This window comes from Amblyomma mixtum, chromosome 1, assembly GCF_055824585.1.
Source record: "Amblyomma mixtum isolate Tamu chromosome 1, ASM5582458v1, whole genome shotgun sequence".
Taxonomy (NCBI): Eukaryota; Metazoa; Arthropoda; class Arachnida; order Ixodida; family Ixodidae; genus Amblyomma; species Amblyomma mixtum.
This window is the reverse complement of record NC_143012.1, coordinates 209305100-209377188: the sequence shown is the minus strand read 5'-3', so window position 1 is coordinate 209377188 and position 72089 is coordinate 209305100. Positions and strand designations below refer to the sequence as shown.

Here is a 72089-nt window from a genome sequence, read left to right as displayed (position 1 = left end):
CACATTCCTGGGGCATTTGAAGTACTGATAATAAAAACGAAGTGCGCTAGGGGAGAGTTTACTCTCTTGTTAGTTCCATATAGACATATTCACGTTTGGAGTGATAGCTGATTACGGTTGTGGATTAGTTTGGCTGGCGCGTCACGCTGTCGCCCTTTCGGCCCCTACAGCTCTCCTTTCGTCACTTTGCTACGCGCGTGGAATAGCCGCTTTGTTGCTGTGTTTGCCGTGCCCACCATTTCAACACTTGTTTCGCTGGCATGGCAGCTGCATCTCGACTGCGCTTTCCTACTGTGTCCTGACTGCACGCATCCACGCATGAGAAGAGAGATTCAGCGGCGACCCGCCTCCCAACCGCGGAGGCCAAGGCTGGAAAAGGTCAACTCATCCGAGCGCACAACGGGCGTCCCTCTCCAGTCTTGTGAGTGCTTTCGCCCCGACAACATTTGCTGTTTTAAAGCGAAAGCTTTACTACTTGCACTTTCAGCCTTTGCCGTGACGCGGCGGTGCCACCACCGGCGCCTAACGCCTGCGCTCTCCGCTAGGAGCGCAACAGGTGCTTTGTGACGTCACGCCGAAGAGAAGGACGATAAACAACCCAAGCATAGAAGCAGCTGAAGAAACCGCCATTGCTCTGGCAATATCGCACGGCAACGCAACAGGACACAACCTCACTATAGTGACGGACTCCAAACAAGCATGTAGAAACTACACAAGAGGCAGGATCGACAGCATCGTCAATCATATTCTACACACGACGAGAAGACACAAAAACTCTAAACATAGTATAGTGTGGGTTCCGGGACATGAGGGGATGAGGGGCAACGTGGCAGCAGACGAGTTAGCTCGAGGATACGTCAACCGAGCAGACTCAGCACTTTGCACCTCAGGCACCTTTGACCCAGTTACCCCCACGTACTCAGATATACTCGATCATTACAGGGGTCAGCGGAAACGCTACCCAGCCCCACACAAAAGGCTCACCAAAGAGGAGGTGGTAGACTGGCGCAGACTAGAAACCGGTACCTACCCACACCTGCTCAAACTACACAAGATTTTCCCTACACAATATGCAGACGAATGTCCGCGGTGTAAGGGTAAACCTACACTAGAACATATCACATGGACCTGCCCTAAGGAAGACTTAGAGCCAAGAATAAACCAGACTGTGATGCAGTGGGAGCACTTGCTGGCCATCGAGGACGAGGAAGCGCAACGATTCCTTGTGCGCCGAGCCACGATGGCAGCAGTCAAGTGCGGCATCCTGGACCAAGGATCGACCACGGCGCCCAGTGACCCGTAAGGGTGAAGAACGCCAATTTATTGACAATAAAGGTTGTTCAATCCATCCATCCATCCATCCATCCATCCATCCATCCATCCATCCATCCATCCATCCATCCATCCATCCATCCATCCATCCATCCATCCATCCATCCATCCATCCATCCATCCATCCATCCATCCATCCATCCATCCATCCATCCATCCATCCATCCATCCATCCATCCATCCATCCATCCATCCATCCATCCATCCATCCATCCATCCATCCATCCATCCATCCATCCATCCATCCATCCATCCATCCATCCATCCATCCATCCATCCATCCATCCATCCATCCATCCATCCATCCATCCATCCATCCATCCATCCATCCATCCATCCATCCATCCATCCATCCATCCATCCATCCATCCATCCATCCATCCATCCATCCATCCATCCATCCATCCATCCATCCATCCATCCATCCATCCATCCATCCATCCATCCATCCATCCATCCATCCATCCATCCATCCATCCATCCATCCATCCATCCATCCATCCATCCATCCATCCATCCATCCATCCATCCATCCATCCATCCATCCATCCATCCATCCATCCATCCATCCATCCATCCATCCATCCATCCATCCATCCATCCATCCATCCATCCATCCATCCATCCATCCATCCATCCATCCATCCATCCATCCATCCATCCATCCATCCATCCATCCATCCATCCATCCATCCATCCATCCATCCATCCATCCATCCATCCATCCATCCATCCATCCATCCATCCATCCATCCATCCATCCATCCATCCATCCATCCATCCATCCATCCATCCATCCATCCATCCATCCATCCATCCATCCATCCATCCATCCATCCATCCATCCATCCATCCATCCATCCATCCATCCATCCATCCATCCATCCATCCATCCATCCATCCATCCATCCATCCATCCATCCATCCATCCATCCATCCATCCATCCATCCATCCATCCATCCATCCATCCATCCATCCATCCATCCATCCATCCATCCATCCATCCATCCATCCATCCATCCATCCATCCATCCATCCATCCATCCATCCATCCATCCATCCATCCATCCATCCATCCATCCATCCATCCATCCATCCATCCATCCATCCATCCATCCATCCATCCATCCATCCATCCATCCATCCATCCATCCGTCCGTCCGTCCGTCCGTCCGTCCGTCCGTCCGTCCGTCCGTCCGTCCGTCCGTCCGTCCGTCCGTCCGTCCGTCCGTCCGTCCGTCCGTCCGTCCGTCCGTCCGTCCGTCCGTCCGTCCGTCCGTCCGTCCGTCCGTCCATCCATCCATCCATCCATCCATCCATCCATCCATCCATCCATCCATCCATCCATCCATCCATCCATCCATCCATCCGTCCGTCCGTCCGTCCGTCCGTCCGTCCGTCCGTCCGTCCGTCCGTCCGTCCGTCCGTCCGTTGTATAGATCAACACAGCCGAGCACACAACGGGCGCCCCTCTCCAGTCTTGAGAGTGCTTTCGCCCCGGCAACATTTGCTGTTTTTCTTGCGCCTCCTCTCCCTACAGGTTCCCGGAGCCCACAAAAAAAGTAGCCCCCATGGCCAACCTTGTTTGGGATAGTCTAGGAACCTCATAATCTCCATGCCTCCTCGATACCGCTGTGGTAGATGGCTTTCTTTTATCGTACAAATTTCCCGTTTGGCATAAAGAAAATATAAAGGTACAGGCTGGTTGCAGTATTAAGTGGTAGCAGTGCTCGATGCTCAGGCCCATGCACGTGTCCTTATGCGAACTTCGGGTGTGCATCTTGGGCGCCTAACGGGCACATTTCAAGAGCGAAGTTCAGGGAATAATTGTCTTTTAAATGGCAGGTCTTATTACGACGTACATATCTGGTGATGTGTTTGTTTGTGGTCCGTGGCGGCGATGATATGATTGCGCCTTAATTCCTTTTGCAGGCAAATTTCAGAGGCATTACCGAAAGGACATCAAAGCCCGAACTGCAGGCAGGAAAGGAACGGTAGGCACGAAAACGGGAAAAAACCAATCTGAACACTCAGCGGCATTTGCCGAAAAAAAAATGTGCCACACTAAATGCTTATTTCCCTCTTCCAACTGCATCGCAGCAATAAAAAACGCTTAGGACAATAGGAATTAATACGCATCAATATATCAAATCCCACCCACCACCACTTTCCATGAAATGCACCACCTCCCCAGGTATATACATGTCAGAAACTTAACACGAGAGCATTATCACATATCAACCCACCAAACTTTATAGCCCACGAAATTACACGCCACACTTAATTATAGAATGAACATTAGATTTTTACTTTAGTATTATTTTGCAGTTACAATATTATTACTTTTTGTCTCAAATTGCTTTTATTTTACAGTTACTATATTATTCGTCTTTATTTTTTGTTGTTATTTTATTTTGTAGTAAGAGCATTACTAGTGTTGTTACTTGCATTTTATAGCACCATTAATGAATGCTCTATTTCCGCAGTGGAGTTCTACGGAAAGTGTCCCTTTACGTGTACCCGTTTAGTACACGGGCGTTTTCGTACCCATTCTCCAACCTGGGTATCAGCCTCCGAGGCCGGGTCTCTAACCCGTGCATCCTGCCCAACGCAGTCGCGGAACGCCATAGCCACTGCGCTACCCCGAAGGGTAAGTACCATGTGCTGAAGGGTGCCTTATATGTGCGTAAGGTGCAGGTATGAGCGTTCCTGATGCTCGTCGTATGCCGGTGGGAGCTGGAGGCAAAAAAATTGGAGGAGCCACTTAAGCTCCGCCTTAAGGGCATGACTTGATAGTGTTAGGGAGTTGATACCCATTTATGCGGAATTAGCGATTCTCGACTTTACATTCATATGTCCCTGGGAGTCCTCATACAACTCTATGCGCAATGTTGCATCGCTTAAAGGGATGCGCCACTGCCCTTCGATGGCAGGTGCTGCCACCTGCAGGTCTTGTGCGACCCATGTTGGTCTTCCCGAGCAACATCTCGCAATCAGCCATTAATTTAACTGCCACCTGCCAGAGTGGTTAGTTTGCTCACAATCCTCCGGGCAGGTTGTGATGACAACATGGGGTCACATGACCGAGGGGGACTATCTAGGTTGCTTCTACGGGGTGGCTGCCTGAACCACCATGTTTATCGCTTACAATGCCTTCGACGATGTCGACAACACCGACAACGCCGGCGACGCCGGATTTTCTGCGCAGCGGGACCCTTGACGCTATGACGTTAATAGAGAACGGGAGGGGATGGGCGACATGAGTAGTGCCAGTCTCGCCACCCCCCCACCCAATCCAAGAAGAAAATAAACTACTTGGGGACGGGCAAGTTACCTTAAGAGTGGAATGCTATAGCATCCGACTCCACATTTGTCGCAGCTTCTCCGCGTCTTAAAACTCGTTGAGTTAGCTCTCCCGCGTTACACATGGTGTCGCTTGCATATATAATGCAGCAAATACCGATGCCATTTGTGTTTTTTTTTTATCTAGAAGCAGTTATTGCGATTTTGGCGACAATACTCAGTGCAGCGAAGTCACTTTATAAATATGCAACATGGGAAGGGGCTGCTCAACGACCTTTGAAACGCGTATATTTGACGTCAGATAATTCGAACTACACTGCCGATAAAGAAAATTTAAAAAACTGGGCGGACGTTCAATTTTGAAGGCCTTTAATTCAGCAATAAATTTTGCCCTCTGAAAGTAAAAAAAAAAAGATATTAACGTGATAGTGTTAAGACTCTCTTTATGCAGAAAACCTGGCGTCGGAGTTGAGAGTTAAAAAGCAAGTGGCCCACGTGACCTTGTGACGCCACCGCAACCTGCCCACCGTGGAAGGCTGCAGCCCACCCATCGGACTGCGAACAAACTGCCCACAGTGGCAGGTGTCAGTTAATGATTGGTCGGGAGAGGCTGCTCTAGGAGAACAACCTGGGTTTCATAATGCAGAATGGTAATTTTATCCGTGTGTGAAACCTCGGCTTAGAGTTAAAGCATTTATTATAGTGACAGCATCAATATCACCATCAAGGATAAACCCAGATGCGTTCTCGGAATTGCCGCATCAGAGGTCTCATCGTCCCGGGCTTCTGAAAATACGGAAGGCAGAAAATGTCTGTCTTGAAAGCAGCATCAAGGCTCAGAGCCACCAAACCAGGCAAATAAATGTACATGAAAACTAAGCAATCTTTTTACCGCCTTTTTGGAGGGGATAAACTTAATCGCTTTGTTCGGACGGACAGCCTGCGAAAATTAGGGTTCTGCAGCGAATGTTATAGATGGCAAACAGGGGGAGGAAGTGAGGAAAGAAAAAGAGAGCTGGGGTGCTTGGCGACCGGCGGATGGAGTGCGTCTATCTACTCTGTCTACCAGCCTTCAAGGAGTGTACCGTCTCAGTCACATCACGTGCGTCGCACAGTCGCCAAACACCTTCTACAAAGCGACACATAAAACAAGGTCAGTGCGAAACTTTCTCCTTCCCCGACAAGCGGTGTATTTTATTTAACTGAATGACACGCGCCAACTGTCTTAATGGATGGTTCTTAACGATAAAGAATGAAAAGCTTTCAATATTTGGAGCCTTGATTCAGAAGTGATTTGGATCACCTAAGAAGATAAAATATAACCCTAAGTGAGGCATCCTTCAGCCATATCTGGAATGTGTCCTCGAAGCCGGGCATCCGCTTGTAATTTGCTTCATCTAATCCCTTTTACTGATCCCACCTTAAGAGCCATGAAAATAACCGGAATAAAATGTTTCACGAACGTTTGTTATCGAGTTAGTTGGCGCACGTGCCAGAAGGGAATAAACTACTAGACCTAAATGTAAATGCAGTTTGTAGGCACTGTGACAAAAAATTTCGTTCCTGTGCCTGCCAGGGATCGAACCTGGGACCTTCCGCGTGTTAGGCGGATGTGATAACCACTACACCACAAGCACAGCCGTTCTGCGCTTATAACAATGCCAGCGTCAAGAGGGAGGTCGGAGGAAAAGCGCAGTGGAACCGGTTGCTGTCTTGGAAGGGAAATGCTTTGCCGCATATTCTCTATGCCGCAGTGGTTCGCTCGAAGCCCTACTCGACTACTAATGAGCTAGCAGGCCTCGAAGCACGGGCGTGCTTTAAGCGATCGCCAGACTCACTACATAATCTCCAAAGTAATGTTTGTTGACAGAATGTAATTCTAACGTTATTACTTAAGAGTGACGAAAAAAAACACCTTGCGATTGTGACATACGGAAGTAAATGACAGTACAACGCCAGCTGATATCTTTTCGAAACTTTCTGTCAGAAGAAAGCTTTCTGACTGTTTAGCATTTTTAAGCATGATGTACTGTGGGAAAGCAGTTTTTCTCGAGTGGACACCACCGCCACGTAACCGAAAGTGTGATTGAGGTTTCCACTGACCCGATGAGCCAGTTATGCGCGTGTTCAGTTTTTTCATCGTCAATGCGAATTTATCAAATGTAGTACGCCGGCGTCCTATGCTGCATTGCCGTGATTCTGAAGCAATGTCGCCAACACGTATTGCTTTAGTGCCTTGTTTCTGTGACAACGTCGTTCATGCCATCGTATGTAGCGCGTATCTTTCTGTCACTACCGCCACTTAAGTCAAAGCCCGAATATTAGTTTGATATTGGTATTATGCTTATTGGATGGAGAAGATGTGCAACGCACAGCGCGAGAGTGTGTAGCAGTTTACCACACTGCGTGTTCGGCAGCGGCCGTAGCCTACTGATCTCGCGCAGCGCCCTGAGAAGCTGATCTGTTCGGGTCGCCGCGGATTCGAATTCCATTTGTGGATGTTTATGTCATTTCGTTCTACATAATACCTTCACTTGGCACAAACCCACAAACACCGTAAGCATACAAACTTTCGGAGATCATGCTACGAGTTGACTTATCTAAAGAGGGCTTTCGGACTAAGATCAGCATTTCTGAATGGCTTGCGGCACTGCAAGAGAATTGACCAATTCGAGTTACACTTTTCCCTCGACATTTAAATAGCCTATCTAGCCTAGCCTATCCAGCAACGCCTATTATACGAACATTTTTGCACTGTTACGCGCACTTCCAGCTCAAATGCCTGTGCACGTTCCACTGCTAGTGTGGGATAACGTAAGGAAGAAATTTGGCAGTAATATTTTTGCTCTTCCGTACAATATTGCTAGAAAACAGCTAAATATTATTCAAAAAGAGGGAGCCTTATTATGGTAGATGTATAGCACGTAAGTACACTTGATGAATGTGTCCAGCACGTTCTAGATTCATTTTAGTGCACAGAGATAAATAACTCTAAAATTACAGACACACACACACATTTAAATAAAAGACTACGGCGCCTCTTAAGTACAGATACCTTACACAGATGATTAAATAGACCATACGATGAGATCCTTCCGAAATAATGGAGCCCCTATGCCGGACAAGATCAGTACGTTATTTAGAGAGTCTATACAAAAGCCATAGGTCCTTCTATTGAACACTATTCAACTCTTTGTTCGAAGCGGTTATTTTGCGACGAACTGGAGACAGTCCAGAAGAAGTATGAGCGAAAAAGTGTGGTTTCAGCCTAAATATATAACCTCGACCCTTTATCGAATTGATCCTCACTTACGGTTTGCAATCCTTAAAATGATTCACTTCTATTCTTGGCTATTTTTGTGCTGTTTCTTTTATTACTTCATGTGAGCAACTAAACGTGATCAGACGAAATTCTAAATAAAATGGATTTTAGGATAACACGCTTGCGTGGTTTCAAAAAACTAACCACAGATGTTGTGATCTAAGTATGAAAGTAACAAAAATATCATGTGCCTGCCAGGAATCGAACCTGGGGCCTTCCGCGTGTTAGGCGGATGTGATGACCACTATACCACAGGCACAGCTTTTTTTTTCTTCAACATGGTATTTATTACAGTGATGTAATGTTCTATGTACATGAACTATATACAAGCCATTATGAAAACAGTTGTAAACAGTACATATTGAAAAGACCATGCACTAGAAAAGAGGCAATGCAGAGCACATCACTAATAGTGAGTGCCACTCCGGTTCGTACTCAGTCTGGGCATACACGTCTCTTAGATGAACAACCATTCGACTACTTCGGTACAGTTATGAAGTGGGCTTCGACGGAGTTGACAGTGCAATGAACTTTTTGCAATTGGTTAGGTGGTCTGAAACCGCCTACTACTGAGGCGCGCAATTAAAACCGTCAGGTTCTGCGTTGTAATAGACTAATTGTTATATGAAAAAAAAAATGGAGGGAGCCGTTTTGGGCAAACTACTTGACGGACGCTTTACTCTTCTAGGTGGTGCAGGAATTCTTATTATATTATTCATGATAATCAAATGTCTTTTACTAAATAATGTAGTTTAGACACCGCCGGCATAACTAACCCGGTGCGGTGGCTCAGTGGCTCTGGCTTTCTGCTGCTGATCTTGAGGTCACGCGTTCGATACCGACCGCGGCGGCCGTATTTCAATGCCAATGAAATAGAAAACTTCAGTGCACTGCGTTGTGTTAGCGCGCGGTAAAGAAGTCCAGGTGCTCTAAATCAGTCTGGATGCTTCTACTGCAGCTCCCCTCGTAGCCCGAATGTAGCTGCGGGGCATTCAACACCGCAATTTACAATGTACTAGCAGCATGACGGTGGAGCAAGAAAAAAAGACACGTGCCTGCCAGGGATCGAACCTGGGACCTTCCGCGTGTTAAGCGGATGTGATTACCACTACACCACAAGCATTTTTTTCTCTATTGCCGACTTCGACATCCGAAACAGACACGATGAACGATAAAAAACGTGCCAGCACATCTTTGCCTGACCCGGTATGCTAATTTTTTTCAGTATTACCAAACCGTCAAGCACACCAATCCATTACGGCTGTTCAGGAAGTGCCTTAAACAATTCCCTGAATCGCACAACATGTTGAATGAAATGTTCCCGCACAAGTTTCGCTTGTACATCTGCATTGTTAAACTCCATTATGGCTTTCCACAAGCTGTGAAGGCCTAGGAGCATTATTGCATCAAATGGAGAATCATCTGTTTCGTGAAAGGGTAAAAATCTTATGCCATATGCATCTGGTGGTAGTTATTTTTTTCAAAGTTCTCGGAAGAACATCCCAGAAAAAAAATGGTGTCCCAACAGTCCAGAAACGCATGTTCAAAGGTTTCAGGTTTGTGGTACAGGAAAGAATTCTTCGACCAAGGGACGTAAAGACCTTTATCGTGCACCCATGTTTTCACCGATAAGGTATTAGTGTGGAGTTTAAAGAATAAGGATTTGATCGATGGTTATATTGGCATCTTCTTAACTTTTTTAAGTTCATCGACTACTGGGCCTGCATAGTGTGGTAAACGGTATATCGGTAGAGGGAGCATTGTGTCCACTAAGACGGCGTACAATTTTTTTTCTTGACATAACACCAATACTCGATGGAAAACTGAACATGCAGCATTTTGTACGCGAGCACAACTTATACATATATACATCTTTATTAACTCTCACAAGGTTACATCAGTAACAGAGGAGAGAGGACGCAAGGCAAAAAGCTGCGTTGGTGCAGCTTGAGGGCCACCCTGCGCCCCCTGCCGGCGTTATCGCCTGGCAGCTAATCACAACAGCAGTGGAAGAGCGCACTCACAAGCACAAAGGAAAATACAGCCACAAAATATATACATCAACATTTGCATGACGTTATGCCTCTGTTATCACTCGACATTATTGGACAAAAGAAACTGCTCAAAATTTTTATGTACAGGGAACGCATTTATAATCAACAGAGATACAAATCAAGTAGAAAGAAGATACACAAAGCTATATATATATATATATATATATATATATATATATATATATATATATATATGTTCTAATCATGATGTCAAAATGATGCACATTCAAACAAAGGAACACATTCAAACACATTCGAACAAAGGAATAAGTGTTATTAATTTATGCCGTGAAGTCTTTTCAAGTATGATGTTGTTCTTGTGCAGAATATTGAGGTAGTGTGGTAGACTATATGTCACTGACTGCTTACCGTATGTAGTGCGGCAGAAAGGTACGGACCATGACATTTTGTTCCGTGTGTTATAAGATGGAATCGAACGAATGAGGTTGAAACTTGATAAGAGGAGATCATTCTTAGTTGAAACAGCATTTTTATACATAGAGATTACCTTGAATGGGAATAACTCTGAGAGTTTCATGATACTGAACCTTGCAAAGTAGGAAGCCGTATGAGTACACCATGGCACATTAGCTATTAATCTAATTGCTCGTTTTTGCGCCATTAGAATTTTCATTTGGTTTTGCTTGGTTGTTGTCCCCCAGACCATGAGACAATAAGTTATATGTGGCAATATAAATGCATTGTAAATTAATAATTTAACTCTAGGCGGAAGTGTGTGCCTCTGGCGGCATAGGATCCCATTAATCTTGTTTATTTTAGCGCAGATATTCTCAGTATGTTTATCCCAATTAAGTGATTCGGTCCAAACAACACCAAGACATTTCACAGCTGGCACGACATCAATTTTTTTGTTTCCTAACCAAAGGTCAAAATTTGCACGCACCATTCTGTTTTTAGCTCGGAATATTATTGCTTTGGTCTTCGTGATGTTTACCCTTAGGTAGTTCTTAAAGGACCATTGACGCAGGAATTCTAAGAACTTATTGCCGTGTTCTAGCAGGTCTCTTTCTGTGTTACCTGAGGAAAGCATTGTGAGGTCGTCTGCATACGCTATTATGTTGACAGGAAGGGGAGCAGAAAATATATCATTAATGTAAATATTAAATAATAGGGGGCCCAGAATGCTGCCTTGTGGTACACCAGAGAGGATAGCTTGCGAGGTTGATATAGTGTTATTAAGGGAGACCATTTGTTTACGATATTTCAGATATGATTCAATTAAAGATAAGCTGTTACCTCTAATTCCATAGTTATTGAGTTTATGTACCAGTAAAGCATGATTAAGCAGGTCAAATGCTTTGGAAAAATCAACAAATATTCCTAGTACAAGGAGCTTTTCCTCAAACGCATTTATTATTATTTCTTTTTGCTTAATTAGTGCCGTTTCCGTGGACCTTTGTTTTCTGAAACCAAACTGACTCTCTGATAAAACTGAATGTTTGACTAGAAAAGTATTTATTCTCACATAAATAATCTTTTCCAGACCTTTGGATAATATCGGAAGAATGCAAATAGGCCTGTAGTTAGCCATATCTGAGGTAGCACCACCTTTGTGAATGACAGCCACTTTTGCTACCTGCATTTCTTTTGGAAACACGCCAGATTCTATGGCTAGATTATAGATATGCATTAGTATTGGAGCTAGTATGTCAACTGCAAATTTGAAGGGTTTGATCTGAAAGCCATCTTTATCTTCAGCTCTGCTATTTCTTAGATTCCTAAACACTGTCACTATTTCACCTTCATCAGTGGGATACATGAACAGGGATTCCGGAATACATGGTGTATTATACGCGTAACCCACAGGTGTGTCGGAGGGACAGCATAACGTTTTGGTTATGTTAACAAAGTAATTATTAAATTCATTACACAGTTCCTCCCCACCTATTGGTATACCATCTTTCATTATTGTCGTAATAGTTGTTTTTGAGGTGCGATTTAGTAATTTGTTCAGTTCTTGAAGGTAACTTCTTGAAGGTACCCTCTTATTGCACCATTTACATTTAGAGAACTTAGAAGGAAGTCAGGTAGAAGTCGACCAAGCCGAACTTGCATGACGGTTCGGAGGAACACATCGTTTTGATCCCGAAGGTATAAGAAAGGCTAGACAACTTGCCTCAGAAATAAGTGCGTAAGGCCGAGCTCACCTCTCTTCACAGAAAGAAGTAAGTTTCTTCTACTCGTCCTTCCCAATTCGAAGTCTAAATAAAAAGGCTAAAACGCGATGCATTTTTTGAACGCTTGCCCCGGGAAGCGCTGAGCGCATTCATCATGTGATGAATGATGAACCACACTTTAGCAATAGTGAACAGGTTACATATAGTCGCATACAAAAACATGGATAAATGTCTTTCTTGCCATGCATCATCCTTTCCTTGGCCCTGGATGCTTGGTCATGCCAGTACGGATCTGGGTCCCGGTAAGAGTCAAAGGGTGCTCCTAAATACGACACTGGAGTGGTGGAGCAGCGCATCCGAGAATAGTGCTTAGGCGTTACATCCCAGTTACCGTGCCAGAACCCGTTGCTTTTTTCCCAGTTCTTCTGGGCCCCTGTGCAGCTACAAAATATGTGTACTATCTTCGTGGCCTCACAAATACTTTCTCTATTTGCACAAAAGACAGCGATGTCATCAGCACAAGCCACGATTTTTACGTGCGCCGATTGTAGCCTGAAACTCGTTCATCATCATAATCATCATCACCCTGACTACGCCCACTGCAGGGCAAAAGCCTCTCCCATGTCTCTCCAATTAACCCTGTCTTTCGCCAGTTGCGGCCACCGTGTTCCCGCAAATTTCTTAATCTCACTCGCCCACCTAACTTTCTGCCGCCCCCTGCTACGCTTTCCTTTTCTTGGAATCCACTCCGTTACCCTTAAGGAGCAGCGGTTATCTTCCCTTCGCATAACATGCCCCGCCCAGGCCCACTTCTTCCTCTTGATTTCATCTAGGATGTCATTCCAATCGCTTAACGTTACACCTATCATTTTCTTTTCATAGCTCGCTGCGTTGTCCTTAACTTAAGCTGAACCCTCTTTGTTAGCCTCCACGTTTCTGCCCCATAGGTGAGTGCTGGTAAGATACAGCTGTTGTATACTTTTCTCTTGAGGGATATTGGTAAACTGCCATTCATGATCTGAGAGAACCTGCCCTATGCGCTCCACCCCATTGTTATTCTTCTAGTTATTTCCCTCTCATGATCCGGATCAGCTGTCACTACCTGCCCTAAATAGACATATTCTCTCACTACTTCCAGCACCGCGCCATTGATTGCGAACTGCTGTTCTTTTGCTAGACCTGTCGAATATAACTTATTCCTTATTCCGGATGGCCAAGCAAAGTGGTTCAAGATAGGCCGCGAAGAACAATGGCGAAGGGGGAAACCCTGCCTTACAGAAGATTGCGCCTTCAGGCTGTCAGTCAGTTCGCCGTTCACAACAATCCGAGTCGTACACTTTGCGTCTGCCAATCCAACACCCTCTATTATTATTTGACCAACATTTGCATGTTCTAATACGGCAAACAGGACACGGTGAGAAACACGGTCAAAGGCTTTTGCCAGATCTCGTTGTATCATCGCCACTCGGTCATCAAAAGATTCGTAGTATTGTAGTATGGGCCGCGCTACGTGTATGTTACTCGCAATACTTCGACCTTTTATGCCACGCGTTTGGTGCGTGCCTACAAGCAAAGTTATCACACCCTGCAATATTTTCCCCAAAATCTTCATGAAAATTTTTTAGCCGACGTTAGTGAGGCTTATCGGGCGATAATACCCAACCAACAGGCGCATTTCAGGATCATGTGTTTTAGGAATAAACACTATGTGCGAAGATGGGAAGGACAGCGAAACACGTTTTTTCTCATAATTTTCAACGACAACTTTTTGCAGAATCTAGGCCATGGAAATTTTGAAAGTTTTGTGGAAAGCTGCTCCCAGGCCGTCAGGGCCAGGAGATTTACCGGCTGGCAACGCATCTGTAGCGTCCTCTACTTTCACGGAAATGGTCTGTTCAAGCAGTGTTTTGACTTCTTCGTCAAGTTTCCGCATAAGTGGTAAGAATCCACTATGGAAGCCCCTTTCGGCTTTTCGCGAATGACCCAGCATAGCTTGAAGTGATTACAGAATGCGCCCTTCATTACACCTCCATCCGCCGGAACTACACCACAAGAACAGCTGAGGGTACAGTACAAGGAAGCTGCTGTCGAACGAAGTTCCGGTAAATCGAGTTAAAATCGAAAAGCTCTGTACTTTTCGAAACGGGAGCGAAAATGTCAACCGCCTAAGAAGGTGTTTCGAGTAAAGTATACTTGGCAGACGCTCTGCTCTTGACAAAAGCAGAATATTTGTCCTTTTACGTAGTGGAGGAGTTTTTGGCAAATTAGCCCGACAATTATGAATCCTTTACTCGATATTAATGTATCAACACTACGAGATGCCGCGGTGGTTCAATGCGTTTGGCGTTCGGGCGATGACCTCGAGGTGAAATCTTCGATACCAGCCGCGGCGGCCATATTTCAGTGGCAGTGAAATACAAAAACGCCTGCGCGCTGCATGAAGACAGCGCATGTTAAGAGGTGCAGATGGTAAAAATTAATCTGGAGTTCTGGACTACAACGTACCTCATAGCCCAAATGCATCTTGAAAACGTAGCAGCACGAAAAAACGGGGACAACATAGACACAGGTACGACAGGACATAAGCTGCACTTTGTAGAAGAAATACTATGCAAAAGCACCGAAGTTTGGGCCAGTTGGTATTGATCCATCTTGAAAACGTAGCAGCACGAAAAAACGGGGACAAAATAGACACAGGTACGACAGCATATGTCGTGTCGTACCTGTGTCTATTTTGTCCCCGTTTTTTTGTGCTGCTGTCGTACCTGTGTCTATTTTTTCCCCGTTTTTTCGTGCTGCTACGTTTTCAAGATGTATCGATACCAATTGGCCCAAAGTTCTGTACAAATGCATCTTCCGGCTGTTAAACATTACAGTAGCTGCATGACTGCGGAGCAAGAATAAAAAAGAACGTGTGCCTGCCAGGGATCGAACCTGGGACCTTCCGCGTGTTAGGCGGATGTGATAACCACTACACCACAAGCACAGCTGGATGTCGAGTACGAGGGAGCTGCTGTCCATCGAACTCTCCGGCAGTGCCCTACTTCTGCAACCGGTCGCGCCGTTCGAGGTCCCGGATATTTAATAACACTCGATTCCAGGCTGCACCATTAGGAAAACTAGCGCCTCCTAGACGACGAAACGAAGACTATCGCGGCATCCGAATTACAGCGGTCTCTTTTGACCACGTCAGACCAGATTTCGGGATCATTTATATCTGATTTCTCTCGGCCTTGTCCCGGGTAAACAACGGCTCGCGATGATTTCTTTAACGGTACTTCGAACATGCTGCCACAAAAAGAAAGCCTAAAAGTAAGCGAATGCTTGCACCGAAATCTTAAAGTATTAAAAAATGACGCGAGTTTGTGCCAGCGCTTGACGAACTCATTTTCGTGGACAGACGCACGCGGGCTCAGTGCGAAAGTGCACGCCTGCCAGCTGCGTCCCTTTCAGACTTGACAATCGCGGCAGGCATGGTGCTATATATATTTTTCAGGTTTATATTATATTATGGCTGCATTCCCTTAAGGCGAACATACATCCTATATAGATCCTGTAATTTACGAATGCTTGTTTTGGAAAACGTCACGCGCATGACAAAGCAGTCTCGTATCCAATGGAGGTGTAAGATGCCGGTTGTAGGCTGTTTAAACGCATGTCTATTTAGTGAACGGAATATCATCATTAGCTAAGAAGGATGAGGCTTAGTAACTATTCGGCTAAGGGAGATTTCCAAGAATTTCTAGCTCAACTCAAGATTCTGATAACATTGCTGTATTTTTTGGGAAGCGATTTTTGGTGGCTGGATCATTTGGAGCAGTCAAAGTCTACAGCATGCCTTTTAAAGTTTCTGTTATGTATCCTCTCTGCCCGAAACAAACGCGAGAAAAGACAATTGAAGGCCGGCGGTACCAACACAATGATATTCCAAATGAGAGAAAATAGACGCGCACTTCGCCTATACATGCATCAGAGAGGAAGAATGCTCACTCCAAGTAATGTAGATTAATGACAGAACCTATTCTTTTAAACCACTATTACTTCACTGAATACATCGGGGGTAGATACGATTGTCGTCTCACAATGTTGCATCGATAGTGCCGAGTGAACTTCTTGCTTCTCTGGCATTCATCCTTCTAATGTACATTTAGTTCGTTGTGCTATCGTCGTTAAGTATTGTTCATGGATTGCGACCTGTTCTTGTTCTATTGTTCCCCCTGGTACTTCTTCAGCGTCCTAAACAAAAAGATCCCTTGCGATGCGCGGTTGTGGTAAAAATTCAACTATACTGGTATTTCAATTTCTTAAGCTGAATTCTTGAAATGTAATTTTATGAGTTTCGTTTGATCCAGGTAATAAGTCGCCTTTTATACGCTGTACAGGCGAAAATGGCCCAGCGTAGTTTATCCACCACAGTGTAATAAGCCGTAAGCGCAGGACGTTCGCGTGCAATTGCTTGCGCTCATGACGGCATCAGAGAATCTTCCACGTGGTTCCCTTCTTTTAATGAATTAAGCGTACGCATTTGGGTGATGTGCTGGTTCTTTGTGCTTCCTGTCAGGGGCGCAGTCAGGGGGGATATGTTTGGCGTCAGAACATCCCCCGAAATTTTTTCCACCTCCACCCCCTTCTTTTGACGATTTTTTTTCGCCCATGCTATTTTCACACTGCATCTATGTATGGAAATGTGAAAACAAAAATAAGAAGAGTGGGGGTTTATGCCCGAAAACATCAATGTACAGCCTTTGTCAAAAGTTTGGAGCCCAGGGGGCTTGCTTCTGAGCCACACCAAGAGGCTTGTAATGCACCCTTAGTGATCAAAATCTCCTGAAAGTAAGAAGATTTCTGGTCCTGCCCCCTCCAATCGTTAGGCCTCCCATGAATCCCACACTAGCCTTACTACACTGCTTAGAAGAAAACCCCCTGGGCTCTAAACTTTTGACAAAGACTGTACTTTGTCGCGGCTGTATAAGAGGAAGCGGCAGTTATTGCAGAAAATTGTCCTTCTTCTTCGCCATCGTACGACGTATGGCTGTCAAACGAAGGCACAGTTCACCCAATTGAACATACCTTTAAAAGCCGTCCGGCTTTTTCATCCTTTGCATTGTCCTCAAATGATCATAAACTATGGCCAAAATCAAAAAGCAGCTTTTTTTTTAAAAGGGCCTCTGCGGCCGGGATTATGTTCACATGCATGGGGTAGAAGTCTTGAGAAATGTCATTCGTTCCCATTTCTGACTTGGCTGTAGAACAGAAATTTTTATGTTGTATATTATGCAGAAACATTGTTACTAGGCGCGATTTTTCGCACCAGTGAATTTTTCTGCGTGAGAAAATGAATGTTCTTTATGAATCAAGTCTTCGGAGTCGTGCACGCAGTCGTATATTCATATAGATATTACAGTAAATAAAACAACTAACTCTTCGGCCTTATTAAAGCAGAAAAGCTACTAAGATAATGCTTGGGCGCAGGCTCTTTCTTTTTATTTTTCTTATGGGTGGCGTGTAATACCCCCTGAAAAATATTTCTGGTTATGCCACTACAAGGTACTTAGCACATTCTAAAGGCAATATCACCAGAAAATTACCTAATCGAACACCTTGCGCTGTTCACTGATCACCGTCGCCGAGGTCGTGAAATTGTCGACACCGACCGTATCGCACCTTACAGCGACTTCGCCCTAATAAAGTCCCCACAGGCTATTTTCTATTTTAGGTGCCAACATTATACCAAGAAATTGAAGGCCGTTGACAAAAAAGCTGACTCTAGTTTTTTAACTTTTATTTATCGGCAATGCAGTTCAAAATATTTAACGTCAAAAATACGCATATTTTAGCTCGTAAAGTGTTTTCCCGCAATGCATATCTTTAATATTGCGTAGCTCGCAATTGTAATGCAGCAAATACGGAAACCGTTTGTCTGTTTTATTCCGCAGACGCAGTTAACTGATTTTCCGCGAAAATACTACGCCCAGTATTTTCCGCAATGTGCATTGCGGCAAGCCAACTTAAAAAGCTCAAAACGTGTATTTTCGACGTTAAACATTTCGAAATACATTCCCGATAAATAAAATTTAAAAACTGGACGGAGCTTCTATGTTGACAGCCTTCAATTTCTTACTATACAGTCGACCGTTGAAATCAGAAGTAAAAAAAGTTGATTAGCTAATTTAGTTAATCAAACGTTTAATCACTGATCTCGGTCACGTATTAGATAATGCCAGCCTCGCTGCGAAATACAGCTGCACAGACCTCACAGGAGTATCTCTCGCAGGTTTTAAAGTAACAATCTGTAAACAGTTAAAAAAAAAACATCCGTTATACCCTGGGGCATACTGAATTTCATGGAAAGTGGTAGTGGGAAAGATTTGATATACAAGGTGAATTTTACTGCGAAAGCAATACTACTCCCAAGAACGGCATTTCGCGTAGCGGCGGCCACCTGGCACGTTTGACCTTTAGAATGACCCCTGACGTCATATCATGCCTAGTGATGTCCCAGCGTGACGTCATACCAGGAGGGAGAGACGGGCTACCAACTCGGCTCGTTGGGCAACGGCGGCCGGTTGCCACGGCGCGCCGCGCTCTTCCCGCTAGAAGCGCTAGTGACGTTATGGCGTGACGCCATACCAGGAGGGAGAGACGGGCTACCAACTCGGCTCGTTGGGCAACGGCGGCCGGTTGCCACGGCGCGCCGCGCTCTTCCCGCTAGAAGCGCTAGTGACGTTATGGCGTGACGCCATACCAGGAGGGACAGACGGGCTACTAACTCGGCTCGTTGGGCAACGGCGGCCGGTTGCCACGGCGCGCCGCGCTCTTCCCGCTAGAAGCGCTAGTGACGTTATGGCGTGACGCCATACCAGGAGGGAGAGACGGGCTACCAACTCGGCTCGTTGGGCAACGGCGGCCGGTTGCCACGGCGCGCCGCGCTCTTCCCGCTAGAAGCGCTAGTGACGTTATGGCGTGACGCCATACCAGGAGGGAGAGACGGGCTACCAACTCGGCTCGTTGGGCAACGGCGGCCGGCTGCCACGGCGCGCCGCGCTCTTCCCGCTAGAAGCGCTAGTGACGTTATGGCGTGACGCCATACCAGGAGGGAGAGACGGGCTACCAACTCGGCTCGTTGGGCAACGGCGGCCGGTTGCCACGGCGCGCCGCGCTCTTCCCGCTAGAAGCGCTAGTGACGTTATGGCGTGACGCCATACCAGGAGGGAGAGACGGGCTACCAACTCGGCTCGTTGGGCAACGGCGGCCGGTTGCCACGGCGCGCCGCGCTCTTCCCGCTAGAAGCGCTAGTGACGTTATGGCGTGACGCCATACCAGGAGGGAGAGACGGGCTACCAACTCGGCTCGTTGGGCAACGGCGGCCGGTTGCCACGGCGCGCCGCGCTCTTCCCGCTAGAAGCGCTATTGACGTTATGGCGTGACGCCATACCAGGAGGGAGAGACGGGCTACCAACTCGGCTCGTTGGGCAACGGCGGCCGGTTGCCACGGCGCGCCGCGCTCTTCCCGCTAGAAGCGCTAGTGACGTTATGGCGTGACGCCATACCAGGAGGGAGAGACGGGCTACCAGCTCGGCTCGTTGGGCAACGGCGGCCGGTTGCCACGGCGCGCCGCGCTCTTCCCGCTAGAAGCGCTAGTGACGTTATGGCGTGACGCCATACCAGGAGGGAGAGACGGGCTACCAACTCGGCTCGTTGGGCAACGGCGGCCGGTTGCCACGGCGCGCCGCGCTCTTCCCGCTAGAAGCGCTAGTGACGTTATGGCGTGACGCCATACCAGGAGGGAGAGACGGGCTACCAACTCGGCTCGTTGGGCAAGGGCGGCCGGTTGCCACGGCGCGCCGCGCTCTTCCCGCTAGAAGCGCTAGTGACGTTATGGCGTGACGCCATACCAGGAGGGAGAGACGGGCTACCAACTCGGCTCGTTGGGCAACGGCGGCCGGTTGCCACGGCGCGCCGCGCTCTTCTCGCTAGAAGCGCTAGTGACGTTATGGTGTGACGCCATACCAGGAGGGAGAGACGGGCTACCAACTCGGCTCGTTGGGCAACGGCGGCCGGTTGCCGCGGCGCGCCGCGCTCTTCCCGCTAGAAGCGCTAGTGACGTTATGGCGTGACGCCATACCAGGAGGGAGAGACGGGCTACCAACTCGGCTCGTTGGGCAACGGCGGCCGGTTGCCACGGCGCGCCGCGCTCTTCCCGCTAGAAGCGCTAGTGACGTTATGGCGTGACGCCATACCAGGAGGGAGAGACGGGCTACCAGCTCGGCTCGTTGGGCAACGGCGGCCGGTTGCCCCGGCGCGCCGCGCTCTTCCCGCTAGAAGCGCTAGTGACGTTATGGCGTGACGCCATACCAGGAGGGAGAGACGGGCTACCAACTCGGCTCGTTGGGCAACGGCGGCCGGTTGCCACGGCGCGCCGCGCTCTTCCCGCTAGAAGCGCTAGTGACGTTATGGCGTGACGCCATACCAGGAGGGAGAGACGGGCTACCAACTCGGCTCGTTGGGCAACGGCGGCCGGTTGCCACGGCGCGCCGCGCTCTTCCCGCTAGAAGCGCTAGTGACGTTATGGCGTGACGCCATACCAGGAGGGAGAGACGGGCTACCAACTCGGCTCGTTGGGCAACGGCGGCCGGTTGCCACGGCGCGCCGCGCTCTTCCCGCTAGAAGCGCTAGTGACGTTATGGCGTGACGCCATACCAGGAGGGAGAGACGGGCTACCAGCTCGGCTCGTTGGGCAACGGCGGCCGGTTGCCACGGCGCGCCGCGCTCTTCCCGCTAGAAGCGCTAGTGACGTTATGGCGTGACGCCATACCAGGAGGGAGAGACGGGCTACCAACTCGGCTCGTTGGGCAACGGCGGCCGGTTGCCACGGCGCGCCGCGCTCTTCCCGCTAGAAGCGCTAGTGACGTTATGGCGTGACGCCATACCAGGAGGGAGAGACGGGCTACCAACTCGGCTCGTTGGGCAACGGCGGCCGGTTGCCACGGCGCGCCGCGCTCTTCCCGCTAGAAGCGCTAGTGACGTTATGGCGTGACGCCATACCAGGAGGGAGAGACGGGCTACCAACTCGGCTCGTTGGGCAAGGGCGGCCGGTTGCCACGGCGCGCCGCGCTCTTCCCGCTAGAAGCGCTAGTGACGTTATGGCGTGACGCCATACCAGGAGGGAGAGACGGGCTACCAACTCGGCTCGTTGGGCAACGGCGGCCGGTTGCCACGGCGCGCCGCGCTCTTCTCGCTAGAAGCGCTAGTGACGTTATGGCGTGACGCCATACCAGGAGGGAGAGACGGGCTAACAACTCGGCTCGTTGGGCAACGGCGGCCGGTTGCCACGGCGCGCCGCGCTCTTCCCGCTAGAAGCGCTAGTGACGTTATGGCGTGACGCCATACCAGGAGGGAGAGACGGGCTACCAACTCGGCTCGTTGGGCAACGGCGGCCGGTTGCCACGGCGCGCCGCGCTCTTTCCGCTAGAAGCGCTAGTGACGTTATGGCGTGACGCCATACCAGGAGGGAGAGACGGGCTACCAGCTCGGCTCGTTGGGCAACGGCGGCCGGTTGCCACGGCGCTCCGCGCTCTTCCCGCTAGAAGCGCTAGTGACGTTATGGCGTGACGCCATACCAGGAGGGAGAGACGGGCTACCAACTCGGCTCGTTGGGCAACGGCGGCCGGTTGCCACGGCGCGCCGCGCTCTTCCCGCTAGAAGCGCTAGTGACGTTATGGCGTGACGCCATACCAGGAGGGAGAGACGGGCTACCAACTCGGCTCGTTGGGCAACGGCGGCCGGTTGCCACGGCGCGCCGCGCTCTTCCCGCTAGAAGCGCTAGTGACGTTATGGCGTGACGCCATACCAGGAGGGAGAGACGGGCTACCAACTCGGCTCGTTGGGCAACGGCGGCCGGTTGCCACGGCGCGCCGCGCTCTTCTCGCTAGAAGCGCTAGTGACGTGATGGCGTGACGCCATACCAGGAGGGAGAGACGGGCTACCAACTCGGCTCGTTGGGCAACGGCGGCCGGTTGCCACGGCGCGCCGCGCTCTTCCCGCTAGAAGCGCTAGTGACGTTATGGCGTGACGCCATACCAGGAGGGAGAGACGGGCTACCAACTCGGCTCGTTGGGCAACGGCGGCCGGTTGCCACGGCGCGCCGCGCTCTTCCCGCTAGAAGCGCTAGTGACGTTATGGCGTGACGCCATACCAGGAGGGAGAGACGGGCTACCAGTTCGGCTCGTTGGGCAACGGCGGCCGGTTGCCACGGCGCGCCGCGCTCTTCCCGCTAGAAGCGCTAGTGACGTTATGGCGTGACGCCATACCAGGAGGGAGAGACGGGCTACCAACTCGGCTCGTTGGGCAACGGCGGCCGGTTGCCACGGCGCGCCGCGCTCTTCCCGCTAGAAGCGCTAGTGACGTTATGGCGTGACGCCATACCAGGAGGGAGAGACGGGCTACCAACTCGGCTCGTTGGGCAACGGCGGCCGGTTGCCACGGCGCGCCGCGCTCTTCCCGCTAGAAGCGCTAGTGACGTTATGGCGTGACGCCATACCAGGAGGGAGAGACGGGCTACCAACTCGGCTCGTTGGGCAACGGCGGTCGGTTGCCACGGCGCGCCGCGCTCTTCCCGCTAGAAGCGCTAGTGATGTTATGGCGTGACGCCATACCAGGAGGGAGAGACGGGCTACCAACTCGGCTCGTTGGGCAACGGCGGCCGGTTGCCACGGCGCGCCGCGCTCTTCCCGCTAGAAGCGCTAGTGACGTTATGGCGTGACGCCATACCAGGAGGGAGAGACGGGCTACCAACTCGGCTCGTTGGGCAACGGCGGCCGGTTGCCACGGCGCGCCGCGCTCTTCCCGCTAGAAGCGCTAGTGACGTTATGGCGTGACGCCATACCAGGAGGGAGAGACGGGCTACCAACTCGGCTCGTTGGGCAAGGGCGGCCGGTTGCCACGGCGCGCCGCGCTCTTCCCGCTAGAAGCGCTAGTGACGTTATGGCGTGACGCCATACCAGGAGGGAGAGACGGGCTACCAACTCGGCTCGTTGGGCAACGGCGGCCGGTTGCCACGGCGCGCCGCGCTCTTCTCGCTAGAAGCGCTAGTGACGTTATGGCGTGACGCCATACCAGGAGGGAGAGACGGGCTAACAACTCGGCTCGTTGGGCAACGGCGGCCGGTTGCCACGGCGCGCCGCGCTCTTCCCGCTAGAAGCGCTAGTGACGTTATGGCGTGACGCCATACCAGGAGGGAGAGACGGGCTACCAACTCGGCTCGTTGGGCAACGGCGGCCGGTTGCCACGGCGCGCCGCGCTCTTTCCGCTAGAAGCGCTAGTGACGTTATGGCGTGACGCCATACCAGGAGGGAGAGACGGGCTACCAGCTCGGCTCGTTGGGCAACGGCGGCCGGTTGCCACGGCGCTCCGCGCTCTTCCCGCTAGAAGCGCTAGTGACGTTATGGCGTGACGCCATACCAGGAGGGAGAGACGGGCTACCAACTCGGCTCGTTGGGCAACGGCGGCCGGTTGCCACGGCGCGCCGCGCTCTTCCCGCTAGAAGCGCTAGTGACGTTATGGCGTGACGCCATACCAGGAGGGAGAGACGGGCTACCAACTCGGCTCGTTGGGCAACGGCGGCCGGTTGCCACGGCGCGCCGCGCTCTTCCCGCTAGAAGCGCTAGTGACGTTATGGCGTGACGCCATACCAGGAGGGAGAGACGGGCTACCAACTCGGCTCGTTGGGCAACGGCGGCCGGTTGCCACGGCGCGCCGCGCTCTTCTCGCTAGAAGCGCTAGTGACGTGATGGCGTGACGCCATACCAGGAGGGAGAGACGGGCTACCAACTCGGCTCGTTGGGCAACGGCGGCCGGTTGCCACGGCGCGCCGCGCTCTTCCCGCTAGAAGCGCTAGTGACGTTATGGCGTGACGCCATACCAGGAGGGAGAGACGGGCTACCAACTCGGCTCGTTGGGCAACGGCGGCCGGTTGCCACGGCGCGCCGCGCTCTTCCCGCTAGAAGCGCTAGTGACGTTATGGCGTGACGCCATACCAGGAGGGAGAGACGGGCTACCAGTTCGGCTCGTTGGGCAACGGCGGCCGGTTGCCACGGCGCGCCGCGCTCTTCCCGCTAGAAGCGCTAGTGACGTTATGGCGTGACGCCATACCAGGAGGGAGAGACGGGCTACCAACTCGGCTCGTTGGGCAACGGCGGCCGGTTGCCACGGCGCGCCGCGCTCTTCCCGCTAGAAGCGCTAGTGACGTTATGGCGTGACGCCATACCAGGAGGGAGAGACGGGCTACCAACTCGGCTCGTTGGGCAACGGCGGCCGGTTGCCACGGCGCGCCGCGCTCTTCCCGCTAGAAGCGCTAGTGACGTTATGGCGTGACGCCATACCAGGAGGGAGAGACGGGCTACCAACTCGGCTCGTTGGGCAACGGCGGTCGGTTGCCACGGCGCGCCGCGCTCTTCCCGCTAGAAGCGCTAGTGATGTTATGGCGTGACGCCATACCAGGAGGGAGAGACGGGCTACCAACTCGGCTCGTCGGGCAACGGCAGCCGCTTTGGCACGGCGCGCCGCGCTCCTCCCGCTAGAGGCGCTGCATATGCAGTATAAAACACCTGCTTTCGCAACTTACATGGCTTAACGAAAGCTAAGCCCCCGCCAATTTTTAAAGCGAAAGCTTTACTACTTGCACTTTCAGCCTTTGCCGTGGCGCAGCGGAGCCACCATTGACCTTTAGTTGACGTCATGTGTGACATCACGCCGAAGAGAAGGGCGACCGACTCGCGCCGTCACAAGCCGCGGCGGTGCCACCACCGGCGCCTAACTCCTGCGCTCTCGGCTAGGAGCGCAACAGGTGCTTTGTGACGTCACGCCGAAGAGAAGGGCGACCGACTCGCGCCGTCGCAAGTCGCGGCGGTGCCACCACCGGCGCCTAACTCCTGCGCTCTCCGCTAGGAGCGCGATTGTGGCGTTACGCTGAAGAGATTAGGCTCGACTCACGTCGCTAGAAAGCAGTAGCTGTGCCAACCACCAGCGGCTTAACATTGCTTCGCGATCTCGCGCCGTCCGTGCGCGACGGCGGTGCACATGAACGGCGGCCTGACTGGACTGGATTGTACTGGACTGGATTGGATTAGAATAGATTAGATTACATTACATTAGATTACATTAAATTACATTGGATTGAATTGCATTGGATTGGATTGTATAACAGATGCATCGCCACAATTCTAACCACAAGCACCATCACAAGCTACACTCCCAGCTGAACCATGGCGTATGTACGGATATTGCTTTCGCAATTACCGGGCTTAACCAAGCTAAGCCACAGTGAATTTTTTTTCTTAACCTTTACAGGATTTTATTTTCACAACTATGAGACATACGTCGGTGCGATCTTTGCAACTGGGCTGCCCAGAGAGGTGGATGTTAGGTACGCCGCAGAGTTATGTAATTAGGCAATTAAAAACATAAAAATAACTAACCAAGATTTTAATTTTTCCATTTTACGAGACAAGATTATATTTCGAAATGGAAAACTTACAACATAGAAGGTGAGTAGAGTTTTTGAATTTTCTTTAGGGGCCATGTGGTTCCAAATATGGAAACATGCATGGGTTATAGCCCGGCCTCGGAGGCTGATATCCAGGTTGGAGAGTGGGTACGAAAACGGCCGTGTACTAAACGGGTACACGCAAAGGGACACTTTCCGTAGAACTCCACTGCGGAAGTAGAGCATTCATTCATAGTGCTATGAAATAAAGGTAACACTATTAGCAATGCTCTGACTACAAGTAAAATTACAACGCAAAATAAAATTGAATAATACTGTAACTGTACAATAAAAGCAATTTAAAATAAAAAGTAATAACTCTGTAACTGCAAAGCAATACTAAAATAGAGCTATAAAGTTCATTGTATAGTTAGAACGAAAACGTCTTCGACAGAGGTCCGTCTGGTTGGGTTTTAGAGATATATTTGAGAGAGAAACTGACGTCAACCAATATTTTAATTTTGCCCAACGTTTCAGGACCAACTCGGTCCCTTCTTCAGGGGTGACTAAAGAGTGCCAGCAGCAGAGGGGTGTTTCCTTCGCTCTCCCTTTGTTACCACGTGGCGCAGTCCACTAACGTACGCAGAGGAGAGCGTTCCTGGAGTTCTATTCTTCGCCGCCTTTGGGAGCCGGATGTTCCATGACTCCACATGTCGCCTCTTGAATAGATTTGGCTTCACGTCCAAGACGCTCACCTCCTCGAAGGCTATCGGGTGGTCGGCGCGCTCGAAGTGTTCGGCGAGGGTGTTGGCTTTCTAATTCATCAGCCGCACGTCATTCTTGTGTTGCCTTATACTCTGGCGGAAGTTTTTTGTTTCGCCAACGTATGAAGCCGGGCACTTGGAGCACGGGATTTCGTAATTGACACGCGGTTGTTTTTCTCTGGGGACGCGGTCTTTCGGTCGTGGTAAGAAGCGGCTTATTGTCGAAACAGGTTTCAGAGCAACGTAGATTCCATATTTTCCCAGAATGCGTGCAAGTGCCTCGCTGGTTCCCCTCAAGTACGGAAGCACCACGCGCGCGCGTTTCGTTGTTTCATTGTTGGCTGTTCCCCCTGTCCTCTTGACGGCGACCAACGCGTTGAATGCAGCCACGTGTGTAGCCATTATTCTGTAGGTCGGCGAGAATGGTGGCCACTTCTGCTCTTTTCTCTGCTTCCGAGGAGCAGATTGCCTTTGATCTTCTCAGAAGAGAGGAGACGACGGATTCCTTGTGGCTAGTAGGGGGCTTGGACGTCCAGGAATGGCAATGTGTTGTTCACTTCTCGTTCCATTGTAAACTGAATTGAAGGTTCGACTGAGTTGAGGTGTGCCAGGAAATTTTCGACCCGCGATGTCTTCAGAATGCAGAAGCAGTCGTCAATGTAACGAATGAAAACCTTTGGTTTTGCTTGAAAATACTTGAGTGCCTCCTCTTCGATGGCCTCCATTGTCAAGTTGGCAGCAGTCACCGAGATCGCGGCGCCCATGGCAGTGCCGCTTGTCTGCTTATAAAATTCTCCTTTGAAGGAAAAAGCTGCGCTGCTTAGGCAAAACTCCAAAAGCCGGCAGAGTTCTTCTGGGATCAGGCTCGTCCGGGTGCCTAGGTCAGCGTCCGCTTCGAGGGCTTGCTTCGCTGCGGAAACGGCAAATGGCACAGGAACGCTGGTAAAGAGCGAGACCACGTCGAATGAAACCATGCACTCGTCCGCTTCCAGTTGAACGTGGGACAGACGCTCTGCGAAGTGGCTGGAGTTTCGCACGTGCGTTGATCTGTTGCCTGTTAGGGGCGATATGAGAGGACTCGGTGGAGGTAGGCTGAGAGTGCCTTAAGTGGTGAGGTGGTGAAGTCGACGATGGGGCGCAGCGGAACACCAGGTTTATGGATCTTGGCCGTGGAGCCAAACCTGTTAAAGAGGCGACATGTGGAGTCATGGCACATTCGGCTTCCAAAGGCGGCGATGAATAGAACTCCAGGAACGCTCCCCTCAGCGTACGTTAGTTTTTTCTCTCAACTATACTGTATGAGCGTGACAGCCATGCTTTGCACCCATTTTGTGGGGTGCAAGTGTGCGAGTTATAGGCAGGGAAATGCATCCTCAAGGGTCCAAATTTCTTCGCAGTGTAGCGCGACTATAGTACATCAACAGATTTCGAAAATCTGTTCGAACATCCAAGAAAAAGAGTAGTTCAACCCTCTTTGTTTCGCACGCGAAATTTCTCGTAATGGTATGTAGTAATGAATCGCAGCTCAGTGGTGGACCTAAAATGTAGACAGGTACTAAATCGTCGTAGTGAATTTTGGAGATAACGCTATAAGATGCTACGTCTGCAACGAGCTCACGTGCCTTATATCATTCCTTTGGAACACTTGACGTGTTAAAACATGTGCATGCGCCATGCGCATGCGCCATTCACATTGGGCGAGTGAATGGTGACACCGCGTTGCGTCGCATAAATTTGATTTCATTTGGTTCAAGAACAGACAACCAAAATGCAGCACCTTAGTTTCACTTCAGTCGGAAAAACATAAACAGCAGTTGAACAGTTCGTGGAATTGAAGAAGTTGCGACCTTCCAGACCTCCTATCATCGACCAGAACATTTTTTTTGGTCGATTCCATTATACTATAGGAGCCACGGAATAGCAGAAGAAAATGTCGTTGATGCTCCGCCAATCTCCGAGCGCGAAGAGCGCCGCTGGAAGAGAGCAGCACGCGGGGATAGAATGGTTCCCTGGGGCATACCGGACAGCCATTCTTTAATTCGGCTATGACGTGTATCCTAACAATGGAATCGACAAAAAATATTTTCTGGGGGATGGAAAGAGTTCTTAACAGTCCCGGCTTGGCTCTTTTTAACCTGCAGGGGATGGCGAAGCTGGTACGCGGCGTCGCGACTGTTCCCAAGTGTTACAGCAAATGCCAACGATGTAACTATCTGGAAAGAAGCCGCAGACAACCTCACAACGAATTCCGCTGTCCAAAGTCTCAAACAAACAGCTGACATTTTCGTCGACATATATATATATATATATATATACTTACTCCCGCCGGCATGGAGGTTTCTTCGTCCAAAATGCAATACAATGCCGTGCGAGGAGGCGGAGTGAGACCGAATCTTCTTTACCATGGCGGGCGAACCCTTCCAGCGCTCCCTGGACCGATGGATTCGGTTCTCTGCGTCCCTGCTCACGAGTCGGGAGGAGCTACCGAATGGCTACCGGCAGCTGAGCAAACAGTGGACTCCACTGCTTAATCTTATACGGAGAATCTCCAGCAGCTGTCGGGGGTGGGCATCTCAGCATATCGCTTGGCCGCTAGTGCAAGGTATCACAGTGGCCAAGGCGACCTACAGGGCGCTTTGCTTCAAGCTGAGGAAGCGTAAGAGATGTTGTACAAAGCAGTCTTGCGCGTCATCACTGGGCTTCCACGCCATAACAAAGTCGAGGAGCTCTACCTACCGCTACGAAGGGCTCCCTACTCTGGAATGGCTTTTTGAAAGGACTATCATGTGACTCCCAATTGGCTCTCTTTGTTAATGACCTAAGCTCCAACCTTGACCTAAACGTTCCTACTGACACTCTCTTCCTTGATTTCGAAAAAGCTTTCGATAAACTACCGCATAAAAGACTGCTACTAAAGATATTGTGTCTAAATCTTAATTCGTTAGTATTAGAATGGCTTTGTAACTTTTTGACTAACAAAGAGCAATTTGTCTATGCTAACAATCATTCTTCTCTGCGTAGTCCGGTCATTTCAGGTGTTCCCCAATCTACAGTACCAGGACCTTTGCTTTTCCTCATATATATTAACGATCTTCCTTCCAGTATTTTCTCTGCCATCCGCTTATTTGCTGACGATTGTGTAATTTACTGCCCTATCACTAACAGTACTGACGCTTGCATTCTTCAACAAGATCTTAACCGGATCCAAACTCTGTGCGAACGTTGCTTAATGTCTCTCAATATTTCCAAAACTTGTTTGATTTCGTTCCATCGTCGGCAGATGCATACTCCTTCTAAATACACTCTTTTCGGTTCAGAAGTGTCGTCGGTCTATTCCTGTAAGTACTTGGGTATAACTGTAACGCAAAACCTAACATAGTCATTTCATATCATGAACATCGCTAACGAGGCTAATCGTACCCCTGGTTTCATACGGCGCAATCTACGATTTGCCACCCCATCCATCAAATCATTAGCATACATAACTTTTGTCCGTCCTAAACTAGAATATGCTTCAGCAATATGGGATCCTCACCAGTCTAAACTCTCTTTAACCTTAGAAAAAATACAAAATCGAGCTATCCGCTTTATTTATTCTGATTATTCGTACTACACTAGTGTGCCTGCTTTAAAATCTAGAGCTAACTTACCCAGCCTTGAAACGCGACGAAAAATATCTCGATTGTGCCTCTTTCATATGTTTTATCATTCATCTTTAGGAGCATCGGTCATATCACCTGCTTATCGCCTCTCAAGCCGTGTTAACCATCATAAGGCCGTCGACGCCCCCACCGCAAGATCTACTGCTCATTCTCGATCTTTTTTTGTCGCGTCATCCCGGGACTGGAATGATCTAATACAGGACGCCGTGAATCACATCAGTGCCATCCGTTTTAAGAACGCCATCAAGACCATTATTGTCTAACTGCCATGCCCATCCCTCATGTAATGCCCCATACCAGGGGCCTTGACTAAGCGGAGGCTGGCACCTGCCAAGACGCAGCGCCAGCGGCACGCCGCGCTACGGACGACCAGAACATGAGGCGAAAACTCCCCCCGGCAAGCCGACCTGATGTCACTTTAGGTGTGTGTTGACGCGTCGTGGTGACCCGAGACCAGCACAGCGGCACTGCCTGCGGTGGACCACGCTGAAGAAACGCACACGGGGCCCTCACCCTCTACATCTGTCCCGATGGCACGTAGTTGGAGCTTCAGGCCATTCAAGAAGGACTGCATCTGGCAGCACAAGAAATCGCCGCAAATCCTGAAAAATTTTATCATCAAATTCACATACTGGCAGACTGCACCGAAGCACTCAGGCGCTTCATCGGTCCACCGAGAAGACACAGCACCGCGCACGACATCGAACACGCATGTGCGGCTTCACGGAGATTCCGGAGCCACCTTAAGTATACGCTGGATGCCAGGACATGAGGTGCACCTTGGCCCCATCGTCTTGGCAGTCATCCCCCGAAATTTTCTGAGCGATGCGTCCTCCTCCACCTCCTCCTGTAGACCTTTTTTTTTCGCCCATGCTATTTTCACACCGCATCGATATGTTAAAAGGAAAAAACGACCATAAGAAGAGTGTAGGCTTATTCCCAAAACAATGATCTACGTTGACGCGACTCTATAATAGAAAGCGGCAGTTTTTGCAGAAAATTGTCCTCCTTCTTCGCCAACGCACGACGTGTGGCACTCCTGTCAAACGAAGGCACAGTTCACCCAATTAAACCTACCTTTTGAAGTCAGCCGACTTTTTCACCCTTTGCATTGTCCTCAAATGATCATAAACTATTGCGAAAATAAAAAAAAGTGCATTTTTTAAAGCGCCTCTGCGGCCAGGCGCAGGTTGACATGCATGGGTAGAAGTTTTGACAAATGCATTCGTTCGCAGTTGCTGACTTTGTTCTAGAACAGAAGCTTTTGTGTTGTTTCATATTATGCGAACATATTGTTACTAGACGCGATTTTTCGTGCGATTGTTTTTGTTTTTTTCATGTGTGAGAAAATAAATGTTCTTTACGAATCAAGTCCTCGGAGTCCTGCATCCACTCGTATTTTTATGTAGATATTACAGTGAACGAAACAACTAACGCTTCGGCTTTATTAAAGCAGAAAAACGAGTAAGATATTGTTTGGGTGCAGGCTCCTTCCTTTTATTTTTTTACTGGCGGCGTATAACACCCCCTGAAAAATATTTCTGGCAAAGCCACTGCAGGGCCCCTAGCGCCTTCTAGAGCAAGCATCCCCGGAAAATTACTTCATCGATCACCTTGCGCTGTCCACTGGTCACTGTCGCCGAGGTCGTGAAATTGTCGACACCGACCGTACCGCACCTTACAGCGACTTCGCCCTCATCACATCCCCACAGGCCGCCAGGATGGCGCCTTGTCCCCGGGGTTAGTTGCAAGACAGTTCTTCGGGTGGTGGTGGTATAAAACATGTATTTATACTATATACAAGAGAGGTATTGCTTGGACCGTGCCTGAAGGGCCCGGCCCTCACAATCACTAGGAGGGATCCCTAGTCCGGGACCCCTGTGGCCTCCGCGGCGGCCTGGGCTCTTGTCACCAGGGCTCGTTGGTCCTGGAGAGTTGAGCAGCCGAGGAGGGCAGCCTCCCAGTCCTCTCGGGTGGGGTGGGGGTGGGGTGGGAAAGCAGGATTGGTAGGGCATGCTCCGGAACCTCCAGCGGCTGACGCTCAAAGAAGAATTCGACAACTAGCTGAACGCTCAGGCTCTCGTGATTGCTTTTGGGAAGTCTGCTGATACTAGCCGTTCCGACGGAATATTTCGATGTAGCGCCCCTGCATACGACCTTTACTATATGAATAAGTTCACGTGTTAAGTTTTCGTTATGTATATGCCGGGTGTTTTTTAACTGTTTACAGATTTTTACTTTAAACCCTTATGTAATGCCTCAACGGAGGCCTTTAAGGGTAAAAGAAATGATGATGATGATGAAGAGATTCGTCAGTGCGATTTGTCCAGATGGATGGTACAAGGCAGGCATTACGTACTACGTGAGAGAGCTCAGAGATTAAACGATTATTCGACTAAAATTAACTAATCAACTTTTTTACTTTTTATTTCACAGGCCAGCATTATACAAAGATACAGCAGCTGATTCCAGTTTTTAACTTTTCTTTATCTGCAATGCAGTTCAAAATATTTAACGTCAAAAATACGCATTTTTTAGCTCGTAAAGTTGGCTTCCCGGAATGCATGTTTTTAAAGTGGCGTAGCTCGCATTTCTAATACAGCAAGTACGGAAGCCGTTTGTCTGTTTTTTGGTGCAGAAGCAGTTGAACTGTATTTCCGCGAAAATACTACGCTCAGCGATGCCATTTTAAAACTGTGCATTGCGGGAAGCCAACTTAACGAACTGAAAAATGTGTATTTTTGGCGCTAAACAAGTCGAAATACATTGCCGATAAAGAAAATTGAAAAACTTGACTGAGCTACTATGTTGACAGCCTTCAATTTCTTAATATAATATCAACCGTTGAAATCAAAAGAAAGTTGATTAGTTAACTTCAGTTAATTAATCTTTTAATAACTGAGCTCTGTCACATACTACATAATGTCCGCCGTGCTGTGCTATACACCAGCACAGACCGCACAGACGTATCTGCCGCAGGTTTTAAAATAACTCTGTGTAAACAGTTAAAAAAAAGAACACCCGGGTCTCTGTAATTCATGGAAAGTAGTGGTGGCAGGGGTTTGATATACAAGGTGATTTTTGTTTAACATTTACAGAATTTTATTTTCACAACTATGAGACATGCATCGGTGCGGTCTTTGCAGCTGGGTTGGACAGAAGGTGGATATTAGACACGCGGTAGAGCTATGCAATTAGACGATTAAATAAATAAAATTAACTAATCAACATTTTATTTTTTTTTTACCTTACGAGACAAGATTATATTTCGAACTTGAAGGTCGTCAGCATAGAAGGGGAGCCGAGTTGTTAAATTTTCCTTAGCGGCCATGTGGTTAAAAATATCGAACGCCAGAATTGCACGTTTGGGCTCTTTGAATTAGCTTTCCCGCATTGCATATTTAGAAAGTGGTGCGGCTGCGCCTAGCATTGTAGCCGAAATCGCGGTAACTGCTTCAGCGTCATGAATGCGAGAGTGGCCATTGTATTGGCTGCATTAGATATTCAAGCGACACCATTCTATGAATAACAAACGCGGGAAAGCAAACTCATAAACCCACACTGTATTTCAGTAGCAAAGTTTCAACGGTACCAACGGTCACGCGTGGACGCTTCACTCTTCTAAGAGTGAAGCGCCCACGCGTGACTCCTCACGAGCCTTGAGTGAAGGTGTACGGCGGTGATGTGGAGTTCCGTGGGAGCGGCTTGTTGAGTGGCAACCGAAAAAAACTGGTGGATGAAGTGCCACAAGGTTTGGCGAGCAGATGGGTGGCCAAGGCGGGGATTCGGAACAGGAGTACAGGGAGGCGGCGGCAGCTCTGAGCCGAAGTGGGCTGCAAGCCGCTTTTTGAAGTGTGCGTGGATCGAGGGGAAGGGAGGCGGCAACCAAAGTTTTGCAAGGAGACCGGGTGGGAGTTCGTTGCTGGTGGGAAACACAAGCACAGTAGGGTTGCCAGTACAGCAAATGTGAGGTAGGTTTCCCCTGTCCCAGGCAAACTGTCGACTAAGACGACGAACCCGTCCACCAACCGCTAAAGAGATGAAAAAAGAAACATCGGCATAAGTTTTTGTAGACCACAGAAGAGGTGGTGTATCTTATTCCATTGCCTTGCTGTCGGGTAAACATAGGGCGGGCTCTAAGATGCATAAATGAAAGTATGGAGGAACTCAAGGTCATTGTGCCGCACCAAGAAACGCCCTCTTGTAGGGTCCCGACAGAATGTGCAAGCCATTATTCAGAAAGTGCACAGCTGAAGCCAAGAGCAAGGACCGTTACATGCGTCAGATTGTATAAGCACATACTATTCGCCAGTAGGTGGTACAGGGCGACAGTGTACCATCAAGTAACCTCTCGGTTAAGGAAAGGTCGTCCCTGGTAGGAACTGGCTTCACTATAAATGTTTCCGTGCTGTCAGTAAGATACAGTTGCATCTTAGCCCTGTGTCCTGTCTATGTCACGTGGACGCCTTTTTGTGCGCTTAAGTTTCCGTGAATACGCTAGTACGTCTCCGCTATGCTAAATGCCTCTACTTCGCCACCTCAATATGGATTGAGTTCACTGAAGGCTGATTGCCGTCTAATAATCAGCTTCATTATCAGTGTCATCCTCTCGTCGCTGAGTGACCACAGGTGACAGGCAATAAGCCTCGACTATCATATTGTCACGTGCTGCTCAAGCTCCCGTCCGTGATCTTGATTTTCCGAAGTGGGCTCTCTTCTTCGCCGTGCTTCAAGGACACAGGATAGCAGTGCGGACAAACACAAAATGCTCGCATGCCATGTAGTCCACGTCTTGCACAAATACATGCAGATGCACTTCCAAACTTCACACTGGAGATCTAAAAATTTCCGCCTGTGTTTGTGGGGCAGCACTTGTGGTCACAGAAAAGCGGTTGGGGCCTGGACGAACTATGTCTACAGTGCATGACGTGAACCGTGCGACACAAAGTCTTCGGGCGCTGGGAGAAGCCTTGATGACCATGCCACAAGGCAGGAGCGCAGATGCACACACACAGTCTGTCGAACAGACCATCACTACGCGAAACACCGGCTTCAATCTCAAATGTCTCGCTCAAAGAAAAAAAAAGAAACGTGCACAAAGTTCGTGGTGCAGGCAGTGTGTGTAGGCTGTAGGCTCAGCCTTTTGCGCTTCTACTGATGCTTGATGCTTTCAGACAGGACAAAAGATAAGCATAATCTCAGAACCAGCAGAGCCCGGCCACATGTGAATGCGTGACATGTGTGTGTGTGCAGTGCAGTTTCTTTTCTCCTCAGTAGAGGAAGATCTTGCGGGTGATGGCCTTCCGGCACATGTGGCACTGACGCAAGGTGTGGGCGCAGACAGAGCACGCCCCGTGTCCGCACAGGAAGGCCACGTTGCGCCGCCGCTCCAGGCAGATACTGCAGCCCTGCCACTCCTCCATCTCCTGCAGCCGGGACTCCAGCTGCCTCAGGCGCTCCAGGCTGACGGCTCCTCCGCCGCCCAGCTGATGCTGCCGGCCGCCCGACACCACTACCTTGCCGGCGCCATCGACCTTGCGGGCGATGACCTCTTTGCAGGTGAGGCATTTCTTCATGCGCACGCTGCAGTCTTCACAGGCCATCCGATGACCACAGGGCTCGAAGGTCACTGAAGCCGGTGACTCGAGGCAGATCTGGCACTCAGCGCCACGAGGAGGCAGCTCGCTGGGCAGAGTCCCGCCACCACTAGCTGGCTCCAGGGCAGGTGCCGTCACAGCAGTCGCACTCTCCCGCAGGGTGCTCCAGTGCTGAAGCAGCTCTTGAATGGCTGGGCTGCCAGCGAAGTCGAGCGGTGTGCGCCCCGCCAGGTTGGCACGGTGGAGGTCGGCCCCTTCTTTGACGAGCAGGCAGGCGAGAGCCAGGCTGCTGCTGTTCTCTATCTCAGGAGGGGCTGACGAGGCCAGCTGACTGGAAATCTAGGCCGTGGCAGGCGCCTCGCCAGTGTTGGCGGGCATCTGCAGTGCCTGGCGCTTCAGCAGGGCCAGATGCAGCGCAGTGTCACCGTCCTCATCCTGTGCGTCGAGGTTGGCCCCCATGCCGATGAGCAGCTCAACAATGCCACACTGTCCTTGGCTGACGGCCAGCAGCAGCGGCGTTTGCTTGCGGTTGTTGCGCACATCCACGTCACACTGGCCCCGTGTAAGCAGGGTCTCCACCACTGAGAAGTGGCCATTCAGAGCAGCAAGGTGCAGCGCTGCGAAGCCATCGTCCTTCTTGATGTTAACAATCTTCCGTGTTCTCGATAACAACTTCTTCGTTGCAAAATTGTTGCCCTTCAGCGCTGCATGGTGCAGAACGTTGAAACCCCGCTTGTTCTTCAAGGAGAAGTCGATTTCCGGCACGCTGATAAGCAGGTCAATAATCTCCACGCTATCTTTGCCAATTGCATCATGTAGTGCCGTGTCTCCAAATGTGTCCTGTATGTTGATGTTGAGGATGCTTTGGAACTTGAGGAGGACCCGTATGCAGTTGGTGTCTTGCTTGTTGACTGCCACATGCAGCGCGGTGCACTTTGCCCGGTTGACGGCGTTGATGTTGGCCCCCGCCTTCAGCAGGATCTCCATAATTGCAGGCTGGTTGCCAAACGCAGCATAGTGCAACGCCGTGTCACCGTCGTCATCCTGGGCATCAACCGCGGCACCACACTGGAGCAGCAACTCCACGATTTCTCGATGACCCTGGTGGCTGGACACTTGCAGGGCTGTCTTGCCAGAGCTCTTCTGGTTGACCCTGTCTGGATGCTTTGCAAGGTGGTCGCGAACCACTTCCAGGTGTCCCTGGGCTGCATCCCGCACCAATCGATCCATGCTGCCAGCATCACTCTGCTGTTCGGCTAGCAGGTGACCAAACAACGGATTGGCATGCTCTTCGCGAGTTTTGATGATGATGATGATGTCCTCGGGATGTATGGCAATACCCACGGCGGGGGATTGGCCAGGGTGCATAGCGGATGTTGTTGTTGTTGTAGCCTACGACAGAATGGCACATACCCACTCTGGGGATCGGCCGAGAATCGGGTGGTAAAGGTTGGTATTCACCTGTACGTACAAACGCACTCATGTATCTTCCAGCTTGCGCACATCTTCTTCGTTCCTCAGGGCCCATGCGCAGCACGTGACAATATATTAGTGTGGACAGAGAGAAAGAAAGAAAAAGAATGTTGCCCAGCCCGCACCGCCTAAAGCCTAGACGGACAGACAGAACAAAGTGCCGAGTATTGAGTCGTCATAAAAAGATACAACATTGACACAAAATTACGTGGTTGAGATCAAAAGTTGCGGCCGCGAGATTCCTAATGTTTTGGGACAGGAACGAGCAGGGATTTAGTGCTACTCCTGCCACCATTTCTGGTCGGTTACATGCATTACTGCGGCGCTTCGCTCTCTACCCTCCAAACAGAAAGGACTAAAAAGGGAGTAATACCCCTGTCACGCTAGCAAATTTAATGTCATTCGAACCAAGTGGCATTCGATGTATCGAATGTCATTCGGTCTCTTACGGTGCTACAGGGAAAAAAATAATGTGATTCGAAAATGATGGCATCGACGATTAGTGAAAAAAAAAAATAGTCCAACTGAACGACATCAGCGCGCATAAAAGATGTTTGAAATTGTTGTGCAGTGTTTCAAAAGCAGGTGAGAACATTTGTGTGCCGCATTATAAGCTTAAAATATTATTTCAGGTCATTCTGCACCACTTTAGCCATCAAAAGCCAAACTAAGTACAAAGTCAACCACAAATCCGATAAATGTAAACAAACAAAATGGCCGACATGGCAGCGCGCGGACACGCGCGGAGCTTGGAAATGACTTCGAAAAGTTGAACTGCTCAGTTACGTCTTTAAGTAACTTCGAGCTTAACGAACATGCCACACCAACCAACAAGAATCACGCATCCCAAAATGACCGACGGTCGCGGGAAAGACGCTGCTTCACGCTGGGCCGCTTCGGTAGGCTGCTGAGACCGAGAGTAACAGCTATCCACGACAGCCTCTAGTGTGAACAGATTCACACAAACATTAACTTTTTTTTACCAAAACTAAATAAATGCAGTTTCTAAGTTTGGCAGTGTGCACATTATTTTTTCGCGGCGCTTGTTCCTGCTGCGTATCTGGTGTCCAGAGTACGCATTCGGTTCGGGATCGAATGCGAATGAGTTCCCCTAACTCATTCGATGGCGAATATCATTCGAACCTAATGACATTACATGTTCCCGTGCAGCAGTCTATTAATGACATTAGGTGCTAATCTCATTCGATTCCACTGACATTAAATTTGCTAGTGTGACAGGCGTGTTAGTGTCCGTATAGCGCACTGTCTTTTTAAAAAACGGAGTGCGCTAGGGGAGAGCTTACTCTCTTTTTAGTTCCATACAGACGCATTCCCGTTTGGAGTGATAGCTGATTGCGGTTGTGCCTTAGTTTGGCTGGCGCGTCAAGCTGTCGCCTTTTCGGCCACTGCAGCTCTCCTTTCGTCACTTTACTACGCGCGTCGAATAGCCGCTTCGTTGCTGTGTTTGCCGGACCGCCAATCCAACACTTGTTTCGCTGGCATGGCAGCTGCATCTCGACTGCGGTTTCCTACTCTGTCCTGACTGCACGCATCCACGCATGCGACGAGACAGACAGCGGCGACCCGCCTCCTAACCGCAGAGGCCAAGGCTGGTGAAGGTCAACACAGCCGAGCACACAACGGGCGCCCCTCTCCAGTCTTGCGAGTGCTTCCGCCCCGGCAACATTTGCTGTTTTTCTTCCGCCTCTTCTTCCTACAGGTTCCCGGAGCCCACAATAGAAAGTAGCCCCCGTACCCAACCTTTTGTGCGATAGTCTAGGAACCCCATAATCTCCATGCCTCCTCGCTACCTCTGTGGTAGATGGCTTTCTTTTATCGCACAGATTTCCCTTTTGGCATAAAGAAAACATAAAGGTACAGGCTGGTTGCAGTACTAATTGATAGCAGTGCTCGATGTTCAGGCCGATGCACGTGTCCTTGTGCGAATTTCGGGTGTGCATCTTGGGTGCCTAACGGGCACATTTCAAGAGCGAAGTTCAGTGCTTAAATATCTTTTAAATGGCAGGTCTTATTACGATATACATTTCTGATGATGTGTTTATTTGTGGTCCGTGGCGGGGATGATATGATTGCGCCTTAAATCCTTTTGCAGGCAAATTTCAATCGCATTACTGAAAGGACATCAAAGCCCGAACTGCAGGCAGGAAAGGAACGGTAGGCACGAAACGGGAGAAAAGTAACCTTGTGCGGACCAATCTGAACACTCAGCGGCATTTGCCAAAAAAAAAGTGCCACACTAAATGCTTATTTCCCTCTTCCAACTGCCTCGCAGCAATAAAAAACGCTATGGACAATAATAAGCAATGCGCACCAATATATTAAATCCCACCCACCGCCACTTTCCATCATGAAATGCACCACCTCCCCAGGTATATACATGTTGGAAACTTAACACGAGAACATATTCACATATCAACCCACCAAACTTTGTAGCTCACGAAATTACACGCCACACTTAACTATAGAATTAACATTATATTTTTACTTTAGTATTATTTTGCAGTTACATTGTTATTAATTTTTGTCTCAAATTGCTTTTATTTTACAGTTACAATATTATTCGTTTTTATTTTGCGTTGTTATTTTATTTTGTAGTTAGAGCATTACTAGTGTTGTCACTTGTATTTTATACCACTGTTGTTGAATGCTCTACTTCCGCAGTGGAGTTCTACGGAAAGTGTCCAATTACGTGTACCCGTTTAGTACACGGGCGTTTTCGTACCCATTCTCCAACCTGGGTATCAGCCTCCGAGGCCGGGTCTCTAACCCGTGCATCCTGCCCAACACAGTCGCGGAACGCCATAGCCACTGCGCTACCTCGAAGGGTGAGTACCATGTGCTGAAGGGTGCCTTATGTGTGCGTAAGGTGCAGCTATGAGCGCTCCTGATGCTCGTCGTATGCCGGTGGGAGCTGGAGGCAAAAAATTGGAGGAACCACTTGAGCTCCGCCTTAAGGGCATGACGAGATGGTGCTAATGAGTTGATACCCATATATGCAGAATTAGCCATTCTCAACTTTACATTCATACGTCCCTGGGAGTCCTCATACAACTCCTTGCGCAGTGTTGCATCGCTTAAAGGGTGCGCCACTGCCCTGCATTGGCAGGTACTGCCACCTGTAGGGCTTGTGCGACCCATGTTGGTCTTCCCGAGCAACATCACGCAATCAGCCATTAATTTAACTGCCACCTGCCAGAGTGGTTAGTTTGCTCACAATCCTTCGGGCAGGTTGTGATGACAACATGGGGTCACATGACCGAGGGAGACTGTCTAGGTTGCTTCTACGGGGTGGCTGCCTGAGCCACCATGTTTATCGCTTACAATGCCTTCCACGATGTCGACAACACCGGCAACGCCGGCGACGCCGGATTTTCTGCGCAACGGGACCCTTGATGTTTAGACGTTAATAGAGAAGGAGAGGGGATGGGCGACATGAGTAGTGCCAGACCCGCCACCCCCCCCACCCAATCCAAGAAGAAAATAAACTACTTGGGGACGGGCAAGTTACCTTAAGAGTGGAATGCGATAGCATCCGACTCCACATTTGTCGCAGCTTCTCCGCGTCTTAAAACTCGTTGAGTTAGCTCTCCCGCGTTACACATGGTGTCGCTTGCATATATAATGCAGCAAATACCGATGCCATTTGTGCTTTTTTTCTTATCTAGAAGCAGTTATTGCGATTTTGGCGACAATACTCAGTGCAGAGACGTCACTTTATAAATATGCAACGCGGGAAGGGCTACTGAAGGACCTTTGAAACGCGTATATTTGACGTCAGATAATTCGAACTACACTGCCGATAAAGAAAATTTAAAAACTCTGGGAACGTTCAATTTTGAAGGCGTTTAATTCAGCAATAAATGTTGTCCTCTGAAAGTAAAAAAGATATTAACACGATAGTGTTAAGACTCTGTTTATGCAGAAAACCTGGCGTAGGAGTTGAGAGTTAAAAAGCAAGTGGCCCACGTGACCTTGTGACGCCACCGCAACCTGCCTACCGTGGAAGGCAGCAGCCCACCCATCGGACTGCGAACAAACTGCCCACAGTGGCAGGTGTCAGTTAATGATTGGTCGGGAGAGGCGGCTCTAGGAGAACAACCTGGGTCTCATAAGGCAGAATGGTAATTTTATCCATGTGTGAAACCTCGGCTTAGAGTTAAAGCATTTATTATAGTGACAGCATCAATATCACCATCAAGGATAAACCCAGATGCGTTCTCGGAATTGCCGCATCAGAGGTCTCATCGTCCCGGGCTTTTGAAAATACGGAAGGCAGAAAATGTCTGTCTTTAAAGCAGCATTAAGGCTCAGAGCCACCAAACCAGGCAAATAAATGTACATGATAACTAAGCAATCTTTTTACCGCCTTTTTGGAGGGCATAAACTTAATCGTTTTGTTCGGACGGATAGACTGCGCAAATTAGGGTTCTGCAGCGAATGTTATAGATGGCAAACAGGGGGAGGAAGTGAGGAAAGAAAAAGAGAGCTGGGGTGCTTGGCGACCGGCGGATGGAGTGCGTCTATCTACTCCGTCTACCAGCCTTCAAGGAGTGTACCATCTCAGTCACATCACGTGCGTCGCACAGTCGCCAAACACCTTCTACAAAGCGACACATAAAAAAAGGTCAGTGCGAAACTTTCTCCTTCCCCGATAAGCGGTGTATTTTATTTAACTGAATGACACGCGCCAACTGTCTTAATGGATGGTTCTTAACGATAAAGAATGAAAAGATTTCAATATTTGGAGCCTTGATTCAGAAGTGATTTGGATCACCTAACAAGATAAAAATAACCCTAAGTGAGGTATCCTTCAGCCATATCTGGAATGTGTCCTCGAAGCCGGACATCCGCTTGTAATTTGCTTCATCTAATTCCTTTTACTGATCCCACCTTAAGAGCCATGAAAATAACCTGAATAAAATGTTTCACGAACGTTTGTTATCGAGTTAGTTGGCGCACGTGCGAGAACAGAATAAACCACTAGACCTAAATGTAAATGCAGTTTGTAGGCACTGTTACAAAAAATTTCGTTCCTGTGATTGCCAGAGATCGAACCTGGGACCTTCCGCGTGTTAGGCGGATGGGATAACCACTACACCACAAGCACAGTTTTTCTTTATTGCATGGAAGAACTGCCGTAGAAAGGAGGAAAACTGCAATCAGACTGGTTCGCGTCTCAAGTTACCGGGCTGCTTAATAGGAGCCCGCCATAGCCCTAACTCAACACTGCATCCCCATCAAAACATGAAAATTCATAGAGGCACAAGGACAGCTGTTCTGCGCTTATAACAATGCCAGCGTCAAGAGGGAGGTCGGAGGAAAAGCGCAGGGAAACTGGTTGCTGTCTTGGAAGGGAAGTGCTTTGCAGCACATTCTCTATGCCGCAGTGGTTCGCTCGAAGCCCTACTCGACTACTAATGAGCTGGCAGGCCTCGAAGCACGGGCGTGCTTAAAGGGATACTGAGGCGGTTTTCGAATCAGCTAATTTTATAGGGTTTTGAAGTAGTGTCATTGCCGATCACGTCTGTGAAATTATTTTTTCGATTTTGGCTAAAACAGTGGCGCAATCACCAATTCAAAACGCGACGTTCAAATCTCCCGCGCCCCGCGCGAGCGTAAGAGAGGAGAACAGCGGAGAGGGAAACCTCGTCCATGTCGGCCAACATGACGTCACGTTGAGGACCCGGGGATACTTCGGCGCACCCGAGTGAGCTTTCAGCACGCGTTTTTTCTCATGCTGCGTGCGTTGTGACGTACAAAGCGTGTCAGCCGACCTTGAGAATCAGATTCAACACGAGGTACTACTCCACGTTCGTGTCCATGAACAAATACGGCCGAGACTGTGTCGTCTTCCACTGTTTTTCGCAAGATCATAAGCTCGCAGCGCAAGCGCTCGCTGCTGTGACGAAGAATTCAAGCTGACCAAAGCAAGCCTACTCTGTTCGAAGCACTTTCGTAAGAGCGGCTACATGCAGAGCTTGTCTCTAATGTGACCTCTGGAGATAGAGGCTTAAGCATGTGTCGCTCTCTTCAGCTTAGGTGCGGCCAGACCACCTGAGACATGCTCAGCAAGGCTCGATTAGTGATTTTATACTCGGTTCGACGTGTCCAAACAAGCAAGCAAGCAGAGCAAAGCACAAAAGCAAAGCAAGCAAGCATCGAAGCTCTTCATATGCGGCATCTCGTTTAATCGTAGCTAAGCGATTAAAATGAAAGCGTTCGACGTCGATTTCGGATGCACATCTATGAGAGAAATGAATGCCAACCGAGTTTTTGCAAAAAAACACCGCAACCTTACTCGGTTTCTTCATCAAGTTTTGGCAGCGGGCGAGTTGCAGCTAGCTCGGCTTTTAAACACACATATAGTTGGCAACTACTTCACTGAACCTAAACTGCAAATCTAGGAAGGGAGAAGGTTTCCGAGGCAGCGATTAATATTTTCTGGCATCTGCTGAACGCGCCACGACTGAAGCAGCAGCCCTGTGCGCGTATTTGTATTGGTTTCCAGCGCACAATGATTGCGTCACTATCCTGTGGTCACATGGCTCGCAGTGCTCGGCCACTGCGCTTCGCTTATTTTGACACCAACTTTGTGCTGCTTCATGGCTTCCTTGAAATACTTTCTTGCCCCAACCTACAACGCCGGGTACTGAGAAGAGGATTTTTTGTACACAGCACTTTGGGCCTTTTCTTTAGGATGACGCTCTTCCGGGCGAGCCAGGAGGCGTCCGGTGGTGGTAATTGACTTGAGTATTGTTCGAACCCCTGCCTTTCCGAGAATACGAGCCGAGGTTGTACTGGCTCCTTTTACGCATGGTTTGCATCGCGTCTTTGACGCTGGCGTATGCTTGTGCTAGGCGTAGAATTTTTTGCTTGTGTCTTTTTTGGTTTCATGCGATATGTGGAATGAGCAAACTGTAGTATCCTTTTCTTCGGAGGTCAGTAAAAAAAGATAGTCGCCGTATTCGCTTTTACAACGACACGGAAAGCTGCGATCTGCACTCAACGCAGCGCCGGATCCGCATCGGCAGCTTCTCCAGTCCTCAAAGTGACGTCACGACCTCTCTTGACCAATCACGGGCGGCGGCGCGCCGCGCGGCGTGCCCCGCGGCACAGGCCGCATATTTCGGCTAAAAAAGGCAATTCGCGCTTGTTTTTGCCTTATTTGGATGCGATATTCCAGTACACAGCATGGAAAACTATAGGACGCCGCTGCCAGCCTGATTTTCAAAAAAAGTGCTTCAGTCTCCCTTTAAGTGATCGCCAGACTTATACATAATCTCCAAAGTAAAGTTTGTTGACAGAATGTAATTCTAACGTTATTACATAAGAGTGACGAAAAAAACACCTTGCGATTGTGACATACGGAAGTAAATGACAGTACAACGCCAGCTGATATCTTTTCGAAACTTTCTGTCAGAAGAAAACTTTCTGACTGTTTAGCATTTTTAAGCCTCATGTACTGTGGGAAAGCAGTTTTTCTCGAGTGGACACCACCGCCACGTAACCGAAAGTGCGATTGTGGTTTCCACTGACCCGGGGAGCCTGTTATGCGCGTGTTCAGTATTTTCATCGTCAATGCGAATTTAGCAAATGTAGTACGCCGGCGTCCTATGCTGCATTGCCGTGATTCTGAAGCATGTTGCCAAACCGTATTGCGTTAGTGCCTTTTATCTGTGACAACGTCGTTCATGGCATCGTGTGTTGCGCGTATCTTTCTGTCAGTACCGCCACATAAGTCAAAGCTCGAATATTAGTTTGATATTGGTATTAGGATTATTGGATGAAGAAGATGTACATGCACAGTGCGAGTGTGTGTAGCAGTTTACCACAATTGCGTGTTCGGCGGCGGCCGTAGCCTACTGATCTCGCGCAGCGCCCTGACAAGCTGACCTGCTGGCGCCGCCGCGGGTTCGAATTCCATTCGTGGATGTTTGTTTCATTTCTTTCTAGGTAATAGTTTCACTTGGCACAAACCCACAAACACGGCATGCATTTAAATGGTATACAGCAGCACCCAGAAATTCTAGCCTGCGCCTAGCCAGTAACGCCATGTTATATGCCAACTTTTCCCCAAATACGCGCACTTCCAGTTCAACTGCCTGTGGGATAGTATGTGAGAAAGTTGGTAGTAATATTTTCGCCCTTCCGTACAACATTGCTCTAAAACAACTCAATATGCCTCAAAAAGAGCATGCCTTATCATGGCAGATATACGGCCCGCAAACATATTTGAATAATGACTCTTGTACATACTAGGTTCATTTTATTACAGAGATAGATGACAGATGACACCGAAATTACACCCACGCACGCACGCACGCGCACACTCGCACACGCGCACACGCGCACACGCACGCCCACACGCACACACGCACACACACACACACGCACACACGAACACACGCACACGCACACGCACACGCACACGCACACACACACACACGCACACACACACGCACACACACACACACACACACACACACACACACAAAATTTTGCCGCAATCTTTTGTCGCACAACGCACCGGGTGGTGAAATACGATTTTTCGCGTCACATAGTTTACATACACTACTCATGTTGGAGGCTAGATTGCGACAGAAGTTTGAACCGACGACATAGACGCCTTGAAATGTATGCCTTCCCAGACTTTCGTATGAAAATTGTGAGGCATGTAACCGTTCGTCGCACAGCGTTCCGTGGTTTCATACGCGTGCACGCGTGTGTGTGTGCGTGTGCATTGGGGGGGGGTGGTGGTGCGAAACGGTGTCAACGCACCCACGGAGTGTAATGCTTTCTAGTACACAAACGTGAGCACTGTTAAGTGTCTGTGGGAATTTATTTGCGGTTTCATGCTTTACACTGCGAAGGTGACCGATCTACGCGCATTATCGTCTGTTCAATTGCATGAATCGTTGGGAAGAAAATGCTTTGACCATCTTCAGTTGCACTGAGGGCAGTGACCAGAGGTAAGTAATGGCGATGTGTGGGATGAGGAAAACGATAATAGGAGGTACGGCACCAGGCCCTGATCGCAGATATGTTGCGGTGATGCGTGGGATGTGAAAAGGACAATAAGAAGTACGTCACCAGACTGTCAGTGCTTCATACAGCATCGATACTGAGATAACACACTAACAGCTCTAAAAAATTTTGCTCATTTCCCCTTTACTGTCCCTGCGGTGCACAGAAGCAGTCCTTACTCTTAAGGCATTGTTTTATAACATTCTAAAAAAAATTCTTTAGGCTGCGTTATTAAGGACGACTTAGTTTATGCACATACTGTTTTGTTCGGGAACTAAAGTGCTCATTTTTACGACGCACGACTTATTTCGTTTCCTTTTTGGCGTGTTCTAGTTTGGAAAAGCCCCCTTTTAAACCCTGATAATCAAATGATAGAAGAAAAACTTAGTTTTTCCTTAATGTCTATTCAATGTGCGAATGCGTACGTACCGTACTCCCCCTGCCGTCATGTGCCCCGACTGAAAGAAAGCAGCGTTCGGACGTGGTGCCCCTGGGATTCTGTAGCCTGTGCCGGACGGCTGTTTATAAAAAAACATAACAGTGCATTCTCGTGCTTTGGTCTTTTTTTCACAATTAGTCCCACCCTAGCGGTGCTTTTGAGGTGCATACCAAGAGGGAACAAGTTCTAACGCTTTGAATTTATTGACAACATCGTAGGCTCCTACCATTCCCACTGCACGGCACGTATACAAGCAGGCACAGAGAGACTTCTTTTGTTTTTTCTGTGTGTAAGAATAGACTAACACAAAAATTAGTTGGGCGTTGAGGATAGACACTGTCAACGGACAAAGAGTTCCATTAGTTTGACGTGCTTATGTTTTATTGAGAAAGTATTGGTAGTGTGCTCCCCCTCACGTGAATCTGATGTATGTTAAGGGAAGCTTCCAGCCGTCCAACCCTCGATGTACCTCCCTCCATCTCACCCATCAGCGGCGCCATACATCACCTACTCACCCAACTCTACCCTCCAGAGGCGCTGCTTACTACCAACTCACTAACTCTCACCCTCCACAAGCGCTTCACCCGTGGAGCAGCGCAACGCAAAAGCGGCGGCGAAATATAATTTTGCTTCTCGAGGGCAGCCGGATTTTGCTTTGCGTTTCTGAATTCGATTTTTGTTACCCTCACAACTGCCTTTATACCCTGAGGCAATAAATAGCGTTAGCAAGAAAAACCGAATTCATAGACGCAGTGGGAAATCCGGCTGCCCTCGAGAAGTGCCACAATTTATTTCCTCACTTCACATCCTTGGGGCGGGGGTGAGGAAATGTGGAATGGAAGGGGGGGGGGGGGGGAGGGGGTGACTGGACACTTTCTGCCACACTGGACCCAAATTCACCCTCCAGAGAAATTATGTCCGTGCGTGAAACCTCGGCTTAAAGTTAAGCATTCATTAGTGTCGCTGCATCACAGTAAACAAGGATAAATCCAGCTGCTTTCTCGGAATTGCCGGATGAGATGTCTGATCGTCCCGAGGTTTTTAATATACGGAAGGCTGAAAATGTCAGGATTCAAAGCAGCATCAAGGCTGCGCGCCAACAAACCAGAGAAATCAGTGTACATGAAAATTAAGCATTAATTTTACCGCTCTTTTGGGGGGATAAACTGAGTCAGTTTGTTCGGACGGAGAGACTGGGGAAATTAGGATTCTGCAGCGAGTGTTCTAGATAGAAGACATTGGAATAAAGTGGGAATAGAAAAAGAGAGCTGGGATACTTGGCAACCGGCGGATGGAATGTGTCGATCTACTCTTTGTAGGAGTCATCAAGGTGTATACCGTCTCAATCGCATCACGTGCGTTCCACAGTCGCCAAACACCTTCTATAAAGCGACACACAAAACGAGGTCAGTGCGCAACTTTCTCCTTCCCCGATAAGCGGTGTAGCTCGTTAACTGAATGACACATGCCAACTGTCGTAATGGATGATGCTTAACGGTAAAGAACGAAACGCTTTCAATATTTCTACTCTGGAATGAGAAGTGATTTGGATCACCTAAGTGAATAAAATATTCAACGAATGTCAGGTGTCCTTCATATATGTGTGGAATGTGTCCTCGAAGCCGCACAGCCGCTCGTAATTTACCTCACCTCCTCCTTTACGGATCTCACCTCAAAAGGCATAAAGAAGGACTGAATAAAATGTTTCACGAATATATGTCACCGAGATAGTTAACGCAGGTTAAAGAACGGAATGACCTCCTAGAGCTAAATGTAAACGGAGTTGGTAGGCAGCATGAGAAAAAATTTTGCTCCTCTGCCTGCCAGGGATCGAACCTGGGACCTTCCGCGTGTTAGGCGGATGTGATAACCACTACACCACAAGCACAGCTGTTCTGCGCTCATAACAATGCCAGCGTCAAGAGGGAGGTCGGAGGGAAAGTGCAGTGCAACCGGTTGCGATCTTGGAAGGGGAGTGCTCTGAGACATATTCTCTATGCCGCAGTGGTTCACTCGAACTCCTGCTCGAATACTAATGAGCTGGAAGTGCTCGCAGCATGGGCCTGCTTAAGCGACCGCCAGACTTGCTACATAATCTCCAAAGTAAAGTTTGTTGACAGAATGTAATTCCAACGTTATTACTTAAGTGTGACGCAAAAACACCTTGCGATAGTGACATACGGAAGTAAATGTCAGTACAACACCAGCTGATATCTTTTCGAAACTTTCTGTGAAAAGAAAACTTTCTGACGGCATAGCATTTTTAAGCATGATGTACTGTGGGAAAGCAGTTTTTCTCAAGTAACCGAAAGCGGCATTGAGGTTCTCACTGCCCCAGAGAGTCAGTTATGCGCGTCTTCAATTCTGTCATCGTCAATGCGAACTTAGCTAATGTAGTACGCCGGCGTCTTATGCTGCATTGCCGTGTTTCTAAAGCAATGTCGCCAACGCGTATTGCTTTAGTGCCTTGTTTCAGTGACAACGTCGTTCATGCCATCGTGTGTCGTGCGTATCTTTGTGTCAGTACCGCCACATAAGTCAAAGCACGAATATTAGTTTGATATTGGTATTAGGCTTATTGAATGGAGAAGATGTGCAACGCACAGGGCGAGAGTGTGTAGCAATTTGCCACATTGCGTATTCGGCGGCGGCCGAGTCTACTGCTCTCGCGAAGCGGCCTGTGAAGCTGATGTGTTCGGGCCGCCGGGGGTTCGAATTCCATTTGGGGATGTTTGTTTCATTTCTTTGTATGTAATAGTTTCACTTGGCATAAACCCATAAACACCGCAAGCATACAAAATTTCGCAGATCATGCTACGAGTTGACTTATTGAAAGGGGCTTTTGCACTAAGATCAGCATCTGTGAATGGCTTGTGGCACTGCAAGAGAATTGACCAATTCGAGTTGCACTCTTCCCTCGACATTTAAATAGCCTACCTAGCATAGCCTAGCCAGCAACGCCTATTATATGCCCACTTTTGCGCAGTTACGCGCACTTCCAGCTCTTATGCCTGTGGACGTTCCACTGCTAGTATGGGATAACGGAAGGAAGAAATTTGGCAGTAATATTTTTGCCCTTCTGTACGATATTGCTAGAAAACAACTAAATATGATTCAAAAAGAGGAAACCTTGATATGGCAGATGTATAGCACGCAAGTACACTTGATGAATGCGTCCAGCACGTTCTAGATTAATTTTATTACACAGAGATAAACAACTCCAAATTTACAGACACACACACACAATTACATAAAAGACTATGGCAGCTCTTAAGTACAGATGCCTTACACAGATGATTAAATAGACCATACAATGAGATCCTTCCGAAATAATGGAGCCCCTGTGCCAGACAAGATAAATAGGTTATTTAGAGACACTATACAAAAGCCACAGGTCCTTCTATTGAACACCGTTCAACTCTTTGTCCGAATCGGTTATTTTGCGACAAACTGGAGACAGCCCAGAAGAAGTATGAGCGAGAAAGTGTGCTTTTAGACAAATTATATAACTTCTAACCTTTATCCAATTGATTCTCACTTACGGTTTGCAATCCTTAAAATGATTGATTTCTATTCTTGTTTTTTTTTTTGGGCTGTTTCTATTATTACTTCAAGTGAACAACTAAACGTGATCAGACGAAATTCTAAATAAAATGGCTTTTAAGATAACACGCTTGCGTGGTTTCAGAAACTAACCACAAATGTTGTGATCTAAGTATGAAAGTAACAAAAATATCATGTGCCTGCCAGGGATCGAACCTGGGACCTTCCGCGTGTTAGGCGGATGTGATGACCACTACACCACAGGCACAGCTACTTCGGTACTGTTATGATGTGGGCTTCGACGGAGTTGACAGTGCAATGAACTTTTTGCAATTGGTTAGGTGGTCTGAAACCGCCTACTATTGAGGCGCGCAATTAAAACCGTCAGGTTCTGCGTTGTAATAGACTAATTGTTGTATGAAAAAAAAAATGGAGGTTGCCGTTTTGGGCAAACTACTTGACGGACGCTTTACTCTTCTAGACGGTGCAGGAATTCATATTATATTATTCATGATAATCAAAAGTGTTTTACTACATAATGAAGTTTTGACACCGCCGGCATAACTAACCCGGTGCGGTGGCTCAGTGGCTCTGGCTTTCCGCTGCTGATTCCGAGGTCACGCGTTCGATACCAACCGCGGCGCCCGTATTTCAATGCCAATCAAGTACAAAATTTCAGTGCACTGCGTTTTGTCAGCGCGCGGTAAAGAAGTCCAGGTGCTCTAAATCAGTCTGGAGGCTTCCACTGCAGCGCCCTTCGTAGCCCGAATGTAGCTGCGGGGCATTAAAGGGAAGCTTAAACGGTTTTTTGAGAATTCGCAGTTATTCAAGAATTAGAATCTATCAAGCTTCTAGATAAAGCATGCAAAGTAGTTTTCCACTAGCATTTAAAATGGTGGCATTATCGTCGATTAAAAGCGCGACGATGTTTAGGCTTCTCCTCACTAAGTTGGAGTAGTGCGAAGAAACTCGGCAGTGACGTCATCGTTGCCAAAATTTCAGACGTCTGCTGCTTACGCCTGCATGCTGCTGTGCGTCGTCAGAAGCGCCAAAGAATGTATCGTGAGGTTCACCTTTGATGTCATTGGTTTTCTTCCATGGAATAACCGTTTCTTCGCTGGAAATGCAGTGCCGTCACACGTGACGTCATTATCGGGGACTCTGCCCGTCGCTGTGCACTTCAGAGAAGCTGAACGCCGAAGACGACTTTATTCGGTGGTTACGCCACTATTTCAAATGCTAGAGAAAAACGATTTCGCAAGCATAAGTTCACGTGTTAAGTTTTCGTTATGTATATGCCGGGTGTTTTTTAACTGTTTATAGATTTTTACTTTAAACCCTTATGTAATGCCTCCCCAGAGGACTTTAAGGGTAAAATAAATGATGATGATGATGAAGAGATTCGTCGGTGCGATCTGTCCAGATGGATTTTACAACAAGACAGGCATTACTTACTACGTGAGAGAGTTCAGTGATTAAACGATTATTCAACTAAAATTAACTAATCAACTTTTTTACTTTTTATTTCATGGGCCAGCATTATACAAAGATACTTAAGGTCGTCAACACTGAAGCTTACTCTAGTTTTTAACTTTTCTTTATCTGCAATGCAGTTCAAAATATTTAACGTCAAAAATACGCATTTTTTATCTCGTAAAGTTGGCTTCTCGCAATGCATGTTTTTAAAATGGCCTAGCTCGCATTTCTAATACAGCAAATACGGAAGCAGTTTGTCTGTTTTATGCCGCCGAAGCAGTAAACTAGATTTACGCGAAAATACTACGCCCAGCGGCGCCATTTTAAATTGTGCATTGCGGGAAGCCAACTTTACGAGCTCAAAATGTGTATTTCTGGCGTTAAACATTACGAAATACATTGCTGATAAAGAAAATTGAAAAACTGGACTGAGCTACTGTGTTGACAGCCTTCAATTTTTTAATATAATATTAACCGTTGAAATCAAAAGTAAGAAAGTTGATTAGTTAATTTCAGTTAATTAATCTTTTAATAACTGAGCTCTGTCACATACTACACAATGTCCGCCGTGCTGTGCTATACACCTGCACAGACCGCACAGACGTATCTGTCGCAGGTTTTAAAATCATCATCATCATCATCAGCCTGACTACACCCACCGCAGGGCAAAGGCCTATCCCATGTCTCTCCAATTAACCCTGTCCTTTGTCAGTTGCCGCCACTGTATCCCCGCAAACTTCTTATCTCATCCGCCCACCTAACTTTCTGCCGTCCCCTGCTACGCTTGCCTTCTCTTGGAATCCACTCCGTTACCCTTAAGGACCAGAGGTTATCCTGCCTTCGCATTACATGCCCTGCCCAAGCCCATTTCTTCCTCTTTAACCATCACAAGACTGTCTACGCCCCCTGGTTTTAAAATAACTCTGTGTAAACAGTTAAAAAAAAGAACACCCAGGTCTCTGCAATTCATGGAAAGTAGTGGTGGCAGGGGTTTGATATACGAGGTGATTTTTTTAACATTTACAGAATTTTGTTTTCACAACTATGAGACATGCATCGGTGCGGTCTTTGCAGCTGGGTTGGACAGAAGGTGGATACTCGGTACGCGGTAGAGCTATGCAATTAGACGATTAAATAAATAAAATGAACTAATCAACTTTTTATTTTTTTTTTTACTTTACGAGACAAGATTATATTTCGAACTTGAAGGTCGTTAGCATAGAAGGGGAGCCGAGTTCTTAAATTTTCCTTAGCGGCCATGTGGTTAAAAATATCGAACGCCAGAATTGCACGTTTGGGTTCTTTGAATTAGCTTTCCGGCATTGCATATTGATAAAGTGGTGCGGCTGCGCCTAGCATTGCAGCCGAAATCGCGGAAACCGCTTGTGCGTCATGAATACGATAATGATCTCTGTATTTCCTGCATTAGGAATGCAAGCGACACCATTCTATGAATAGATAAGGCGGGAAAGCAAACTCATGAAGCCACATTGTGCATAAAGAAAATTTAGAAACTGGGCTAACATTCGATGTTGAGGAGCTTTAATTTCACGACTAAATCTTGCCATCTTAAACGAAAAAACAGTCTGCAACTTAAATTTTACCTAATTCATCGTCCTTTAGTTGAGCTCCATCATATACAGTCTTTATCAGAAGTATACAGCCTGCTTGTGAGCCCTGCAGAGCGGCTCCTCTTGCATACTCGGGGGCCGAAATCTTAAGAAGGGACCAATAATTCAAGTCCTCAACCCTGCCAAGCTTAGGACTGTGAGCTGTGCTTAAAGATCACCGCTACACGGCTCGGAAACAAACCCCTTGTGGTGTACATTTTTGACAAAGACCGTAACATAACGGCCGTCTTGCAGTATAGTCACTTGCATAGACATATTTCTCAGTTTTCGAACATAACAAATCTGTGAAGGTTAAAACAATCACCCGGTGTTGTTGTGCATTGTTTGTTATAGTGCATTGGATTTTTATCGTTTCCTGGGTTGAGAAGGAAGAAGTAAATTTTAAGTTGTCGTCGGCGCCGGCAGCGTGAGCGAAAATTCCCCAGAGGAGCCAACTAGGGGGTCATATTGGTCTCCTGACCTTGTGACGTATCCATAACCTGCCCACCACGACATGTGGCGATTGCATTAATGATTGGTCGTGAGAGGTTGCTCGTGAAGAGCAACCTAATCCTCAAAACTAGCTGCGTTTAAAACTGCCGCCTGACGGGGTAGTGGCTCATAGCTTAACCACCCATTTTGTTTTTCTCGGGATGGGGAGGGGAGTGCGAAACTCGCTAAGGGACCCAGAAACTATACCCCTGTCAAGCGCACAAGTCAAGTGCACTTACGGGGAGTGCGCTTCGGCATTCCGAGTGACACTGTGGGCTACGCAGTGCTAAACGGGAAAGCAAAGTGCACTCGTAGCAAAAAAAAAAAAATGGCGTCAGAAAATGAGCGGAATTCCTGAAGAGGTCGACGGAAAAGAAAAAGGACTCATAATAATTGACTGCTTAACGTGACAGCGCAAATAAAACGAGGTTCAGCAGTTTTTAACGATCGAAAAAAAATAGAAATAGAAAAATAGCCGAGACCAGCCAAGACTATCCAGAATTGCGGAAACAAACAAGTTGGTGGCGGGCGGCGATGATGCATCTGATCTCGTTTATTTGTTTTGTTGCTTCGGTTGTAGCTATAACGAACTATTTTTTTCATTAAAACAGTGTTATAGCATATAGAATAAAGTTGTAAGTACTTTTGATGCACTATACATATTGTGCCTTTGAAGTCGCTGCTGGCGAGGCTACGCCCTCAGCTCTGAAAGTGCGTTCTGTGAACGCACTCCGACATAAGTGCGCACTTTGGCGAGTGCACTTATGTTACGCCGTTTAGCTGTGCTAGAGTGCACTTTTAGCGAGTGACACTCTTCGTAAGTGCACTTTATATTGCGCGTTTTTCAAGGGGGGGGGGGGGGGGAGGGAGAGGTCCACTTATGCCGGACCTCCCCTCTCATCCTCTATTCTTGACTCATCCTCTATGCCTGCCATTAATTGGCATACGACGAGCACCAAAGCTCTCATCGTTAGACCTTGCATGCACATAAGGCGCCCTTTGGCACATGGTACTTACCCTTCGTGGTAGCGCAGTGGCTACGGCGTTCCGCGACTGTGCTGGGCAGGATGCATGGGTTAGAGACCCGGCCTCAGAGGCTGATACCCAGGTTGAAGAATGGGTACGAAAACGGCCGTGTACTAAACGGGTACACGTAAAGGGACACTTTCCGTAGAACTCCACTGCGGAAGTAGAGCATTCAACAATAGTGCTATAAAATACAAGCAACACTACTAGTAATGCTCTGACTACAAAATAAAATAACAACGCAAAATAAAAACAATTAATACTGTAGCTATAAAATAAAAGCAATTTAAGATAAAAAGTAATAACAACGTAAGTTCAAAATGATATTAAAGTAAACCTATAATGTTCGTTCTATAGTTAAGTGTGGCGTGTAATTTCGTGAGCTACAAAGTTTGGGGAGTTGATATGTGATTATGTTCTCATATTAAGTTTCTCTCATGTGTATACCTGGGGAGGTGGTGCATTTCGTGGAAAGTGGTGGTGGGCAGGATTTGATTTATTGGTGCGTATTACTTGCTATTGTAGACAGCGTTTTTATTTGTGCGTGGCACTTGGAAGAGGGAAATGAACACTTAGTGCTGCAATTTTTTTTTCTGCCATTCCCAGTGAGTCTTCAGATCGGCCCGCAGCAGCTTACACTTTTTCCTTTGTCGTACCTCAACCCATTCTTGCTGTTTCATTTCATACTAGTCTGAATGAAATTGTTTACCGTTCCTTTTCTGACTGCAGTTGGGGCTCTGTTCTGCTTTCGGGATTGCCTCTGCAATTTCTATGGAAACGATCTGGGAATTGAGAGGGAATCACATGATCCCCACCATGGACCAAAAATCACTACATCACCAGAAAGTCATGTCGTAAAAAGACCTGCCATTACCGGGACAATTATGGGTGAAACTGCTCGCGCTCGAAATATAGCCGTTAGGCTCCCAAGCCGCCCACCAAATATTCATATGCGGACACATGAGCCGCAGCATCGAACTCTGTTGGCATTCAATACCTTTTTCCTTTTTGTTAGTCCAAAATTCGAATTCGCGCGATAAGAAAAATGCCGTCTACCACAGAGGTAGCGAGGAGGCATGGAGAACAACAGGTTCTAAAGCTATCGCACAAAAGGTCGAATACGGCAGCTGCATTCCCTTGGGCGCACCAGGAACTTAAAGAATGTAAGGCGGGCAGATTGAAAAGAAAAAAAAAATGTCAGTCGATATGGGTAATTAGGCCAAATGATGATATGTGCGCTGGCATGATGTCTTCCGAAGCTGCACTGGTCTGCTAGGTTAAGGTGGCTGTTGGAGTTAGTGCAATTTCATGCAAAAGTGAAAGGAGGACATGGCAACACCTGCCATAACACCTGCCTTGTGACACTGCTACCTTGTTCACCTCCCTCCGACTACACCTTGGCAAGTAAGCCACCGCGCAGCAGACTTGAATGTAAAGCGGGGAGATAAGCGAAATCTTCTTTGGCGAAGGAGCCGGCGCATCCTTGCCGTGGGAAAATTGGTTCGCCTCCCGGGGAACCCAGTCAGCTTCCTCGCCTTGGCGCACTGACAAATCAAGAGGCGGCAGGTGCAAGAACACTTGAATGTGGGTTGCGGCGGGCAGTGTAGATGGATGCGCGTGTTGAAAAGTCGCTGCAGGATTTGGAGGCCTCCGTGTTCAATATGATAGTGACAGCACTGGTAACGTTAGCCGGACAACGAGATCTGCCAAGGACAGGATCGGCGTCCATGCCCGGGTGCAGAAAGACTGGCGGATGCTGCCGAAGCCGAGAAAGGGCGAACGTCTGCCGGACGTGAGGCGTCACTCGAGGCCGGAGAGGGCATGAGAGGTGTGTCGGAACCCGTGAAAGAGGGGAACGCCGAGCAACCTGGGCTTAGTGTCCGGTGGAAACCATTGCGGAAACCCGTGTAAGAAGCGGGGGCAGAGGCTATGGACGGTACCAAAGGCGGGCAGAAGAGTGAACCGTCCACGCGTGACTCCTCACGAGCCTTAAGTGAAGGTATACGGCGGTGATGTGGAGTTCCACGGGAGCGGCTTGTTGAGTGGCAACCGGGAGAACTGGCGGAGGAGGTGGCACAAGTGGTGGCGAGTGGATGGGTGGCCAATGAGAGTCAGCCGGAACGGGAGCTCAGGGAAGTGGCTGCAGCTCCTAGCAGAAGTGGGCTGCAAAGCCGCTTTTCGAAGTCTGCGTGGATCGAGGGGCAGGGAGGTGGCAACCAAAGTTTTGCAAGGAGACCGGGTGGGAGTTTGTTGCTGGTGCGAAACACAAGCCCAGTGGGGTTGCCAGTACAGCAATTGTGAGGCAGGTTTCCACTGTCCCAGGCAAGCTGTCGACTAAGACGACAAACCCGTCCACCAGCCGCTACAGAAGATGAAAGAGGAAACATTTGAATAAGTTTCTGTACACCACAGAAGAGGTGGTGTATCTTATTCCATTGCCTTGCTGTGGGTAAACATAGGGCGGGCTCTAAGATGCCTGAATGAAAGTATGGAGGAACTCAAGGTCATTGTGCCGCACCAAGAAACGCCCTGTTGTCGGAACCCTGATATGATGGTCCCGACTGAACATGCAAGCCATTATTCAGAAAGTCCACAGCTGAAGCCAAGAGCAAGGACCATTGCATGTGTCAAGTTGTCGAAGCACTTATGGTTCGTCAGAAGGTAGTACAGGGCGACAGTGTATCATCAGGCAAGCTCTCGGGTATGGAAAGGTCGTCCCTGGTAGGAAACGGCTTGCCCATGTGTTCGTTTCTTCCCCTCCTCGTCCTGTTCATCTGGCTTCACTATAAATGTTTCCGTGCTGTCAGTAAGATACAGTTGCATCTTAGCCCTGTGTCCTGTCTATGTCACGTGGGCGCCTTTTTGTGAGCTTAAGTTTCTGTCAATACGCTAGTACGTATCCGCTATGCTAAATGCCTCTACTACGCCACCTCAACATGGATTGCGTTCCTCGAAATCTGACTGCCGTCTAATAATGAGCTTCATTATCTGTGACATCCTCTCGTCGCTGAGTGGCCACAGGTGACAGGCAAGCCTCGACGATCGTATATTAGTATGGGAAGAGAAAAAGAAATGAAAAGAATGTTGCCCAGCCCGCACCGCCTAAAGCCTCGACGATCAGACAGAACAAAGTGCTGAGTATTGAGTCGTCATAGAAAGATACAACAATGACACAAAATTACGTGGTTTAGATTAAAACATTCGGCCGCGAGACTCCTAACGTTTTGGGACAGAGACGAGCAGGGATTTAGTGCTACTCTTCCCACCATTTCTGATGTGTGACGTGCATTACTGCGGCGCTTCGCTCTCTACCCTCCAAACAAAGAGGACTAAAAAGGGAGTAAGTTGCCCTATAGCGCACTGCCTTTTTCGCATGTAACACCACATTCCTGGGGCATTTGAAGTACTGATAATAAAAACGAAGTGCGCTAGGGGAGAGTTTACTCTCTTGTTAGTTCCATATAGACATATTCACGTTTGGAGTGATAGCTGATTACGGTTGTGGATTAGTTTGGCTGGCGCGTCACGCTGTCGCCCTTTCGGCCCCTACAGCTCTCCTTTCGTCACTTTGCTACGCGCGTGGAATAGCCGCTTTGTTGCTGTGTTTGCCGGGCCCACCATTTCAACACTTGTTTCGCTGGCATGGCAGCTGCATCTCGACTGCGCTTTCCTACTGTGTCCTGACTGCACGCATCCACGCATGAGAAGAGAGATTCAGCGGCGACCCGCCTCCCAACCGCGGAGGCCAAGGCTGGAAAAGGTCAACTCATCCGAGCGCACAACGGGCGTCCCTCTCCAGTCTTGTGAGTGCTTTCGCCCCGACAACATTTGCTGTTTTAAAGCGAAAGCTTTACTACTTGCACTTTCAGCCTTTGCCGTGACGCGGCGGTGCCACCACCGGCGCCTAACGCCTGCGCTCTCCGCTAGGAGCGCAACAGGTGCTTTGTGACGTCACGCCGAAGAGAAGGACGATAAACAACCCAAGCATAGAAGCAGCTGAAGAAACCGCCATTGCTCTGGCAATATCGCACGGCAACGCAACAGGACACAACCTCACTATAGTGACGGACTCCAAACAAGCATGTAGAAACTACACAAGAGGCAGGATCGACAGCATCGTCAATCATATTCTACACACGACGAGAAGACACAAAAACTCTAAACATAGTATAGTGTGGGTTCCGGGACATGAGGGGATGAGGGGCAACGTGGCAGCAGACGAGTTAGCTCGAGGATACGTCAACCGAGCAGACTCAGCACTTTGCACCTCAGGCACCTTTGACCCAGTTACCCCCACGTACTCAGATATACTCGATCATTACAGGGGTCAGCGGAAACGCTACCCAGCCCCACACAAAAGGCTCACCAAAGAGGAGGTGGTAGACTGGCGCAGACTAGAAACCGGTACCTACCCACACCTGCTCAAACTACACAAGATTTTCCCTACACAATATGCAGACGAATGTCCGCGGTGTAAGGGTAAACCTACACTAGAACATATCACATGGACCTGCCCTAAGGAAGACTTAGAGCCAAGAATAAACCAGACTGTGATGCAGTGGGAGCACTTGCTGGCCATCGAGGACGAGGAAGCGCAACGATTCCTTGTGCGCCGAGCCACGATGGCAGCAGTCAAGTGCGGCATCCTGGACCAAGGATCGACCACGGCGCCCAGTGACCCGTAAGGGTGAAGAACGCCAATTTATTGACAATAAAGGTTGTTCAATCCATCCATCCATCCATCCATCCATCCATCCATCCATCCATCCATCCATCCATCCATCCATCCATCCATCCATCCATCCATCCATCCATCCATCCATCCATCCATCCATCCATCCATCCATCCATCCATCCATCCATCCATCCATCCATCCATCCATCCATCCATCCATCCATCCATCCATCCATCCATCCATCCATCCATCCATCCATCCATCCATCCATCCATCCATCCATCCATCCATCCATCCATCCATCCATCCATCCATCCATCCATCCATCCATCCATCCATCCATCCATCCATCCATCCATCCATCCATCCATCCATCCATCCATCCATCCATCCATCCATCCATCCATCCATCCATCCATCCATCCATCCATCCATCCATCCATCCATCCATCCATCCATCCATCCATCCATCCATCCATCCATCCATCCATCCATCCATCCATCCATCCATCCATCCATCCATCCATCCATCCATCCATCCATCCATCCATCCATCCATCCATCCATCCATCCATCCATCCATCCATCCATCCATCCATCCATCCATCCATCCATCCATCCATCCATCCATCCATCCATCCATCCATCCATCCATCCATCCATCCATCCATCCATCCATCCATCCATCCATCCATCCATCCATCCATCCATCCATCCATCCATCCATCCATCCATCCATCCATCCATCCATCCATCCATCCATCCATCCATCCATCCATCCATCCATCCATCCATCCATCCATCCATCCATCCATCCATCCATCCATCCATCCATCCATCCATCCATCCATCCATCCATCCATCCATCCATCCATCCATCCATCCATCCATCCATCCATCCATCCATCCATCCATCCATCCATCCATCCATCCATCCATCCATCCATCCATCCATCCATCCATCCATCCATCCATCCATCCATCCATCCATCCATCCATCCATCCATCCATCCATCCATCCATCCATCCATCCATCCATCCATCCATCCATCCATCCATCCATCCATCCATCCATCCATCCATCCATCCATCCATCCATCCATCCATCCATCCATCCATCCATCCATCCATCCATCCATCCATCCATCCATCCATCCATCCGTCCGTCCGTCCGTCCGTCCGTCCGTCCGTCCGTCCGTCCGTCCGTCCGTCCGTCCGTCCGTCCGTCCGTCCGTCCGTCCGTCCGTCCGTCCGTCCGTCCGTCCGTCCGTCCGTCCGTCCGTCCGTCCGCCCGCCCGTCCGCCCGTCCGTCCGTCCGTCCGTCCGTCCGTCCGTCCGTCCGTCCGTCCGTCCGTCCGTCCGTCCGTCCGTCCGTCCGTCCGTCCGTCCGTCCGTCTATCCATCCATCCATCCATCCATCCATCCATCCATCCATCCATCCATCCATCCATCCATCCATCCATCCATCCATCCATCCGTCCGTCCGTCCGTCCGTCCGTCCGTCCGTCCGTCCGTCCGTCCGTCCGTCCGTCCGTCCGTCCGTCCGTCCGTCCGTCCGTCCGTTGTATAGATCAACACAGCCGAGCACACAACGGGCGCCCCTCTCCAGTCTTGAGAGTGCTTTCGCCCCGGCAACATTTGCTGTTTTTCTTGCGCCTCCTCTCCCTACAGGTTCCCGGAGCCCACAAAAAAAGTAGCCCCCATGGCCAACCTTGTTTGGGATAGTCTAGGAACCTCATAATCTCCATGCCTCCTCGATACCGCTGTGGTAGATGGCTTTCTTTTATCGTACAAATTTCCCGTTTGGCATAAAGAAAATATAAAGGTACAGGCTGGTTGCAGTATTAAGTGGTAGCAGTGCTCGATGCTCAGGCCCATGCACGTGTCCTTATGCGAACTTCGGGTGTGCATCTTGGGCGCCTAACGGGCACATTTCAAGAGCGAAGTTCAGGGAATAATTGTCTTTTAAATGGCAGGTCTTATTACGACGTACATATCTGGTGATGTGTTTGTTTGTGGTCCGTGGCGGCGATGATATGATTGCGCCTTAATTCCTTTTGCAGGCAAATTTCAGAGGCATTACCGAAGGGACATCAAAGCCCGAACTGCAGGCAGGAAAGGAACGGTAGGCACGAAAACGGGAAAAAACCAATCTGAACACTCAGCGGCATTTGCCGAAAAAAAAATGTGCCACACTAAATGCTTATTTCCATCTTCCAACTGCATCGCAGCAATAAAAAACGCTTAGGACAATAGGAATTAATACGCATCAATATATCAAATCCCACCCACCACCACTTTCCATGAAATGCACCACCTCCCCAGGTATATACATGTCAGAAACTTAACACGAGAGCATTATCACATATCAACCCACCAAACTTTATAGCCCACGAAATTACACGCCACACTTAATTATAGAATGAACATTAGATTTTTACTTTAGTATTATTTTGCAGTTACAATATTATTACTTTTTGTCTCAAATTGCTTTTATTTTACAGTTACTATATTATTCGTCTTTATTTTTTGTTGTTATTTTATTTTGTAGTAAGAGCATTACTAGTGTTGTTACTTGCATTTTATAGCACCATTAATGAATGCTCTATTTCCGCAGTGGAGTTCTACGGAAAGTGTCCCTTTACGTGTACCCGTTTAGTACACGGGCGTTTTCGTACCCATTCTCCAACCTGGGTATCAGCCTCCGAGGCCGGGTCTCTAACCCGTGCATCCTGCCCAACGCAGTCGCGGAACGCCATAGCCACTGCGCTACCCCGAAGGGTAAGTACCATGTGCTGAAGGGTGCCTTATATGTGCGTAAGGTGCAGGTATGAGCGTTCCTGATGCTCGTCGTATGCCGGTGGGAGCTGGAGGCAAAAAAATTGGAGGAGCCACTTAAGCTCCGCCTTAAGGGCATGACTTGATAGTGTTAGGGAGTTGATACCCATTTATGCGGAATTAGCGATTCTCGACTTTACATTCATATGTCCCTGGGAGTCCTCATACAACTCTATGCGCAATGTTGCATCGCTTAAAGGGATGCGCCACTGCCCTTCGATGGCAGGTGCTGCCACCTGCAGGTCTTGTGCGACCCATGTTGGTCTTCCCGAGCAACATCTCGCAATCAGCCATTAATTTAACTGCCACCTGCCAGAGTGGTTAGTTTGCTCACAATCCTCCGGGCAGGTTGTGATGACAACATGGGGTCACATGACCGAGGGGGACTATCTAGGTTGCTTCTACGGGGTGGCTGCCTGAACCACCATGTTTATCGCTTACAATGCCTTCGACGATGTCGACAACACCGACAACGCCGGCGACGCCGGATTTTCTGCGCAGCGGGACCCTTGACGCTATGACGTTAATAGAGAACGGGAGGGGATGGGCGACATGAGTAGTGCCAGTCTCGCCACCCCCCCACCCAATCCAAGAAGAAAATAAACTACTTGGGGACGGGCAAGTTACCTTAAGAGTGGAATGCTATAGCATCCGACTCCACATTTGTCGCAGCTTCTCCGCGTCTTAAAACTCGTTGAGTTAGCTCTCCCGCGTTACACATGGTGTCGCTTGCATATATAATGCAGCAAATACCGATGCCATTTGTGTTTTTTTTTTATCTAGAAGCAGTTATTGCGATTTTGGCGACAATACTCAGTGCAGCGAAGTCACTTTATAAATATGCAACATGGGAAGGGGCTGCTCAACGACCTTTGAAACGCGTATATTTGACGTCAGATAATTCGAACTACACTGCCGATAAAGAAAATTTAAAAAAACTGGGCGGACGTTCAATTTTGAAGGCCTTTAATTCAGCAATAAATTTTGCCCTCTGAAAGTAAAAAAAAAAAGATATTAACGTGATAGTGTTAAGACTCTCTTTATGCAGAAAACCTGGCGTCGGAGTTGAGAGTTAAAAAGCAAGTGGCCCACGTGACCTTGTGACGCCACCGCAACCTGCCCACCGTGGAAGGCTGCAGCCCACCCATCGGACTGCGAACAAACTGCCCACAGTGGCAGGTGTCAGTTAATGATTGGTCGGGAGAGGCTGCTCTAGGAGAACAACCTGGGTTTCATAATGCAGAATGGTAATTTTATCCGTGTGTGAAACCTCGGCTTAGAGTTAAAGCATTTATTATAGTGACAGCATCAATATCACCATCAAGGATAAACCCAGATGCGTTCTCGGAATTGCCGCATCAGAGGTCTCATCGTCCCGGGCTTCTGAAAATACGGAAGGCAGAAAATGTCTGTCTTGAAAGCAGCATCAAGGCTCAGAGCCACCAAACCAGGCAAATAAATGTACATGAAAACTAAGCAATCTTTTTACCGCCTTTTTGGAGGGGATAAACTTAATCGCTTTGTTCGGACGGACAGCCTGCGAAAATTAGGGTTCTGCAGCGAATGTTATAGATGGCAAACAGGGGGAGGAAGTGAGGAAAGAAAAAGAGAGCTGGGGTGCTTGGCGACCGGCGGATGGAGTGCGTCTATCTACTCTGTCTACCAGCCTTCAAGGAGTGTACCGTCTCAGTCACATCACGTGCGTCGCACAGTCGCCAAACACCTTCTACAAAGCGACACATAAAACAAGGTCAGTGCGAAACTTTCTCCTTCCCCGACAAGCGGTGTATTTTATTTAACTGAATGACACGCGCCAACTGTCTTAATGGATGGTTCTTAACGATAAAGAATGAAAAGCTTTCAATATTTGGAGCCTTGATTCAGAAGTGATTTGGATCACCTAAGAAGATAAAATATAACCCTAAGTGAGGCATCCTTCAGCCATATCTGGAATGTGTCCTCGAAGCCGGGCATCCGCTTGTAATTTGCTTCATCTAATCCCTTTTACTGATCCCACCTTAAGAGCCATGAAAATAACCGGAATAAAATGTTTCACGAACGTTTGTTATCGAGTTAGTTGGCGCACGTGCCAGAAGGGAATAAACTACTAGACCTAAATGTAAATGCAGTTTGTAGGCACTGTGACAAAAAATTTCGTTCCTGTGCCTGCCAGGGATCGAACCTGGGACCTTCCGCGTGTTAGGCGGATGTGATAACCACTACACCACAAGCACAGCCGTTCTGCGCTTATAACAATGCCAGCGTCAAGAGGGAGGTCGGAGGAAAAGCGCAGTGGAACCGGTTGCTGTCTTGGAAGGGAAATGCTTTGCCGCATATTCTCTATGCCGCAGTGGTTCGCTCGAAGCCCTACTCGACTACTAATGAGCTAGCAGGCCTCGAAGCACGGGCGTGCTTTAAGCGATCGCCAGACTCACTACATAATCTCCAAAGTAATGTTTGTTGACAGAATGTAATTCTAACGTTATTACTTAAGAGTGACGAAAAAAAACACCTTGCGATTGTGACATACGGAAGTAAATGACAGTACAACGCCAGCTGATATCTTTTCGAAACTTTCTGTCAGAAGAAAGCTTTCTGACTGTTTAGCATTTTTAAGCATGATGTACTGTGGGAAAGCAGTTTTTCTCGAGTGGACACCACCGCCACGTAACCGAAAGTGTGATTGAGGTTTCCACTGACCCGATGAGCCAGTTATGCGCGTGTTCAGTTTTTTCATCGTCAATGCGAATTTATCAAATGTAGTACGCCGGCGTCCTATGCTGCATTGCCGTGATTCTGAAGCAATGTTGCCAACGCGTATTGCGTTAGTGCCTTTTATCTGTGACAACGTTGTTCATGGCATCGTGTGTAGCGCGTATCTTTCTGTCAGTACTGCCACATAAGTCAAAGCACGAATATTAGTTTGATATTGGTATTAGGAGTATCGGATGGAGAAGATGTGCAATGCACAGCGCGAGAGTGTGCAGCAGTTTACCACACTGCGTGTTCGGCGGCGGCCGTAGCCTACTGATCTCGCGCAGCGCCCTGAGAAGCTGATCTGTTCGGGTCGCCGCGGATTCGAATTCCATTTGTGGATGTTTATGTCATTTCGTTCTACATAATACCTTCACTTGGCACAAACCCACAAACACCGTAAGCATACAAACTTTCGGAGATCATGCTACGAGTTGACTTATCTAAAGAGGGCTTTCGGACTAAGATCAGCATTTCTGAATGGCTTGCGGCACTGCAAGAGAATTGACCAATTCGAGTTACACTTTTCCCTCGACATTTAAATAGCCTATCTAGCCTAGCCTAACCAGCAACGCCTATTATATGAACATTTTTGCACTGTTACGCGCACTTCCAGCTCAAATGCCTGTGCACGTTCCACTGCTAGTGTGGGATAACGTACGGAAGAAATTTGGCAGTAATATTTTTGCTCTTCCGTACAATATTGCTAGAAAACAGCTAAATATTATTCAAAAAGAGGGAGCCTTATTATGGTAGATGTATAGCACGTAAGTACACTTGATGAATGTGTCCAGCACGTTCTAGATTCATTTTAGTGCACAGAGATAAATAACTCTAAAATTACAGACACACACACACATTTAAATAAAAGACTACGGCAGCTCTTAAGTACAGATACTTTACACAGATGATTAAATAGACCATACGATGAGATCCTTCCGAAATAATGGAGCCCCTATGCCGGACAAGATCAGTACGTTATTTAGAGAGTCTATACAAAAGCCATAGGTCCTGCTATTGAACACTGTTCAACTCTTTGTTCGAAGCGGTTATTTTGCGACGAACTGGAGACAGTCCAGAAGAAGTATGAGCGAAAAAGTGCGGTTTCAGCCTAATTATATAACCTCTACCCTTTATCGAATTGATCCTCACTTACGGTTTGCAATCCTTAAAATGATTCGCGTCTATTCTTGGCTATTTTTTTGCTGTTTCTTTTATTACTTCATGTGAGCAACTAAACGTGATCAGACGAAATTCTAAATAAAATGGCTTTTAGGATAACACGCTTGTGTGGTTTCAGAAACTAACCACAAATGTTGTGATCTAAGTATGAAAGTAACAAAAATATCATGTGCCTGCCAGGAATCGAACATGGGGCCTTCCGCGTGTTAGGCGGATATGATGACCACTATACCACAGGCACAGCTTTTTTTTTCTTCAACATGGTATTTATTACAGTGATGTAATGTTCTATGTACATGAACTATATACAAGCCATTATGAAAACAGTGTTAAACAATACATATTGAAAAGACCATGCACTAGAAAAGAGGCAATGCAGAGCACATCACTAATAGTGAGTGCCACTCCGGTTCGTACTCAGTCTGGGCATACACGTCTCTTAGATGAACAACCATTCGACTGCTTCGGTACAGTTTTGAAGTGGGCTTCGACGGAGTTGACAGTGCAATGAACTTTTTGCAATTGGTTAGGTGGTCTGAAACCGCTTACTACTGAGACGCGCAATTAAAACCGTCAGGTTCTGCGTTGTAATAGACTAATTGTTATATGAAAAAAAAAAAAATGGAGGGAGCCGTTTTGGGCAAACTACTTGACGGACGCTTTACTCTTCTAGGTGGTGCAGGAATTCTTATTATATTATTCATGATAATCAAAAGCCTTTTACTAAATAATGTAGTTTAGACACCACCGGCATAACTAACCCGGTGCGGTGGCTCAGTGGCTCTGGCTTTCTGCTGCTGATCTTGAGGTCACGCGTTCGATACCGACCGCGGCGGCCGTATTTCAATGCCAATGAAATACAAAACTTCAGTGCACTGCGTTGTGTTAACGCGCGGTAAAGAAGTCCAGGTGCTCTAAATCAGTCTTGGAGGCTTATACTGCAGCTCCCCTCGTAGCCCGAATGTAGCTGCGGGGCATTCAACACCGCAATTTACAATGTACTAGCAGCATGACGGTGGAGCAAGAAAAAAAGACATGTGCCTGCCATGGATCGAACCTGGGACCTTCCGCGTGTTTAGCGGATGTGGTTACCACTACACCACAAGCATTTTTTTCTCTATTGCCGACTTCGACATCCGAAACAGACACGATGAACGATAAAAAACGTGCCAGCACATCTTTGCCTGACACGGTATGCTAATTTTTTTCAGTATTACCAAACCGTCAATTACACCAATCCATTACGGCTGTTCAGGAAGTGCCTTAAACAATTCCCTGAACCGCACAACATGTTGAATGAAATGTTCCCGCACAAGTTTCGCTTGTACATCTGCATTGTTAAACTCCATTATGGCTTTCCACAAGCTGTGAAGGGCTAGGAGCATTATTGCATGAAATGGAGAATCATCTGTTTCGTGAAAGGGTAAAAATCTTATGCCATATGCATCTGGTGGTAGTTATTTTTTTCAAAGTTCTCTGAAGAACATCCCAGAAAAAAAATGGTGTCCCAACAGTCCAGAAACGCATGTTCAAAGGTTTCAGGTTTGTGGTACAGGAAAGAATTCTTCGACCAAGGGACGTAAAGACCTTTATCGTGCATCCATGTTTTCACCGATAAGGTATTAGTGTGGAGTTTAAAGAATAAGGATTTGATCGATATTAATATTGGCATCTTCTTAACTTTTTTAAGTTCATCGACTACTGGGCCTGCATAGTGTGGTAAACGGTATATCGGTAGAGGGAGCATTGTGTCCACTAAGACGGCGTACAATTTTTTTTCTTGACATAACACAAATACTCGATGGGAAACCGAACATGCAGCATTTTGTACGCGAGGACAACTTCTTGAAGGTATTCTTTTACCGCACCATTTACATTTAGAGAACATACAAGGAAGCCAGGTAGAAGTCGACCAAGCCGAACATCCATTACGGTTCGGAGGAACACATCGTTTTGATGAAAGGCTAGACAACTTGCCTCAAAAATAAGTGCGTAAGGCCTAGCTCACCTCTCTTTACAGGAAGAAGTAAGTTTCTTCTACTCGTCCTTCGCAATTCGAAGTCTAAATAAAAAGGCCAGAACGCGATGCATTTTTTGAACGCTTGCCCCGGGAAGCGCTGAGCACATTCATCATGTGATGAATGATGAACCACACTTTAGCAATAATGAACAGGTTACATATAGTCGCATACGAAAACATGGATAATTGTCTTTCTTGCCATGCATAATCCTTTCTTTGGCCCTGGATACTTGGTTATGCCAGTACGGATCTGGGTCCCGGTAAGAGTCAAAGGGTGCTCCTAAATACGACACTGGAGTGGTGGAGCAGCGCATCCGAGAATAGTGCTTAGGCGTTACATCCCAGTTACCGTGCCAGAACCCGTTGCTTTTTTCCCAGTTCTTCTGGGCCCCTGTGCAGCTACAAAATATGTGTACTATCTTCGTGGCCTCACAAATACTTTCTCTATTTGCACAAAAGACAGGGATGTCATCAGCACAAGCCACGATTTTTACGTGCGCCGATTGTAGCCTGAAACTCGTTCATCATCATAATGATCATCACCCTGACTACGCCCACTGCAGGGCAAAAGCCTCTCCCATGTCTCTCCAATTAACCCTGTCCTTCGCCAGTTGCGGCCACCGTGTTCCCGCAAATTTCTTAATCTCACTCGCCCACCTAACTTTCTGCCGCCCCCTTGCTACGCTTTCCTTTTCTTGGAATCCACTCCGTTACCCTTAAGGAGCAGCGGTTATCTTCCCTTCGCATAACATGCCCTGCCCAAGCCCACTTCTTCCTCTTGATTTCATCTAGGATGTCATTCCAATCGCTTAACGTTACACCTATCATTTTCTTTTCACAGCTCGCTGCGTTGTCCTTAACTTAAGCTGAACCCTCTTTGTTAGCCTCCACGTTTCTGCCCCATAGGTGAGTGCTGGTAAGATACAGCTGTTGTATACTTTTCTCTTGAGGGATATTGGTAAACTGCCATTCATGATCTGAGAGAACCTGCCCTATGCGCTCCACCCCATTCTTATTCTTCTAGTTATTTCCCTCACATGATCCGGATCAGCTGTCACTACCTGCCCTAAATAGACATATTCTCTCACTACTTCCAGCACCGCGCCATTGATTGCGAACTGCTGTTCTTTTGCTAGACCTGTCGAATATAACTTATTCATTATTCCGGATGGCCAAGCAAAGTGGTTCAAGATAGGCCGCGAAGAACAATGGCGACGGGGGAAACCCTGCCTTACAGAAGATTGCGCCTTCAGGCTGTCAGTCAGTTCGCCGTTCACAACAATCCGAGTCGTACACTTTGCGTCTGCCAATCCAACACCCTCTATTATTATTTGACCAACATTTGCATGTTCTAATACGGCAAACAGGACACGGTGAGAAACACGGTCAAAGGCTTTTGCCAGATCTCGTTGTATCACCGCCACTCGGTCATCAAAAGATTCGTAGTATTGTAGTATGGGCCGCGCTACGTGTATGTTACTCGCAATACTTCGACCTTTTATGCCACGCGTTTGGTGCGTGCCTACAAGCAAAGTTATCACACCCTGCAATATTTTCACCAAAATCTTCATGAAAATATTTTAGCCGACGTTAGTGAGGCTTATCGGGCGATAATACCCAACCAACAGGCGCATTTCAGGATCATGTGTTTTAGGAATAAACACTATGTGCGAAGTTGGGAAGGACAGCGAAACACGTTTTTTCTCATAATTTTCAACGACAACTTTTTGCAGAATCTAGGCCATGGAAATTTTGAAAGTTTTGTGGAAAGCTGCTCCCAGGCCGTCAGGGCCAGGAGATTTACCGGCTGGCAACGCATCTGTAGCGTCCTCTACTTTCACGGAAATGGTCTGTTCAAGCAGTGTTTTGACTTCTTCGTCAAGTTTCGGCATAAGTGGTAAGAATCCACTATGGAAGCCCCTTTCGGCTTTTCGCGAATGACCCAGCATATCTTGAAGTGATTACAGAATGCGCCCTTCATTACACCTCCATCCGCCGGAACTACACCATAAGAACAGCTGAGGGCACAGTACAAGGAAGCTGCTGTCGAACGAAGTTCCGGTAAATCGAGTTAAAATCGAAAAGCTCTGTACTTTTCGAAACGGGAGCGAAAATGTCCACCGCCTAAGAAGGTGTTTCGAGTAAAGTATACTTCGCAGACGCTCTGCTCTTGACAAAAGCAGAATATTTGTCCTTTTACGTAGTGGAGGAGTTTTTGGCAAATTAGCCCGACAATTATGAATCCTTTACTCGATATTAATGTATCAACACTACGAGATGCCGCGGTGGTTCAATGCGTTTGGCGTTCGGGCGATGACCTCGAGGTGAAATCTTCGATACCAGCCGCGGCGGCCATATTTCAGTGGCAGTGAAATACAAAAACGCCTGCGCGCTGCATGAAGACAGCGCATGTTAAGAGGTGCAGATGGTATTAATTAATCTGGAGTTCTGCACTACAACGTGCCTCATATCCCAAATGCATCTTGAAAACGTAGCAGCACGAAAAAACGGGGACAACATAGACACAGGTACGACAGGACATAAGCTGCCCTTTGTAGAAGAAATACTATGCAAAAGCACCGAAGTTTGGGCCAGTTGGTATTGATCCATCTTGAAAACGTAGCAGCACGAAAAAACGGGGACAAAATAGACACAGGTACGACAGCATATGTCGTGTCGTACCTGTGTCTATTTTGTCCCCGTTTTTTTGTGCTGCTGTCGTACCTGTGTCTATTTTTTCCCTGTTTTTTTGTGCTGCTACGTTTCAAGATGTATCGATACCAATTGGCCCAAAGTTCTGTACAAATGCATCTTCCGGCTGTTAAACATTACAGTAGCTGCATGACTGCGGAGCAAGAATAAAAAAGAACGTGTGCCTGCCAGGGATCGAACCTGGGACCTTCCGCGTGTTAGGCGGATGTGATAACCACTACACCACAAGCACTTTTTTTTTATTTATTGCCTGACTTCGGCAAGAACCACAGTACACAAATACACTTACAGAGCGCAATGAGCAATAATTAACAACACTATCCGCCTGGGGGTGCGTTGCTTCATCATATTAAAACTCCTTAAGCGTCACCAAAGGCTCGACTCTTTCGAGCCACTCGGGAGCTTCAGGAGCAAGTTTCTGAACTTCAATATACTTATGCATGCACTCCCGAAAATAGATCCGTGCTGGCCGTGCATCAGGATCGCAATGATATCCTGCCATTCTGGAGCGCCAAATACAATGGAGGCCCATTAGCATAATGAGGTCGAATGGTGTCCCATCCTCACTCTCTACAGGCAAGTACCGAATACCATGAGCGTCGAGCGGAAATTCCTTTTTTAAAGTCCGTTGCAAGATGTCCCAAAAGTATACCCCCTCCCAACAGTGCAAAAAAACGTGGTCTATTGTTTCTGGTTGTTTACAAATTAAACAATGTGATCCCCAAGGTAGAAATAACTGCTTCCTTTCCTTTCCTTTCCAGGTCTCAGAAATTATACACTACACCACAAGCACAGCTGGATGTCGAGTACGAGGGAGCTGCCGTCCATCGAACTCTCCGGCAGTGCCCTACTTCTGCAACCGGTCGCGCCGTTCGAGGTCCCGGATATTTAAAAACACTCGATTCCAGGCTGCACCATTAGGAAAACTAGCGCCTCCTAGACGACGAAACGAAGACTATCGCGGCATCCGAATTACAGCGGTCTCTTTTGACCACGTCAGACCAGATTTCGGGATCATTTATATCTGATTTCTCTCGGCCTTGTCCCGGGTAAACAACGGCCCGCGATGATTTCTTTAACGGTACTTCGAACATGCTGCCACAAAAAGAAAGCCTAAAAGTAAGCGAATGCTTGCACCGAAATCTTA

At 48.3% G+C, this 72089-nt stretch overlaps 10 non-coding genes and 1 pseudogene across 10 annotated transcripts; all 11 read right to left on the bottom strand.

Moving 5' to 3' along the window:
* Positions 1-6200: 6200 nt before the first annotated feature.
* TRNAV-AAC (transfer RNA valine (anticodon AAC)) lies at positions 6201-6273 on the bottom strand. Its single transcript has one exon. It is a non-coding gene; the product is annotated as a tRNA-Val (tRNA).
* A 1871-nt stretch (positions 6274-8144) lies between these two features.
* TRNAV-AAC (transfer RNA valine (anticodon AAC)) lies at positions 8145-8217 on the bottom strand. Its single transcript has one exon. It is a non-coding gene; the product is annotated as a tRNA-Val (tRNA).
* A 791-nt stretch (positions 8218-9008) lies between these two features.
* TRNAV-AAC (transfer RNA valine (anticodon AAC)) lies at positions 9009-9081 on the bottom strand. Its single transcript has one exon. It is a non-coding gene; the product is annotated as a tRNA-Val (tRNA).
* Positions 9082-15063: 5982 nt separating this feature from the next.
* On the bottom strand, positions 15064-15136 carry TRNAV-AAC (transfer RNA valine (anticodon AAC)). Its single transcript has one exon. It is a non-coding gene; the product is annotated as a tRNA-Val (tRNA).
* Positions 15137-35329: 20193 nt separating this feature from the next.
* On the bottom strand, positions 35330-37024 carry LOC149370743 (E3 ubiquitin-protein ligase MIB2-like; annotated as a pseudogene).
* A 5160-nt stretch (positions 37025-42184) lies between these two features.
* On the bottom strand, positions 42185-42257 carry TRNAV-AAC (transfer RNA valine (anticodon AAC)). The gene has a single exon. It is a non-coding gene; the product is annotated as a tRNA-Val (tRNA).
* Positions 42258-48428: 6171 nt separating this feature from the next.
* On the bottom strand, positions 48429-48501 carry TRNAV-AAC (transfer RNA valine (anticodon AAC)). The gene has a single exon. It is a non-coding gene; the product is annotated as a tRNA-Val (tRNA).
* A 1850-nt stretch (positions 48502-50351) lies between these two features.
* TRNAV-AAC (transfer RNA valine (anticodon AAC)) lies at positions 50352-50424 on the bottom strand. Its single transcript has one exon. It is a non-coding gene; the product is annotated as a tRNA-Val (tRNA).
* A 14011-nt stretch (positions 50425-64435) lies between these two features.
* TRNAV-AAC (transfer RNA valine (anticodon AAC)) lies at positions 64436-64508 on the bottom strand. Its single transcript has one exon. It is a non-coding gene; the product is annotated as a tRNA-Val (tRNA).
* A 1870-nt stretch (positions 64509-66378) lies between these two features.
* TRNAV-AAC (transfer RNA valine (anticodon AAC)) lies at positions 66379-66451 on the bottom strand. Its single transcript has one exon. It is a non-coding gene; the product is annotated as a tRNA-Val (tRNA).
* Positions 66452-71101: 4650 nt separating this feature from the next.
* Positions 71102-71174, bottom strand: TRNAV-AAC (transfer RNA valine (anticodon AAC)). Its single transcript has one exon. It is a non-coding gene; the product is annotated as a tRNA-Val (tRNA).
* Positions 71175-72089: the final 915 nt, after the last annotated feature.